Below are 72,089 nucleotides of genomic sequence, written 5' to 3' on the forward strand. Positions count from 1 at the left end.
TGATTGTGGAGGTCTGCACACTGTGAAATTTATAGTAATTTAGACTAAGAATGCCTACCTCCTCATGCCTTTTGCACACATTGTATATAGATTCTCTTTTTTTCTACCATGTTATTGACTTGTTTATTGTTTACTCCATGTGTAACTCTGTGTTGTTGTCTGTTCACACTGCTATGCTTTATCTTGGCCAAGTCGCAGTTGCAAATGAGAACTTGTTCTCAACTAGCCTACCTGGTTAAATAAAGGTGAAATAAAAAATTAAATAAAAATTGAGATACCAGTCTGTCATTACCACAAGTGATGAGAATAGTTAATGCTAGAAATATAAGAAGAATATACTGTATGTCAATGTAAATGTACATTCTGCCAGTATCGGTGTGTGCTAAGTTGAGGGTTTTAAATTAAAGTGATAGAACCAACATGAAGCACTAAGGACTGTCATTAAAATGTAGGTTGGATAATTTATCATCAATAGTTCTAATAAAAGATTTGGGAAGGCGAGGCTTCTAGAGACAGAGCTATGCCCCTAAATTTTGAGGAGAGCCACTAGATTGTAGCTTGGGCTAACCTTGCCACAATCTCATTCTTATCAAGGTTGGTGTGAAACTGTTATAACACCTGTTCTCTCTCTTCCCTGTGAAAGTCAATATGCATGTGCCATAGACCAAATTCTGGAGATCTCTAGAGACGTAGAGAAAATTGGCAATGCTAAAAGAATTGTGTAAATTGGCTCTACAAACAGAGAGGCTCTTGACGATCTTTTGGCAGGTCAAGGGGACACTTGTGCAATCATGACTGATCTCGCCTAATACATTGCCACTGTTGCTAAGAATAATTCCCCGCAACCAGAGTGGACCGCTGGGCTGCAGCGTGTTTTTTCTTCTTAGTTTGTCTAAATTGTGTTATTTAATATGCTGTGTATGTGTGTGTATTTTTGATAAATTCTTTGGGAAATCTATAAACTTTAGTTCTCAAAAAATAGATTTGTCCCCGGACGTAAGGACCTCCCACCCGCGAATACTATGGTAATTTAGAATACAACTAGATTAAACTAGCTAGCTAGCTGTTGTTTACAAACGCACCGGAAGTTATTTGGGGTTCCAGAGTTCACTTCCGCTCCTCTTCAAAATGCCATTAAAAAGGTATTTATAAACTATGTGGTTCCAGCCCTGAATGCTGATTGGCTGACAGCCGTGGTATACAAGACCGTATACAAGACCGTATACCATGGGTATGACAAAACATTGCTCTAATTACTTTGGTAACCAGTTTATAAAAGCAATAAGGCACCTCAGGGTTTGTGGGGTATGGCCAATATACCACGGCTAATGGCTGTATCCATGGAGATTCGTTGTGTCTAAGAACAGCCCTTAGCCATATACCACACCCCCTCGTGCCTTATTGCTTAAATAAGCATAGTGCAGAGGAGACTGGTGGGAGGAGCTATAGGAGGACAGGCTCATTGTAATGGCTGGAATGGAATCAACGGAATGGTACCAAACACATCAAACACATGGAAACAACATGTTTGACTCCATTCTATTTATTTTATTTTATTTTATTTATTTTACCGTTATTTTACCAGGTAAGTTGACTGAGAACACGTTCTCATTTGCAGCAACGACCTGGGGAATAGTTACAGGGGAGAGGAGGGGGATGAATGAGCCAATTGTAAACTATTAACTTCATTCCAGCCATTACAATGAGCCTGTCTGCCTGTAGTTCCTCCCACCAGCCTACTCTGGCGCAATTATAATTACATGCACATGTCCATGATCAAAACCATTCCGGTTTTTTTCTCCCTCAAGTTGGCTTCTGAGGGAAAACTCTGGGGTTGGGTAGACCTACAGTACAGTCGTGGCCAAATATTTTGAGAATGACACAAATATTAATTTCCACAAAGTTTGCTGCCTCAGTGTCTTTAGATATTTTTGTCAGATGTTACTATGGAATACTGAAGTATAATTACAAGCATTTCATAAGTGTCAAAGGCTTTTATTGACAATTACATGAAGTTGATGCAGAGAGTCAAAATTTGCAGTGTTGACCCTTCTTTTTCAAGACCTCTGCAATCCGCCCTGGCATGCTGTCAATTAACTTCTTGTATAATCAATGCTTGGAGTTAGTCAGAATTTGTGGGTTTTGTTTGTCCACCCGCCTCTTGAGGATTGACCACAAGTTCTCAATGGGATTAAGGTCTGGGGAGTTTCCTGGCCATGGACCTGTCACGCCCTGGCCTTAGTTATCTTTGTTTTCTTTATTATTTTAGTTAGGTCAGGGTGTGACATGGGGGATGTTTGTGTGTTTTTGTCTAGTCGAGGGTGTTTGTAGTGTCTAGGGTGTTTTGGTAGAGTAATGGGGTTGTGTTCAGTGTAGGTGTCTAGGTATGTCTATGGTTGCCTGAGTGGTTCTCAATCAGAGACAGCTGTCTATCGTTGTCTCTGATTGGGAGCCATATTTAAGGCAGCCATAGGCATTAGACAGGTTGTGGGTAATTGTCTATGTCTAAACGTTAGTAGCTTGTGTCTGCACTTTCGTTTTGTAGCTTCACGGTCGTTTGTTGTTGTTTTTTGTTAGTTTGTAAAAGTGTTTCGTTTCGTGTTCATCTTCGTCAATAAAAAGGAAGATGTATTCGTATCACGCTGCGCCTTGGTCCTCTCTTCCACATAAAGACGATCGTGACAGGACCCAAAATATCGATGTTTTGTTCCCCGAGCCACTTAGTTATCACTTTTGCCTTATGGCAAGGTGCTCCATCATGCTGGAAAAGGCATTGTTCGTCACGAAACTGTTCCTGGATGGTTGGGAGAAGTTGCTCTCGGAGGATGTGTTGGTACCATTCTTAATTCATGGCTGTGTTCTTAAGGCAAAATTGTGAGTGATCCCACTCCCTTGGCTGAGAAGCAACCCCACACATGAATGGTCTCAGGATGCTTTACTGTTGGCATGACACAGGACTGATGGTAGCGCTCACCTTGTCTTCTCCGGACAAGCTTTTTTCTGGATGCCCCAAACAATCGGAAAGGGGATTCATCAGAGAAAATGACTTTACCCCAGTCCTCAGCAGTCCAATCCCTGTACCTTTTGCAGAATATCAGTCTGTCCCTGATGTTTTTCCTGGAGAGAAGTGGTTTCTTTGCTGCCCTTGACAACAGGCCATCCTCCAAAAGTCTTCACCTCACTGTGCGTGCAGATGCACTTACACCTGCCTGCTGCCATTCCTGAGCAAGCTCTGTACTGGTGGTGCCCCGATCCCGCAGCTGAACTTTAGGAGACGGTCCTGGCACTTGCTGGACTTTCTTGGGCGCCCTGAAGCCTTCTTCACAATAATTGAACCACTCTCCTTGAAGTTCTTGATGATCCGATAAATGGTTGATTTAGGTGCAATCTTACTGGCAGCAATATCCTTGCCTGTGAAGCCCTTTTTGTGCAAAGCAATGATGACAGCACGTGTTTCCTTGCAGGTAACCATGTTTGACAGAGGAAGAACAATGATTCCAAGCACCACCCTCCTTTTGAAGTTTCCAGTCTGTTATTCGAACTTAATCAGCATGACAGAGTGATCTCCAGCCGTGTCCTCGTCAACAACACCTGTGTTAACGAGAGAATCACTGACATGATGTCAGCTGGTCCTTTTGTGGCAGGGTTGAAATGCAGTGGAAATGTGTTTTGGGGATTCAGTTCATTTGCATGGCAAAGAGGGTCTTTGCAATTAATTGCAATTCATCTGATCACTCTTCATAACATTCTGGAGTATTTGCAAATTGCCATCATACAAACTGAGGCAGCAGACTTTGAAAATTTATATTTGTGTCATTCTCAAAACTTTTGTCCACAACTGTATATCAAGTCTGCGCTCTGTTATAATTTATGTGCCTCATGTCTGAGCATATTGGATTTCTTTGCTTTGACTACAGACAGAGAGAAAGGCATTTGGACATTACAGGTTGTCTGCAACATTGCACCCCGACCACTTAGGTGCAAAAAGTGCCGATCGCCTTTAATGACAACGGAATAGTGTCTAACTTCAGAAATGCAAGTGCAACCAAAATACACAATTGTTTAATCGAATGTATTATAGTCTACATTCTGCTGCTCAGAACAAACCATAGTCTACGTTCTGCTGCTCAGAACAAACCATAGTCTACGTTCTGCTGCTCAGAACAAACCATAGTCTACGTTCTGCTGCTCAGAACAAACCATAGTCTACGTTCTGCTGCACAAAATAAACCTAAATAAAGCCAGTCCTGCTGGTCAATGGTCATAGATAGATTTTCTTTTAAAATCATTTCTGCCTTATGAGCTTTATGCAAGTGCCTTATCCTATCATAACCCAAGATCTAGGGCTGTATTTTATGTTTTTGTTGACAAGAGTGTGTAAACAATGTAGGCTATGAAATATGTCAATACTTGAATCTATAGCTCTGTCTATGAAACTAAGTTTGGTTACATTTCCCCAGCCCTATCTTTCATTGTATTGTATTTTCACTTTGTAAAATATCGTGCCCAAATTAAACTGCCTCGTACTCTATTCTAGCTCGTACAATATGCATATTATTATTACTATTGGATAGAAAACACTCAAGTTTCTAAAACCGTTTGAATTATATCTGTGAGTAAAACAGAACTCATTTTGCAGCAGACTTCCAGACAGGAAGTGAAAAATCTGAAATCGAGGCTCTGTTCCAGGGCCTTCCTATTAATTTGCCTGAAATCTATGGATATACATGCACTTCATACGCCTTCCACTAGATGTCAACAGGCAGTGGGAGGTGGAATGGGGTGTCTAGCTTGATCTGAGGCCGAACAAGAGCTTTAGGAATGACGTGACTGGAAATGTCATTGTTTTCGAAGGAGTGAGAAGGAACCCCAGATTGCCTTCTGAAAAGCTTTCGGTATACACGTTAGATATCTCCGGCTCTGATTTTATTTGATAGATGTGATAAAAACATCAAAGTAGTTTTTTTCAACCGAGTTGTATCAGTTTATTGAACGTTTATTGCGAGTTTTGGAATTTTCTTTTCTTTGCGTCAAGTGAAGTTGGGCACGTTTGCGCCACATGGCTAGCTATGGTTGCTAATTCGACAGGCGAAGAGGACATTCTAAAACCAAACAACGATTTATTCTGGACAAAGGACTCCTTGTACAAGATTCTGATGGAAGCTCAGCAAAAGTAGGAACCATTTATGATGTTATTTCGTATTTCTGTGGAAAATGTTTAGTCCTATTATCCAGCGTTTTGGCGGGCGCTGTCTCGCTATAACGTAAGCTGTATGTCGTACTAAAGTTATTTTAAAAAATCTAACACAGCGGTTGCATTAAGAACTAGTGTATCTTTCATTTGCTGTACAACATGTATTTTTTAGTAAAGTTTATGATGAGTTCTTTGATTAGATTAGGTGACTGTCCAAAATATCTCCGGAGAATTTTGTGCAGTTTGGCTACGTATTCACATTGTAAAAGCAGGATTTGTAGCTCTAAATATGCACATTTTCGAACAAAACATATATGTATTGTGTAACATGATGTTATAGGACTGTCATCTGATGAAGTTTGTCAAGGTTAGTGAATAATTTAATATCTTTTGCTGGTTTTTGCGATCGCTACCTTTTGCTGCTGATAAATGCGTTTGTGTGGTTGGCTATTGTGGTAAGCTAATATAATGTTATATTGTGTTTTCGCTGTAAAACACTTAAAAGATCTGAAATATTGGCTGGATTCACAAGATGTTTATCTTTCATTTGCTGTACACCATGTATTTTTCATAAATGTTTTATGATGAGTATTTAGGTATTTCACGTTGCTCTCTGTAATTATTCTAGCTGCTTTGGTGATATTTTTGATTGTAGCTGCAATGTAAAACTATGATTTATACCTCAAATATGCAAATTTTACGAACAAAACATAAATGTATTGTGTAACATGTTATAAGACTGTCATCTGATGAAGTTGTTTCTTGGTTAGTGACTAATTATATCTCTATTTGGTCGGTTTTGTGATAGCTACCTATGCGGTAAAAAAATTGTGAAAATATGCGGTTGAGTCTTTTGCTATTGTGGTTAGCTAATAGAAATACATATTGTGTTTTCGCTGTAAAACATTTTAAAAATCGGAAATGATGGCTGGATTCACAAGATGTGTATCTTTCATTTGGTGTCTTGGACTTGTGATTTCATGATATTTATATGCTAGTATTTACTTGTGGTGCTATGCTAGGCTATGCTGGTCAGCTTTTTTACTGATGAGGATGCTCCCGGATCCGGGATGGTGACCAAGTAGAAGTTGTTTTAATGAAGCCACTGTTTTTTTTGTCTTTTCCCCTTCTAGATTCTCTTGCTCTCTCTGCTGGCCATGGCATATGCACTTATCTGCAGTGGACAGCACTGTCCACTCTGTCCGCTAGGTACATTTAATGTAACTTTTCATGAATGAGGCTGGAAGTTGGAGCCAGGATTCCGAGCAGCTTTGGAAAAAACAGAGGGAATGGTGCCCTCATAGGGAAATTAGTGTTGAGCGCAATACACAAGCAGGCTCTCTGAGGATCTGTAACCCAATGATTTATGCAATATATAAACACAAGCCTCATCCCCCTCAGGAGGCTGAAAATATTTGGCATAGTCCCTCAGATCCTCAATACCAGACAATGTCAGAGGAAGGCCTAAAAAATTGTCAAAAACTCCAGCCACCCAAGACACAGACTGTTCTTTCTGCTATCGCATGGCAAGCGGTAGTAATGCACCAAGTCTGGAACCAACAGGATCCTGAACAGCTTCTACCCCCAAATCATAAGACTTCTAAACAATACTGCAAAATAGCTAATCAAACGGCTACCAGGACAACCTGCATTGGCCCATTGTTGCACCAACTATGCACACACACTGGACTCTACCCACACACTCACTACATACACATGCATACTGATGCCACACACACACTGTCACATTCACCACATACAGTGCACCCTTGACTTTTTCCACATTTTGTTACGTTACATCTTTATTCTAAAAAGGATTAAATCGTTTTTTTCCCCTCATCAATCTACAAACAATACCCCATAATGACAAAGCAAAAACAGATTTTTAGACATTTTTGCAAATGTATATAAAAAAAAACTGAAATATAACATTTACTTAGGTATTCAGACCATTTACTCAGTAGCACAAACTCCAAAAAGTTCTGGGACACTGTAAAGTCCATGGAGAATAAGAGCACCTCCTCCCAGCTGCCCACTGCACTGAGGCTAGGAAACACTGTCACTACCGATAAATCCGCGATAATTGAGAATTTCAATAAGCATTTTTCTACGGCTGGCCAAGCTTTCCACATGGCTACCCCTACCCTGGTTAACAGCTCTGCATCCCCCACAGCAACTTGCCCAAGCCTCCCCCATTTCTCCTTCACCCAAATCCAGATAGCCGATGTTCTGAAAGAGCTGCAAAATCTGGACCCCTACAAATCAGCCTGGATAGACAATCTGGAACCTCTCTTCCTAAAATTATCCACCAAAAAATGTTCAACCCCTATTACTAGCCAACCTCTCTTTCGTATAGTCTGAGATCCCCAAAGATTGGAAAGCTGCCACGGTCATTCCCCTCTTCAAAGGGGGAGACACTCTAGACCCAAACTGCTACAGACCTATATTTTTTGGGGGTAGAAGCTGTTCAGGATCCTGTTGGTTCCAGACTTGGTGCATTACTACCGCTTGCCATGCGATAGCAGAAAGAACAGTCTGTGTCTTGGGTGGCTGGAGTTTTTGACAATTTTTTAGGCCTTCCTCTGACATTGTCTGGTATTGAGGATCTGAGGGACTATGCCAAATATTTTCAGCCTCCTGAGGGGGATGAGGCTTGTGTTTATATATTGCATAAATTAAGCCCAGTGGATCTTTATATTATGCCGAATCTGAACAATTATGTAACAATTGCATTGCAGTTGCATTTGGTTTTGTTGCCATTTAGGCCTAGTACTTAGCCTCTTTTGGTGTTAACCAAATGGACTTTAATTCCTTAGGTGCTGGTTACTAAAGATGTGTTAGCTCACAGGTGATGATAACCTTGTGGTCAACACAACTTGGTTAAATAGAACATGTCAATAAAATAAATGCTTATCAAGTGTCTAGCCCAGTCACATCTAAGCTTTGCTCTGTACCGTGTTGACATTCATCATCATTAAAGTATTACAAGTCAACTGTGATTCCACTGCCTATCATCTGTGCAAACCAGCACCCCAGAGTGAACCAGCACCTAATAAATGAGTCCCATTAGCTCTCCCCAACAGACTGGGTAGGGCATAGGCCTATCTTTGATGTCAAGATATATCAACCTTTAGTAAACTATTAGTCACACTTCACAATTTCAGTTTGCATATTCACAATGGCTGTCTTTAGTGTAATTTACATTGCATACAAATGACATGTTAAAGGCCTACAAAGTCTGACTCAAATTGTGTCTCTACACACATTGAACAAGGGTTAATAACAATAATGTGAATTTAATGTCAAACCAGGTAGCTAGTATACAACGCCCCCCCCAGGCAGAACATGTTATATTGTGAACTGTCTGGGACTCGTTTGCCTTCTTGCTACTCAAATATATTTTTATTATTAAGTCAAATTCAAAATTAACTGCAATAGTCTATGCATGTCTCAAACACATTAGCATTGTAAAATGCAGTGGTGGAAATAGTACCCAATTGTCATACTTGAGTAAAAGTAATATAAAATTACTCAAGTAAAAGTCACCCAGTAAAATACTACTTGACTAAAAGTCTAAAAGTATTTGGTTTTAAATATTCTTAAGTATCCAAAGTAAATGTAATTGCTAAAATATACTTAACTATCAAAAGTAAAAGTATGAATCATTTCAAATTCCATATATTAAGCAAACCAGATGGCAGATTATTTTGTATTTAGGGATAGCCAGGGGGCACACTCCAACACTCAGTCATAATTTACAAAATAAGCATGTGTTTTTAGTGAGTCTGCCACAGGATGACCAGGGATGTTCTCTTGATAAGTGCATAAATTGAACCAATTTCCTGTCCTAAGCATTCAAAATGTAAGGAGTACTTTTGGGTGTCATGGAAAATGTATCGAGTAAAAAGTACATAGTTTTTAGGAATGTAGTGAAGTAAAAGTAAAGTTGTCAAAAATATAAATAGTAAAGTACAGACACCCCCCCCCCCCCCAATTTTTTTTTGTACTTTAGTATTTTTCACCACTGTTAAAATGTGAGGCCTATCTCCATATTAAAAATAAAATGTGTCCCAATGTATGAACAACATGCCTGGGGCGTGGTTTACAGAGCGCACTTTGCAATAATGCGCTCGTGAGGTCGCGAGTAATATCGCGACGACAGTACATTACATACTTTGAGGAGCGCACGAGAACAAAAGACTAATCATTGTGAGTGTAATTAGCCAAAGCCACTTACACTGGCTATATGAAACGTATTGGTTTAGCAGCAAGACATTTAAACAAATCATGTTAATTATGTTCGTTTAAAAATGTAGTTAAAATCTCAGACACTAACGTTAGCAGACGACAACCAACGCCTCTCTTTCTACAGTGCACCCGTGGGACTTTCGGAGGAGCTGTGCTAGGCAACAGCAGAAACGTAAGGCCGAAGGAAAGTTTCTAGAGGTTTGTTATGAGCTTGTGTTGATATATCCAGTTATTATAATGAAATGTGCATTTTACTTTTTAATAAAAGTAGTCTAAATGTGTGTTAAGCTATGCTAGTTTAGGCAGTGGTGTGCACATGGTGAATTTGCTGTAGCCAATGGTAAAATGCCTGCCAATTTCACAGGTGTTGCCAATTTTGCACCATTATTACTTGTGGAGGTTGCAGGGAGGTGATGGGTGTTGGCCAACCCATTTGAGGGTATTCCCTATGTGGAGGACTGAAGACACAATGCATTATAGTTGGATACAGTAAGATTGTGGCTACTTGATTATTCTGGTAATAATGCATATTGGACCACTCCTTCCTGCTAATGCCACTTTTGCAAGTACATGACCAGATGTTTTAATAGGCTATACTCTATTGAGTCTATACAAAAGTTTAAGTGTTTTCAAAACTCAAAGGGGTGCAGTGTCAAAATGAGTCCGACTACCCACACGTTGTGTAGATCCAGCTATATTCCTCAAACCCAAATGAAGGGGAAAGATAGACACCATCTAATGGAATTATTGTAGATGGTGCCTGGGGGGGTTGAGGAATATAGTTAGATCTGTACAGCAGATGGCATGCGAGACATGGACTCATCTAGACCACTTAAGTTTTCAAAACATTTAAAAAAACAGATTTTGGAGTGAACTGTTAGTTTAATATTCAGCACAGCCATTTTGTTGACTTGGACTTCTCAGAGTAGGTTACCTGTTGGCCTGACAGCCAGGCTATATTCTATTCAAACCCCTGCTGAGTATTACAAGCTGAGTATTCATTGGCTGTCCCTGGAGAATTGAGGAGTCTACTTTGGTATTCACCTCAGTGCCAGCAGTCAGCCAGCACACAATGCCGACTGTCCATCTTTGTACCTTGATCGCACCATGTGGCCATTTGAATGCATCTCTATGCTCATTTAATGGCACTATTTATACAGTTCTCTCTGTCTTCTTGGAAGTGGTACAGCTGAGTCTTAGAAAACGCTGCCAGACCATGTCGCCTTTCATCCTTCTCTCTCTGCAAATAGACAGGGTAGACCACAGAGGAGGCAGCCAGGTGGTAATGTCCCAGTGACGATGACTCAGTGGAATGCATTGATGATGTTAACCATCATTTCGGCTCATTTGTTTCATGTGATCCCTTTTCTCATTGTTGACAGATAAACATTGACAAACTAGGGGAGTTTCCTGTATAAATTGAAGAGAAAATAGGCTACACACATCTCACTGGTTCAGGGGATGGGCAGAATTTAATTTATATATATATATATATATATTTTTGTTTTGAGAAATGAGTAATGAGTAATGTCCTCAACTCTGACATGCTCATGAAGTCTGTTTATTAATAGAGACACAGAAATTTACATTATGATTCTGTTGTCCATTTCTGACTCACAAATGTATAGTGTAGTTATAGCTTTACAGTGTAGCCTTTGGTTTTGCATTTAGTGTTATAGTGTACGTTGTATATTATTCATGTAAGTTCATTGTTTATACATTCTGTCTGTATATTCTGTGTAACGTCTGTTTGTATATTATGATTATTGTGGCAGATCCATTTTACCAGGTCAAATTCCTGTTAAATTCAAATGTACTTGGTGAATTAAGGTTATTCTGAATATACATTGCTACAATAAGTCATAGAGAAACTGATCTATTGAAATGTTTGTGTATTGTTTTTTTTTGTTGTTGACATTTACATTAAAAAAAATACTTTTCAGACAAAGCGCGTGCACACCTCCAGGTGTGAGGCAATGGTCGGTAGTGGTTAGAATGTGTGGAGTGTATTGAGAGCCAGGGTTTTCTCTCCCTGCTACAGCACCACGAAGGCCCCTGGGGATGTCTCGGTGTCTCCAGGTCCCCTTTCAAACAACGTAGAGAAACCTGAGCTTCTGGTTCTGTTCGTTTCTCCTCTCCTCTCCCCTCTGTCCCTCTCTCTCTCCTCCTTTCTCTTCAACTCTCTCCTCCAGCTTTCCTTCTGTCCTTTGTTGTAACTACCACCTCCCCTTCTTTACTACCCTCATGAAGGGGGATCAAGTTATGACATAGAATCACACAATTTAGATCAGTTTTGAGTTTTTCACCAGGATGTTATAATGCTTTTAACTGTAGAGCAGGGAGTTGTATAGGCTATTTCCTAGAAATTCTGCTGAAGACACACAGACAATGTACCTGGCAGGAGAAATGCAATTCAAGGTCATTGGTGCAGGGAATCACATGACCTGCTTCCTCCGCTCTCATGATACTTTTCTCCGCACTCCGCCCCTTAAACTCTTACACATTAGAGACATTGCACACACAGTGTCAGGTATCGCAAGGTTTCACCAGTGGAGTATGACACATCTGAAGTTCTGAAATTACATGCTGAACTGAAACTGAAGTGCTTTGAAATAATAGATGAGACAATTTTACATCGAAGATACCAGAAAATCTAGACTCTATTAAAAAAGGTGAGTTTCATGTCTGCAGGTGTGTCACAGTTAATTTCTCCCCAAAACGTTTGAGTTAAGTTACCACTCCCTTTGTGCCATTGTTTGTAACTGTGTGTGTGTCTGTTTTATATCGATCGCATATCTCAAATAATAATTCTCTGTTCTCACATTCTATTGACCGTAACTCCCACTGTTAGTGTAGTAAGGCTAGTCCAACAGTATCCATGTCATGGATGTGAATTTTTTTTTCTACCGTAGGTAGGCTATTGTCTAAACACACAGGGTTAAAACAAGGTTGGTGGCTTTGTGACACCTGATCAGTACCTTAAGCTGAGAGGTGCCAAGTCAGCCATGAAGGAGAGACCTGTGTTTCAGAGTCCAGGTATTTTTCTGCCATTGAAATCCTTTTTTTGGGGTAGCCTAAGTCTAATCTCTCACTCTCACATACACAGTGCCTTCGGAAAGTATTCAGACCCCTTGACTTTTTCCACATTTTGTTACGTTACAGCCTTATTCTAAAATATATATTTTTTAAACACCCAATACCCATTATTGACTAAGTGAAAATGGGATGTTAGAAATGTTTGCAAATGTGTTAAATAAAAAACAAATACCTTATTTACATAAGTATTCAGACATTAAGTTGAGCTCATTCTAAAAACCTGTTTTTGCCTTGTCATTATGGGGTATTGTGTGTTTGGCTGGGTGGCCAGCTCTATGAAGAGTCTTGGTGGTTCCAAACTTCTTCCATTTAAGAATGATGGAGGCCACTGTGTTCTTGGGGACCTTCAATGCTGAGGACATTGTTTTTGGTACCCTTCCCCAGATCTGTGCCTCGACACAATCCTGTCTCGGACCTCTTATTGACAGTTCCGGCGACCTCATGGCTTGGTTTTTGCTCTGACATGCACTGTCAACTGTAGGACCTTGATATAGACAGTTGAGTGCCTTTCCAAATCATGTCCAATTGATTGAATTTAGCACAGGTGTGTATATTGAGAAACATTTATTTAATCAATTTTAGAATAAAGCTGTAATGTAACAAAATATGGAAAAAGTCAAGGGGTCTGAATATTTTCCGAATGTACTGTATGTAGAAAAAAATAATATACCTATATATTTGAACAAACAATCACCTAAATAAAAGCTAGACAGTAGGAGAATAAAACATTCCAAAACAATACATTCAGCAGTATTGGTTTTGGTACTAAACTCAGAAAATACAGAAACGTCCTCTCACTGTCAAATACGTTTATTTTCAGCAAACTTAATGTGTAAATATTGGTATGAACGTAAGATTAAAAAACTGAGACATAAACTGAACAAGTTCCACAGACATGTGACTAACAGAAATGGAATAATGTGTCTCTGAACAAAGGGGGGGGTCAAAATCAAAAGTAACAGTCAGTATCTGGTGTGGCCACCAGCTGCATTAAGTACTGCAGTGCATCTCCTCCTCATGGACTGCACCAGATTTGCCAGTTCTTGCTGTGAGATGTTACCCCACTCTTCCACCCATGCACCTGACATTCTGGGGGGAATGGCCCTAGCCCTCAACCTCCGATCCAACAGGTCCCAGACGTGCTCAATGGGATTGAGATCCGGGCTCTTCGTTGGCTATGGCAGACACTGACATTCCTGTCTTGCAGGAAATCATGCACAGAACGAGCCGTGTGGCTGGTGGCATTGTCATGCTGGAGGGTCATGTGAGGATGAGCCTGCAGGAAGGGTACCACATGAGGGAGGAGGATGTCTTCCCTGTAAGGCACAGCGTTGATTGCCTGTAATGACAACGAGCTCAGTCCGATGATGCTGTGATACACCGCCCCAGACCATGACGGAGCATCCACCTCCAAAATCGATCCCGCTCCAGAGTACAGGCCTTGGTGTAACGCTCATTCCTTCGACGATAAACGCGAATCCGACCATCACCCCTGGTGAGACAAAAGCGCGACTCGTCAGTGAAGAGCACTTTTTGCCAGTCCTGTCTGGTCCAGCGACGGTGGGTTTGTGCCCATAGGCGACGTTGTTGCCGGTGATGTCCTGTCTCCCTGTAGCGCTGTCTTAGGTGTCTCACAGTATGGACATTGCAATTTATTGCCCTGGCCACATCTGCAGTCCTCATGCCCTCCTTGCAGCATGCCTAAGGCACGTTCACGCAGATGAGCAGGGACCCTGGGCATCTTTCTTTTGGTGTTTTTCAGAGTCAGTAGAACGGCCTCTTTAGTGTCCTAAGTTTTCATAACTGTGACCTTAATTGCCTACCGTCTGTAAGCTGTTAGTGTCTTAATGACCATTCCACAGGTGCATGTTCATTAATTGTTTATGGTTCATTGAACAAGCATGGGAAAGTGTTTACGAATTATGTTTATTAATTCTTTTTGAAAGACAGGGTCCTGAAAAAGGGATGTTTCTTTTTTTGTTGAGTTTATATTTGAGCAAAAGAAAATGCATGGAATTGCAGGAAATGTTCTTTAAAACTGCAACATTTTCTCTCGACTCCTTGCTCCGGCCAAGCGCCACGCCACGCCCATGGGCATTAGTTTTTTCTCTAAAATGAGTCTGGACTTGAGTAGCCAGAACACACGTGGTTAAAGCGGAGGTTTGAAAATTTGTCATGGCTTTGATACTCTGATATGATCCAATCGTGTACGACTTTGTACAACGGCCCTTGTCACGACAAACGACTTCAATGATGTCAGTCTGACTAAAGTATAAAGGGAATGACAGAGTAGCGGAAGAATTTAGTGTGAATTCCTTTGAAACTGCTACATTTTTCTCTCAGCTGCATGGCAAAATATGTAGAATTGCTGAAAATTGGGTTTAAAACATCAAGTTCATCTCTCATTCTGCCACGCCCACCACCTAAGCCCCTTTTTGATCCAGGAAAAACCCCTGGTCTCTGACTCACCTGCTAGTTTATCTACAATGATTTTGTGTTTAATGATTCTTTGTTCAGTTTGTTTTGGAGCCAGACTTTAACTAGTTTTTACACCTCATGGTACTTTGTTTAATTACATACAGTGACATTATCTGCAAATCAGTTTGCATAGAGTAACAGACTAGTTTGTCTCAGGTGTTACCTGTCTAGTATGGTTGGTATGACGTAAAAGAACACTTTAAATTAGGCTATATCCTCTGCCCTAGATCTGCCAGTTGGTGCAGTCAATGTTATCCTGACATTGTGTTTTTTTAACATGGCTGTTATTATTGTCCCTGGAATTTACTTAGCTGCAAAGTAAAAAATAAAATAAAATAAAAAATGTATTAAATGTAAAGTTTTTTAAATCTTCATGTTTTTAAAATATTTTTTTTTACATATTCCCTATATGTATTCAGGGAAGGTGGGGCATAGCAACTTATAAACCACTGTCTCTGCATTGAGCTGTTCAGGACTGATTGTACCTTCATGTCACTCAAGGCGCTGATGATGAAATGGCTATATTGCGCAATAGACTGATCCTGTGTTGTTCCATATCTGGGTTTGTTGTGGATACAGCGTTTTCTAGGGAAAACGCGATGCAATGAGATGAAAGTGACGGTTCAAAGGCCTATGTGCTTCAACTCACATTTTGCATTTTAGTCATTTAGCAGACGCTCTTATCCAGAGCGACTTACATGAATTAGTGCATTCGTCTTATGATAGCTCGGTGAGACAACATATTACAATCGTAGCAAGTACATTTTCCCTCAACAAAGGAGTTAACAGCAAGATCAGTGCTAGTTGGAAAGTGCATATTTGTATTTTTTGGGTTGGGGGGTACAGAAGCTTGACATAGAGGCCTTGTTGACTGAAATACGATAACAATTGCTCAGGAAAAGGCGCATCCACAGGATCTGTCAATGTCACTTAAGGGTTCAAAAGTTATTTCGGACATCCTGTCCCCAGTTTACAGTCAAAATCAACTATGGTGAAGTAAAGTGTAGCCTATAGATTTAATTTTACTACCAGATATCGATAGACTAGCTCACCATGCATGCAGATACTTTGTTCAGATATGGTGAGAGGGTAGATCTGGTGTTGTAGGGACAGACTGACTAAACTGCTGTCGCAGCTTGTTGAAAGAACACAAATGCCATGTGAGAAGGAAGCCTTATCTCTGTTAGGATACCTGTTCCTCTATGTATCACAATCACCATAACCCCTACTGCTGCTGCTACAGCTATGCTGCTAGCTACACTGTCACTGCTTCTGTTAGCTTACATGAAGATGACTACTTTGTTGTCCAATGTAGCCTAGATGAATGTCCAATGGCAATTTGTCTTCTGCTTTATCCCAACCCCTCAGGACATACAATATGCACTGGTTTGGGCTGAGGGCAGCAACAGTGCTGTGCTCCTGGAGCAGTTATAGGGGGGTTAAGCGACTTGCTCAAGGTCACAACGGCAGGAGATGGCTTAGCTTGCACATATAATTGATATAAGTACAATGGAAATTTAATAGAAAAGCATCCCCCTAAAAGGCTTCAGTGATGAAACGCATAATAAATGTTTTATTTTCAACTTCCATTCTCCTCCAGGAGTGGCTGAATATTTCCTGCTACTCTAGTTCTTCAAGCCTTGCATCTTGGTTTCTACTGTGAGTTAGTTTTTTACTCCGCTTAGCTTGGAGGCAGCTTGGAGGAAAGGCTGAGGACGTTTTCGGAGGAATTCCATTGGAATGTCCCCTGCCTGTCTGGCTTCCTGAGCTGTCCTGATGCACATGAATATGTTGCGTTGCCTCTGAGACACACAGCACTAGTCCTTTTCCCACTGTACATGTACAGTACCTCAAGGTTTCACAGGGCTTCAACCAATATCCACTTAAGCTAAGGTTTAAGTGTTCGCGTTTTCTCATGAAATATGACAGAGATGCAAGGCCAAGTTTAAAACTATCCCTGTGGCCATGTTAAATACTGTCTTTATGAGAAGTTAATGTGATGTCGCTCTCTTTGAACTTGGCTGCCATCTCAGTGGCTTAGATGATTCCTTTCCTGGATCCCATAGTTTGTGGACAGGAAGTGTTGGAGATTCTTTTGGATTTGGTCATGGTCACTGTCTAGTAGTGCTGGTTGTTTGCATGTGTATGTTTATGCGTGTGCTGTGTCAATACAAAGACAGCTGCTCTGGTAACGTTCAGTTCAAAGTCCTCTGTGTCTTTGTCGGGTAACAATAACGTAATACCTGCAAAGCACACCTTTTAATGAAAGGGGCAGATGAAAGGGCATTGTCCATACACTCTTATGGCTGCATTAGAGTTAGCCTATTGACATTTAATTTATCTACAAACAACTGTACAAATACACATCATGCAGTGTACCAAAGGTGGTTCCATTTATAACGTGTGTCATGTGCTTTTGACGTTTCTACCTTCCAGACAAATTATTATTTTACTGGCTTACCAGCTGCGTTATCAGACTGCTTTTTAATGTGTACGTGTCTGTCGGGAGCACAGCAACTATAGTAACTAACTATTGCCTGTGTGTGTATGTCCTATATGTTATACTCTGGCCTTCTATAATTGTTGCTTATAAAGATCAGGCAGAGATAAGTGGCAGTCGGCGTGCTGATTTATCTCCTCAGAACCTCCTGTCTGTCTCAGCCAGATGATGATGATGATATGCTCTGATTCACACAATGACAGCATCGTTGCTGATGTCTATTGTGTACCAGTCCCGCAGTCAAGTAGCGCATGCAGTGTCTGAACTTGCTCGCTTGATCATGATGGCAGAGTTAGTTTCTTCTTGCTCCTGTAATCATGCAACAATACTGTGTGTGGGTTTTTTTCTGGATCAAAGAGGGGCTTAGGTGTTGGGTGCAGTAGGGGGTGTGGCAAGGGGTGCGATTGGCATGGCTGAATTTTAGAGGCCCCTGTCATGGTGGTGTAGAGCAATTTTTGCATTTCTAAGCCAATTTCCTGCAATTCTAGCCTACTACATATAAATTGCATGAAAAACTTTGTGCCCAAGTTATAGGCTACCTGGTATGGTCATGTCCTCAGGAAAAACTCCTGGCCCTATACATGACACCCAACACAAAAATACAGAACTTTATGCAAGTTTGTTAACCATACACAAGTTGATATGAAAGTTCTTAACATATGTTTTTCCAATACCCTTCAATTAAAGTGTCTGCCTGTATTGTCTATGTGAATTAATAAGCAGTGAGGTAATGGTGCACACCATGGACAAACGGCTGGGTGATGTCACAGTAAAATGTTTGCTCACCGCAGAATGGTGTCATCCAACAGCATCAGTGTGGGTTGTTGAACCCAGGCTCTCCTGGCTGTCTGTATGATACTACACTGTATTAGTGAATTCCTATAAGATGGGTATTGGAGTATTTTTTTATATATATCTTTTTACATATTAAATGTAAATCTGAAATTGTATAAATGCTTATTCTATCATTAACTACTAGTGTGTGTGTTACAGCCATTGGCCCTGAGAGTGCTGCGAAGAGGCAGAGATGGAAGGTGGAAGTTCGTTCAGCCGAAGGTCGTGGGCGTCGCAGTCTTTACGCGTCACTGCCAGGGAGCTCTCATTGGTCAGCACACGAGGCAAGACCAACGCCATCGCAGAGCGTTTCTCCAAGTGAGTGACACAACTCTCTACTAAAGACATTTCTGTCTGAATGAACAGTAGAAACTTATCTTGCAAATGCATTTTACCAAACTCACATCTATCTGTAGGGATTACGGAATCCTCAATCTCAAATTAAATGTTATTTGTCACATGCGGCAAATACAACAGGTGTAGCCCTTACAGTGAAATGCGTACTTACAAGCCCTTAACCAACAATGCAGTTTTTGTTGGGTGATTGTGGAGGCCAGGTCATCTGATGCAGCACTCCATCACTCTCCTTCTTGGTCAAATAGCCCTTACACAGCCTGGAGGTGTGTTTTGGGTCATTGTCCTGTTGAAAAACAAATTATAGTCCCACTAAAGCAAACCATATGGGATGGTGTATCACTGCTGAATGCTGTGGTAGTCATGCTGGTTAAGTGTGCCTTGAATTCTAAATAAATCACAGACAGTGTTACCAGCAAAGCACCATCACACCTCCTCCTCCATGCTTCACAGTGGGAACCACACATGCGGCGATCATCCGTTCACCTACTCTGCGTCTCACAAAGACACTGCGGTTGGAACCAAAAATCTCAAATTTGGATTAATCAGACCAAAGGATAGATTTCCACTTCCACCGGTCTAATGTCCATTGCTCGTGTTTCTTGGCCCGAGCAAGTCTCTTCTTATTGGTGTCCTTTTAGTAGTGGTTTCTTTGCAGCAATTCGACCATGAAGGCCTGATTTACAGTCTCCCCAGAACAGTTGATGTTGAGATGTATCTGTTACTTGAACTCTGAAGCATTTATTTGTGCTGCAATCTGAGGCTGGTAACTCTACTGAATTTATCCTCTGCTGCAGAGGTTACTCTGGTTCTTCCTGACCTGTGGTGGTCCTCATGAGAGCCAGTTTCATAATAGCGCTTGATGGTTTTTGCGACTGCACTTGAAGAAACTTTTCAGATTGACTGACCTTCATGTCTTAAAGTACTGATGGATTGTCGTTTCTCTTTGCTTATTTGAGCTGTTCTTGCCATAATATTGACTTGAGCTGTATTCGAATACCAATACTAACATACTGTATACTACATATTTAATGAGTATATACTATTAGTTTATTTTAGTATACTGTAAATGAATGGGATCCTTTCAGTTGAGCGTACTAGCTCTTCGCCTGTCTACCTGAAGTTGTTGATGTGCAACCTATTGCTAGCTAGTTAGCATAACAAATTACTAGTTAGACATTTTACGACTTTGGGTGTGTTCTTAAATTCAATCTGGAGTGCCAGAGTGCACTCATAAATTCAGAGCGTTGTCAGATTGTCCGTTTTGTAAATTCAGAGCGTTTCGCTATCGGTGCGCTCACTGGATGGCGCAGGCCGAGGAGTAGGGTTGATTTGAGCATTCTGACCTTACAACAGCAGTCAAGGACCCAAGCTAACGTTGGCTAGCTTGCTAGCTACTTCCAGACACAAATGAGACTACTCTGATCATTTACTCGCCCTAGCAGAGCTGGTTAGGCAGTTTTCATGTTATCCAGAGCATTGGTGACTAACTGTGCTGCTGGCAACAATTTAGTTACGCTTTTTTACTGACACCGGCCATATTCAACGGGTGTTGAGCGCTTGTAAATTAATTATTCTGCGCTCTGGTACACTCAGACCAGGGTGCTCTGAAATCGGAGTAGATAGCCAGAGCGAATTTAAGAAAGCACCTGAATGAGAACACACAACGATTATACCATTTAGCTAAGCTAAGATTGATGGGAATAATCAAGTCAATAAACGTTGGGTAGTTAGTTAGCCTATAGTTAATATACTGGCAAGTCTGACATAAGTAGCCAACTAAAGTTAGGGAGCTAACACCTGTACATACTGCTGTAATGATATGCTATGTGGTTTGTAAGGACAGCGTAGCTAACAAATTGTCAGCCAACATAACGTGTAAGGTAACTTATTTGAAAAGTAATTTCTTTATTAACATTTGATCAACATTTTCTTAACATTTGTCATAATTAGTTAAAACAATGAATTTGTATCCGCTCTCATTGTACTTCGGGCTGCATATTTTCTTCAAATCTGAAAACATTGTGAAGCCACACCCATTTCCTAAAGAATTGTATTATGGGCCCTAAAGTATGGAAAGTGTCCTGTGTGTATACTTCATATTTTGCCGAATTTAGTACGACATCTGGGAAATTTTGGCATACGAACTATATCCATACTATGACCAATAAGCATACTATATACTCAATTAACATCACAAATAGTAGAGTTAGTGCGGTTAGCATGAGTATTCGAACACAGCTTTGCTCTTTTACCAAATAGGGCTATCTTCTGTATACCAACCCTACCTTGTCCCAAGAAAACTGATTGGCTCAAACGCATTAGAAGGAACGAAATTCCACAAATGAACTTTTAACAAGGCACACCTGTTAATTGAAATCAAATCAAAGTTTATTTGTCACGTGCGCTGAATACAACAGGTGTAGACCTTACAGTGAAATGCTTACTTACAGGCTCTAACCAATAGTGCAAAAAAGGTATTAGGTGAACAATGGGTAGGTAAAGAAATAAAACAACAGTAAAAAGACAGGCTATATTCAGTAGCGAGGCTACATACAGACACCGGTTCGTCAGGCTGATTTGAGGTAGTATGTACATGTAGATATGGTTAAAGTGACTATGCATATATGATGAACAGAGAGTAGCAGTAGCGTAAAAGAGGGGTTGGTGGGTGGGACACAATGCAGATAGCCCGGTTAGCCAATGTGCGGGAGCACTGGTTGGTCGGTCCAATTGAGGTAGTATGTACATGAATGTATAGTTAAAGTGATTATGCATGTGTGATAAACAGAGAGTAGCAGCAGCATTCCAGGTGAAGCTGGTTGAGAGAATGCCAAGAGTACAAAGCTGTCATCAAGGCAAAGGGTGGCTACTTTGAAGAATCTTTTTTGGTTAATACATGATTCCATATGTGTTATTTCATAGTTTTGATGTCTTTACTATTTTTTTTACATTTAAGTCATTTAGCAGACGCTCTTATCCAGAGCGACTTACAAATTGGTGCATTCACCTTATGACATCCAGTGGAACAGCCACTTTACAATAGTGCATCTAAATCTTTTAAGGGGGGGGGGGGGGGGGGGAGAAGGATTACTTTATCCTATCCTAGGTATTCCTTAAAGAGGTGGGGTTTCAGGTGTCTCCGGAAGGTGGTGATTGACTCCGCTGTCCTGGCGTCGTGAGGGAGTTTGTTCCACCATTGGGGGGCCAGAGCAGCGAACAGTTTTGACTGGGCTGAGCGGGAACTGTACTTCCTCAGTGGTAGGGAGGCGAGCAGGCCAGAGGTGGATGAACGCAGTGCCCTTGTTTGGGTGTAGGGCCTGATCAGAGCCTGGAGGTACTGAGGTGCCGTTCCCCTCACAGCTCCGTAGGCAAGCACCATGGTCTTGTAGCGGATGCGAGCTTCAACTGGAAGCCAGTGGAGAGAGCGGAGGAGCGGGGTGACGTGAGAGAACTTGGGAAGGTTGAACACCAGACGGGCTGCGGCGTTCTGGATGAGTTGTAGGGGTTTAATGGCACAGGCAGGGAGCCCAGCCAACAGCGAGTTGCAGTAATCCAGACGGGAGATGACAAGTGCCTGGATTAGGACCTGCGCCGCTTCCTGTGTGAGGCAGGGTCGTACTCTGCGGATGTTGTAGAGCATGAACCTACAGGAACGGGCCACCGCCTTGATGTTAGTTGAGAACGACAGGGTGTTGTCCAGGATCACGCCAAGGTTCTTAGCGCTCTGGGAGGAGGACACAATGGAGTTGTCAACCGTGATGGCGAGATCATGGAACGGGCAGTCCTTCCCCGGGAGGAAGAGCAGCTCCGTCTTGCCGAGGTTCAGCTTGAGGTGGTGATCCGTCATCCACACTGATATGTCTGCCAGACATGCAGAGATGCGATTCGCCACCTGGTCATCAGAAGGGGGAAAGGAGAAGATTAGTTGTGTGTCGTCTGCATAGCAATGATAGGAGAGACCATGTGAGGTTATGACAGAGCCAAGTGACTTGGTGTATAGCGAGAATAGGAGAGGGCCTAGAACAGAGCCCTGGGGGACACCAGTGGTGAGAGCACGTGGTGAGGAGACAGATTCTCGCCACGCCACCTGGTAGGAGCGACCTGTCAGGTAGGACGCAATCCAAGCGTGGGCCGCGCCGGAGATGCCCAACTCGGAGAGGGTGGAGAGGAGGATCTGATGGTTCACAGTATCGAAGGCAGCCGATAGGTCTAGAAGGATGAGAGCAGAGGAGAGAGAGTTAGCTTTAGCAGTGCGGAGCGCCTCCGTGATACAGAGAAGAGCAGTCTCAGTTGAATGACTAGTCTTGAAACCTGACTGATTTGGATCAAGAAGGTCATTCTGAGAGAGATAGCGGGAGAGCTGGCCAAGGACGGCACGTTCAAGAGTTTTGGAGAGAAAAGAAAGAAGGGATACTGGTCTGTAGTTGTTGACATCGGAGGGATCGAGTGTAGGTTTTTTCAGAAGGGGTGCAACTCTCGCTCTCTTGAAGACGGAAGGGACGTAGCCAGCGGTCAGGGATGAGTTGATGAGCGAGGTGAGGTAAGGGAGAAGGTCTCCGGAAATGGTCTGGAGAAGAGAGGAGGGGATAGGGTCAAGCGGGCAGGTTGTTGGGCGGCCGGCCGTCACAAGACGCGAGATTTCATCTGGAGAGAGAGGGGAGAAAGAGGTCAGAGCACAGGGTAGGGCAGTGTGAGCAGAACCAGCGGTGTCGTTTGACTTAGCAAACGAGGATCGGATGTCGTCGACCTTCTTTTCAAAATGGTTGACGAAGTCATCTGCAGAGAGGGAGGAGGGGGGGGGAGGAGGAGGAGGGAGGAGGATTCAGGAGGGAGGAGAAGGTGGCAAAGAGCTTCCTAGGGTTAGAGGCAGATGCTTGGAATTTAGAGTGGTAGAAAGTGGCTTTAGCAGCAGAGACAGAAGAGGAAAATGTAGAGAGGATGGAGTGAAAGGATGCCAGGTCCGCAGGGAGGCGAGTTTTCCTCCATTTCCGCTCGGCTGCCCGGAGCCCTGTTCTGTGAGCTCGCAATGAGTCGTCGAGCCACGGAGCGGGAGGGGAGGACCGAGCCGGCCTGGAGGATAGGGGACATAGAGAATCAAAGGATGCAGAAAGGGAGGAGAGGAGGGTTGAGGAGGCAGAATCAGGAGATAGGTTGGAGAAGGTTTGAGCAGAGGGAAGAGATGATAGGATGGAAGAGGAGAGGGTAGCGGGGGAGAGAGAGCGAAGGTTGGGACGGCGCGATACCATCCGAGTAGGGGCAGTGTGGGAAGTGTTGGATGAGAGCGAGAGGGAAAAGGATACAAGGTAGTGGTCGGAGACTTGGAGGGGAGTTGCAATGAGGTTAGTGGAAGAACAGCATCTAGTAAAGATGAGGTCGAGCGTATTGCCTGCCTTGTGAGTAGGGGGGGAAGGTGAGAGGGTGAGGTCAAAAGAGGAGAGGAGTGGAAAGAAGGAGGCAGAGAGGAATGAGTCAAAGGTAGACGTGGGGAGGTTAAAGTCGCCCAGAACTGTGAGAGGTGAGCCGTCCTCAGGAAAGGAGCTTATCAAGGCATCAAGCTCATTGATGAACTCTCCGAGGGAACCTGGAGGGCGATAAATGATAAGGATGTTAAGCTTGAAAGGGCTGGTAACTGTGACAGCATGGAATTCAAAGGAGGCGATAGACAGATGGGTAAGGGGAGAAAGAGAGAATGACCACTTGGGAGAGATGAGGATCCCGGTGCCACCACCCCGCTGACCAGAAGCTCTCGGGGTGTGCGAGAACACGTGGGCGGACGAAGAGAGAGCAGTAGGAGTTGCAGTGTTATCTGTGGTGATCCATGTTTCCGTCAGTGCCAAGAAGTCGAGGGACTGGAGGGAGGCATAGGCTGAGATGAACTCTGCCTTGTTGGCCGCAGATCGGCAGTTCCAGAGGCTACCGGAGACCTGGAACTCCACGTGGGTCGTGCGTGCTGGGACCACCAGATTAGGGTGGCCGCGGCCACGCGGTGTGGAGCGTTTGTATGGTCTGTGCAGAGAGGAGAGAACAGGGATAGACAGACACATAGTTGACAGGCTACAGAAGAGACTAAGCTAATGCAAAGGAGATTGGAATGACAAGTGGACTACGCGTCTCGAATGTTCAGAAAGTTAAGCTTACGTAGCAAGAATCTTATTGACTAGAATGATTAAGATGATACAGTACTGCTGAAGTAGGCTAGCTGGCAGTGGCTGCGTTGTTGACTTTGTAGGCTAGCTGGCAGTGGCTGCGTTGTTGACACTACACTAATCAAGTCGTTCCGTTGAGTGTAATGGTTTCTACAGTGCTGCTATTCGGGGGCTAGCTGGCTAGCTAGCAGTGTTGATTACGTTACGTTGCGTTAAAAGAACGACAGTAGCTGGCTAGCTAACCTAGAAAATCGCTCTAGACTACACAATTATCTTTGATACAAAGACGGCTATGTAGCTAGCTGTGTAGCTAGCTACGATCAAACAAATCCAACCGTTGTACTGTAATGAAATGAAATGAAAATGTGATACTACCTGTGGAGCGAAGCGGAATGCGACCGGGTTGTTGAGTGCGGAAGTTCTATTCGGTAAACGTTGGCTAGCTGTTGGCTAGCTAGCAGTGTCTCCTATGTTAAGGACGACAAATAGCTGGCTAGCTAACCTCGGTAAATTAAGATAATCACTCTAAAACTACACACTCTAAACTACACAATTATCTTGGATACGAAGACAGCAAAGACAACTATGTAGCTAGCTAACACTACACTAATCAAGTCGTTCAGTTGAGTGTAATAGTTGCTACAGTGCTGCTATTCGGTAGACGGTGGACGTTTGCTAGCTGGCTAGCTGCTGGGCAGATAGCAGTGTAGACTGCGTTAGGACGACGTAATACGATAATTACGCAATTATTTTTGATACAAAGACGGCTATGTAGCTAGCTAAGAAGAAATTGCTAAGATTAGACAAATCAAACCGTTGTACTATAATTGAATGTAATGAAATGTAATGAAAAGTTATACTACCTGCGGACCAAAGCGCAAATGCGACCGCTCGCTCCAACCCGGAAGTAGTAAAGAGTAGTATTCTTCTACAATGTAGAAAACAGTACAAATAAAGAAAAACCCAATAATGAGTTGGTGTGTCCAAACTTTGGACTGGTACTGTATATCTGGGGAAGGGTGTAAAACAATTTCTAGAGTGTTGAAAGTTTCCAAGAGCACAGTGGTCTCCATCATTGGGAAATGGAAGAAATGTGGAACTACCCAGACTCTGTCTAGAGCTGGCCGTCCGACCAAACTGAACAACTGCAAGAAGGACCTTGGTCAGGGAGATGACCAAGAACCCAATGACCACTGACAGAACTAAACAACTTCTCTGCTCGCTTTGAGGACAATACAGTGCCACTGACACGGCCCTCTACCAAAACCTGCGGGCTCTCCTTCACTGCAGCCGACATGAGCAAAACATTTAAACGTCAACCCTCGCAAGGCTGCAGGCCCAGACGGCATCCCCAGCCGCATCCCCAGCCGCATGCGCAGACCGGCTGGCTGGTGTGTTTACGGACATATTCAATCAATCCTTAGCCCAGTCTGCTGTTCCCACATGCTTCAAGAGGGCCACCATTGTTCCTGTTCCCAAGAAAGCTAAGGTAACTGAGCTAAATGACTACCGCCCCGTAGCACTCACTTCCGTCATCATGAAGTGCTTTGAGAGACTAGTCAAGGACCATATCACCTCCATCCTACCTGACACCATAGACCCACTCCAATTTGCTTACCGCCCCAATAGGTCCACAGACGACGCAATCGCCATCACACTGCACACTGCCCTAACCCATCTGGACAAGAGGAATACCTATGTGAGAATGCTGTTCATTGACTACAGCTCAGCATTTAACACCATAGTACCCTCCAAACTCGTCATCAAGCTCAAGACCCTGGGTCTCGACCCCGCCCTGTGCAACTGGGTCCTGGACTTCCTGACGGTCCGCCCCCAGGTGGTTAGGGTAGGTAACATCTCCACCCCGCTGATCCTCAATACTGGGGCCCTACAAGGGTTAGTGCTCATCCCTCTCCTGTACTCCCTGTTCACCCACGACTGCGTGGCCATGCACGCCTCCAACTCAATCATCAAGTTTGCAGACTACGCTACTACTCCCTCGGAGTGTGGTGTCAGGAAAATAACCTCACACTCAACGTCAACAAAACAAATGAGATGATCGTGGACTTCAGGTAACAGCAGAGGGAGCACCCCCTATTCACATCGACGGGACAGTGGTGGAGAGGGTGGAGAGTTTTAAGTTCCTCGGCGTACACATCACGGACAAACTGAAATGGTCCAACCACACAGACAGCGTGGTGAAGAATGCGCTTCAGGAGGCTGAAGAAATTCGGCTTGTCACCAAAAACACTCACAAACTTTTACAGATGCACAATCGAGAACATCCTGTCGGGCTGTATCACCGCCTGGTACGGCAACTGCTCCGCCCATAACCGTAAGGCTCTCCAGAGGGTAGTGAAGTCTGCACAACGCATCACCGGGGGCAAACTACCTGCCCTCCAGGACACCTATGTTACAGGAAGGCCAAAAAGATCATCAAGGACAACAACCACCCGAGCCACTGCCTGTTCACCCCGCTATCATCCAGAAAGCGAGGTCAGTACAGGTGCATCAAAGCAGGGACCGAGAGACAGAAGCTGTTTTTCAATCTCAAGGCCATCCGACTGTTAAACAGCAATCACTAACATTGAGTTGCTGCTGCCAACATACTGACTTAACTCCAGCCACTTTAATATTGGAAAAATTGATGTACTAAATGTATCACTAGGCACTTTAAACAATGCCACTTGTATATGTTTACATAACCTACATTACTCATGCCGTTCTATACCATCACTCATTCATATATTTTGTATGTACATATTCTTATTCATTCCTTTACACTTGTGTGTATAAGGTAATTGTTGAGAAATTGTTAGGTTAGATTACTCGTTGGATATTACTGCATTGTCGGAACTAGAAGTACAAGCATTTCGCTACACTCGCATTAACATCTGCTGACCATGTGTATGTGACAAATAAAATTTGATTTGAGAGAACCTGCCAGAATGACGACAATCTCTGTAGCAATTGCAAAAATCGCTGAAGTTGGAGACTTATTTCCCTCACCAACTTTAAACATCAGCTATCTGAGCAGCTAACCGATCGCTGCAGCTGTACATAGTCCATTTGTAAATAGCCCACCCAATCTACCTACCTCATCCCCATATTGTTTTTATTTACTTTTCTGCTCTTTTGCACACCAGTATCTCTACTTGCACATCATCATCTGCTCATTTATCACTCCAGTGTTAATCTGCTAAATTGTAATTATTCGCTCCTATGGCCTATTTATTGCCTACCTCTTCATGCCTTTTGCACACACTGTATATAGACTTTCTTTTTTCTACTGTGTCATTGACTTCTTGTGTTTTTGGCTTGTTTATTCCATGTGTAACTCTGTGTTGTCTGTGTCGCACTGCTTTGCTTTATCTTGGCCAGGTCGCAGTTGTAAATGAGAACTTGTTCTCAACTAGCCTACCTGGTTAAATAAAGGTTAAAATAAAAGCACTTCACCAATCTTGGCTTTATGGGAGAGTGGCCAGACGAAACCGTTCCTCAGAAAAAGGCACCCGACAGTACGCCTGGAGTTTGCAAAAAAGGCACGCGAAAGACAGAGCATAAGTCTAAATATATTTTTATTTTACCTTTTGTTTAACCAGGTAGGCCAGTTGAGAACAAGTTCTCATTTACAACTGCGACCTGGCCAAGATAAAGCAAAGCAGTGCAACACAAACAACAATACAGAGTTACACATGGAATAAACAAACGTACAGTCAATAACACAATAAAAAATCTATATACAGAGTGTGCAAATGAGGTAAGATTAGGGAGGTAAGGCAATAAAGAGGTCGTAGTGGCGAAGTAATTACAATGTAGCAATTAAACACAGGAGTGATGAATGTAGAAGTAGAGATACTGGGGTGCAAAGGAGCAAAAATATAACAATATGGGGATGAGGTTCTGTGGTCTGATGAGACAAACATTTTACTATTTGGCCTGAAAGCAAAGCGCTATGTCTGGAGAAACCAGGCACAGCTCATCACCCATCTCACACCATCCCTGAAAAGCATCCCCAATAGCATGATGCTGCCACCACCATGCTATGAGGGATGCTTTTCAGAGCCAGGTACTGGGAGACTGGTAAGGCTAGAGGAAACAATGAATGGAGTCAAATACAGGCAAATCCTCAATGAGAACCTGCTTCAGAGTGCAAATTAGACTGGGATGAAGATTTACGTTCCAACAGGACATTGACCCCAAGCATACAGCCAAAGCAACGCTGGAATGGCTTCAGAACAAGAATGTGAAAGTCCTTGAGTGGCCCAGCCGAAGATTGAGAAAATCTGCAAGGAAGTTGGGAGAAAATCCAGATGAGCAAAGCTGATACAGACATACCCAAGACAACTCAAAGCTATAATTGTCGCCAAAGGTGCTTCTCCAAAGTATTGACTCAGGGGTGTGAATACTTATGTAAATACAATTTCTGTATTTAATTTTCAATAAATTGGCAAAGCTGTCTAAAAACATGTTTCACTTTGTCATTATGGGGTATTGTGTGTAGATGGGTGAGAATCTATTTGAATCCTTTTTGAGTTTGGGCTGTAACAACAAGTTGTGGAATAAGTCAAGGGGTATGAATACTTTCTGAAGGCGCTGTATATAAGGGACATAGGCAAATTACAATTGGCCCAGAACAGAGCAGCACGTCTGGCCCTTAAATGTACACAGGGGGCTAATATCAACAACATGCATATCAATCTCTCCTGGCTCAAAGTAGAGGAGTGATTGACTGCATCACTACTGGTCTTTGTGAGAGGTGTTGATGTGTTAAAAGTACAGAATCATCTGTTCAATTGGTTAACACACAACTCAAACACTCATACATACCCCTCAAGACATTCCACCAGAGGACTCTTCAGTCCCCAAGTCCAGAACAGAGGCTAGGAAATGCATACTGCACTAAATAGAGCCATGACTACATGGAACTCTTTTCCACTTCAGGTAACTCAAGTTAGTAGTAAAATCCGATTTAAAAAAAAATATATATATATAGTATATCACAAAAGTGAGTACACCCCCACATTTTTGTAAATATTAGTATATCTTTTCATGTGACAACACTGAAGAAATTACACTTTGCTACAATGTAACGTAGTGAGTGTACAGCTTATATAACAGTGTAAATTTGCTGTCCCCTCAAAATAACTCAACACACAGCCATTAATGTCTAAACCGCTGGCAACAAAATTGAGTACACCCCTAAGTGAAAATGTCCAAATTGGGCCCAAAGTGTCAATATTTTGTGGCCACCATTTTCCAGCACTGCCTTAACCCTCTTGGGCATGGAGTTCACCAGTGCTTCACAGGTTGCCACTGGAGTCCTCTTCCACTCCTCCATGACGACATCACAGAGCTGGTGGATGTTAGAGACCTTGCACTCCTCCACCTTCCGTTTGAGGATGCCCCACAGATGCTCAATAGGGTTTAGGTCTGGAGACATGCTTGGCCAGTCCATCACCTTTACCCTCAGCTTCTTTAGCAAGGCAGTGGTTGTCTTGGAGGTGTGTTTGGGGTCGTTATCATGTTGGAATACTGCCCTGCGGCCCAGTCTCCGAAGGGAGGGGATCATGCTCTGCTTCTGTATGTCACAGTACATGTTGGCATTCATGGTTCCCTCAATGAACGGTAGCGCCCCAGTGCCGGCAGCACTCATGCAGCCCCAGACCATGACACTCCCACCACCATGCTTGACTGTAGGCAAGACACACTTGTCTTTGTACTCCTCACCCGTTTGCCGCCACACACGCTTGACACCATCTGAACCAATAAGTTTATCTTGGTCTCATCAGACCACAGGACATGGTTCCAGTAATCCATGTCCTTAGTCTGCTTGTCTTCAGCAAACTGTTTGCGGGCTTTCTTGTGCATCATCTTTAGAAGAGGCTTCCTTGTGGGACGACAGCCATGCAGACCAATTTGATGCAGTGTACGGCGTATGGTCTGAGCACTGACAGGCTGACCCAACACCCCTTCAACCTCTGCAGCAATGCTGGCAGCACTCATACGTCTATTTCCCAAAGACAACCTCTGGATTTGACGCTGAGCACGTGCACTCAACTTCTTTGGTCGACCATGGCGAGGCTGTTCTGAATGGAACCTGTCCAGTTAAACCGCTGTATGTTCTTGGCCACCGTGCTGCAGCTCAGTTTCAGGGTCTTGGCAATCTTCTTATAGCCCAGGCCATCTTTATGTAGAGCAACAATTCTTTTTTTCAGATCCTCAGAGAGTTCTTTGCCATGAGGTGCCATGTTGAACATCCAGTGACCAGTCAGTATGAGGGAGTGTGAGAGCGATGACACCAAATTTAACACACCTGCTCCCCATTCACACCTGAGACCTTGTAACACTAATGAGTCACATGACACCGGGGATGGAAAATGGCTAATTGGGCCCAATTTGGACATTTTCACTTAGGGGTGTACTCAATTTTTTTTTGTTGAGTTATTTTGAGGGGACAGCAAATTTACACTGTTATACAAGCTGTACACTCACTACTTTACATTGTAGCAAAGTGTCATTTCTTCAGTGTTGTCACATGAAAAGATATACTCAAATATTTACAAAAATGTGAGGGGTGTACTCACTTTTGTGATATACTGTATATATAAAAAAGATTAAACAACACCTCACGGTACAATGCGGACTGTGAAGAGACACACACACACATTATTTGTAATGTAAATTTGTATAACGCACAATGTTTAGAGTAGCTGCTTCCTTGGCAACAGCTAATGGGGATGCTAATACAATATTTACATGTCCTTTTCTTCTATTGCTATGCAAAGTTGATGTTACCTCACCACAATCTTGATATTCCAGTTCGTCGCCATTCATCATATTGGCAACAGACTGAAAGTACAATTGTAGGAGTTAAGAAAAGGAGAAACTTAACCCTTCATTATGTCATTGGGATGTGAATATAGATCAGTCTAGACACAGCCACTAGACCGTTAGTCCCTAACCCTTCAGTGTGCAGATCCAGAGAAAAATGGATTGGTGTCAGAAAAATGTTAGAAGCCTCACTAAAACCTTTTTATATTTCTTGCTCACCTACCTTGTCTCTTCAGACCTGCAAAACCTCTGAGGATATTATTGATTCAACACCAATGCAAACTTCCATTCCCAGTATAATGCCAATGTTGGAAATGCTTTGGTCCACGTTGTGTGCACCTCTTCTCTTGATCAGCAGAGGTCAATGTTGCTTCTCTCTCCCACAGGTACCAGAGAGCTGCTGAGGAGTCTAATGCAGAGAAGAAGAAAGCAGTGAGTATCTACATTCAGATCCCCAACAGGAGGCCCACTCATGGAATTAAAGGTTGTGACGTCATTACAGCAGACACACAGTCACCAGTTCAGTGAATCACTTGTGGAGCTGTCCTCTTGGTCAAGACCCTGTCTCTTTGACTCTGTCACCAGTGAACTATATGCTCAAGTGTGTATGCCAGAGTGATTTTGTGCTCTCTTCTACTTATGCTTGACAGTGAGTAAATAGGATAAAGCACTTTATTATTCACATTGTAAAATGTCTGCCTCCTTTTTAGTGGGCCTTTTCAAAAACTACCTCCCACACACACATTATTATCCTCATCCTGGTTGAGGAACACACACACTGAGTCCAAGCCTAGCTCTGCCTGGTCACTTATTGTGATGGGCTGGCAGTCATGACCCTAATCCTGACTCAGTCGACTAATCCCAAAATAATTCCCTCTTGGGATAGTTGTCTTTATCTGTTGGGCAGTGCTGGAGAAGTGGACAAGGGAACAGGGAATAAGTGATCAGCCGATGTCATGCGGAAGTGCAAGGTAACTAGGTAACTACCATTTCCAATGGCTGATAGATGGGGAATGTATTCTGATCATTGGTTATCTAGATGCCAGTGAATCTGGACCTAGATTGTAACACAGGAGTTGCCCTGCGTGACACAACATTGTGGAGAGGCTCAAATAGTTGTAGACAAACATTGTTTACACACAAGGTCCTTTCTTAGTCTTTCTTAGTCATTCAGAGCCACACACACACACACTGCTCTTACTGTGTGGTGCATGCTGTTCCTTCATGTCTGTGCTGAGTTAAACAGGTCCAGTCAGCATAATTGTTTGTGTGTGTGTGTGTGTGTGTGTGTGTGCGCGCTGAGAGGGAGGCAGGCAACACTGGTGTCAAGGGTGGGCTGTAAATTTTCCATGGAAGGAGGAAGAGAGGTCTCTGCTTTCTGGGATACCTGAAAGGCAGTCCTCTGTGTTGCGGTATGGAGCATAGGGGTCAGGAGTTGTAACTTTTCAGACATTGTTCGGTCCTTGCGTTTTTCCAGGTAAAACAGCAATGATGTCATAATGAAGGATTACCTGTACATTTGGAACTGACAGATTACATGGGACTAAAACAATTTAACATGAGACTATGAGATGGCATGGTGGTCCACAAATAAACTGTAAGGAGCCTCCTGTAGTCTTCCTAATATTATGTTGACTATGTGGAATCTCAACCCCCCCCCCCATTCAACTGTGACCATTATCAGTAATTGTTCTGTATGTAATTGCAGGTATTATTATTTCTTCTTAATGACATCTATTATGTTTTCTAACCGCAAAAGACACGCAGAAGTTAATGATCGTTTTATAGGGGAATGAATGTTCCACTCCCTAAGAGCTATCATGGTGGCTTACTGTACTCTCAATATGTGGTCCTCCCTTCTGCTGTGGTCCTCCCTGCTGCTGAGTCAGTCAGATTGAGTCACCGTTTGGGTTCTGACCTGGAAGTAAGTGTGTGTGTGTTCAGTAGCGGAAATTAGCCGCTTATAGCAGGAACCTGACTGTCACTGACCGAGATGGCTCCATAGGTTAAACAGAACAACATCATGTGTTGTAGTTTACACTGTCTTCTTGAGGACAAAGGTGAAGAGTTTGGTTTTGTACAACAACACCGTCAGGAATTTGAACGTCATGATGTGATTTGGCATCACAGATCTCAACACTGCCAGCATGAGGTTCTGCAATATGACATCAGTGCATGGGTATGGCTCTGACATCACCCAATTCGGTATAGATCTGCAATTTTTTTATACTTTAGAACCAGAACCAGCAAGCTAGCTACTAGCTAGTAGTCAGTTAGCTACTGCTAGCGGTCATCACCGTTAACTTCATATGGCTGCAATCCCGCTAACGGGATCGATATGACAACAGCCAGTGAAAGTGCAGGGCGCCAAATTCAAAAAGCAGAAATCTCAGAATTAAAATTCCTCAGACATACATGTGTTTTATACCATTTTAAATGTAATCTTGTTGTTAATCCCACCAAAGTGTCCGATTTCAAATATGCTTTTCAGCGAAAGCACTACAAACGATTATGTTAGGTCACACCAAATCACAATAAGCACAGCCATTTTTCCAGCGAAAGATAGCTTTCACAAAAAGCAGAAATATAGCTAAAATTAATCACTAACCTTTGATGATCTTCATCAGATGACACTCATAGGACTTCATGTTACACAATACATGCATGTTTTGTTTGATAAAGTTCATGTTTATATAAAAAAATCTGAGTTTATATTGGCGCGTTACATTCACTAGTTCCAAAAACATCCAGTGATAGTGTATAGCCACATCGTTTCAATAGAAATACTCATCATAAATGTAGATAATACAAGTTATACACATGGAATTATAGATATACCTCTCCTTAATGCAACCGCTGTGTCAGATTTCAAAAAAACTTTACGGAAAAAGCAAACCATGCAATAATCTGAGACGGCGCTCAGAACATTAGTAAAATTAGCCGCCATGTTGGAGTCAACAGAAACCAGAAAATACATGATAAATGTTTCCTTACCTTTGATGATATTCATCAGAATGCATTCCCAGGAATCCCGGTCCACAATAAATGCTTGATTTGTTCGATAATGTCTGTTATTTATGTCCATTTAGCTACTTTGGTTAGCGTGTTTGGTAAACAATTCCAAAGTCACAAAGCGCGTCCACTATAACGTGACGAAATGTCCAAAAGTTCCATAACAGTCAAACAGTCAAACAGTCATAACAGAAACATGTCAAACGATGTACTGAATCAATCTTTAGAATGTTGTTAACATGCGTCTTGAATAACGCTCCAACCGGAGAATTAGATTGACTTCAGTTGAGCGATGGAACGGAGCTGCCTATCACGTGAACGCACGTGGTCAAAGCATGGTCAGCTCGTGGCAGTGGTGACTAATTCCTGTCTCCTTCGGCCCCCCTTCACATTAGAGTCATCAGACAAAGTTCTATTGACTGTTGACATCTAGTGGAAGCCGTAGGAAGTGAAAACTCATCCATATCTCGCTGTAATTTCAATGAGAGCTTGGTTGAAAATCTGCCACCCTCAGAAAAAATCCAAACAGGAAGTGGAACTTCTCAGGTTTTTGCCTGCCGTATGAGTTCTGTTATACTCACAGACATAATTCAAACAGTTTTAGAAACTTCAGAGTGTTTTCCAATACTAATAATAATATGCAAATATTAGCAACTATGACTGAGGAGCAGGCCGTTTACTCTGGGCACCTCTGTGCACCTTTCATCCAAGCTACTCAATACTGCCCCTGCAGCCATAAGAAGTTAACTCGGACATCTGCCAGCCTCAGCGCGGTCAATTCTTGCCAGTCTGCACAGCGCGATATCAACCCAGAGCATATCGGACTGCTTTTCTCTACCACATCTCCGGATTCCTACCGCAAGCTCTGAACCTTTACTCTGGATCATCGGAGCTAGCTAGCTGCTATCCGAGTGGCTATTCCTGGCTAACGTCTCTGTCCCGATGCAAGCACCAGTTAGCCTGGAGCTAGCCTCGAGCTAAGCCCATCTCCCGGCTATCCGAAGAGATCCATCAGACAATTCCCGGGCTTCAATTACCTCTTGCCAATTGGCCTGGACCCTTTGCTGCCGACACGGAGCCCCGCCAATCCATCACGACTGGTCTGCCGACGTAACCGTCCGAGGGGCTTTCAACAGGCTCTCCCTTTGCGACGTCCCCCTAAGGCCCATCTGCTAGCCTGCTAGCCCCGGCCTGCTAGCTGTCTGAATAGCTGTGCCACCAGCTTGCCTAGCTACTCACAGGACCCTATGATCACTCGGCTACACATGCCTCTCTGCCTCTCCCTAATGTCAATATGCCTTGTCTATTGCTGTTTTGGTCAGTGATTTTTGTCTTATTTCACTGTAGAACCTCCAGCCCTGCTCAATATGCCTTAGCTAGCCCTTTTGTTCCACCCCCCACACATGCGGTGACCACACCTGGCTTAAATGGTGCCTCCAGAGACAAAACCTCTCCCATCGTCACTCAATGCCTAGGCTTACCTCCACTGTACTCACATCCTACCATACCCTTGCCTGTACATTATGCCTTGAATCTATTGTTCCGCACCCAGAAACCTGCTCCTTTTACTCTGTTCTGAACGCACTAGACAACCAGTTCTTTTAGCCTTTAGTCTTACTCTTATCCTATTCATCCTCTGTTCCTCTGGTGATGTAGAGGTTAACCCAGGCCCTGCAGCCCCCAGCATCACTCCCATTCCCCAGGCACTCTCATCTGTTGACTTCCGTAACCGTAAAAGCATTGGTTTCATGCATGTTAACAGACGCCTTCTCCCTAAATTTGTTTTATTCTCTGCTTTAGCACACTCTTCCAACCCGGATGTCGTAGCCGTGTCTGAATCCTGGCTTAGGAAGGCCACCAAAAATCCAGATATTTCCATCCCTAACTAACATTTCCCGACAAGATAGAACTGCCAAAGGCGGCGGAGTTGCAATATACTGCAGAGAGAGCCTGCAGACTTCTGTCATACTATCCAGGTCTGTGCCCAAACAATTCGAGCTTCTAATTTTAAAAATCCACCTTTCCAGAAACAAGTCTCTCACCGTTGCCGCTTGTTATAGACCCCCTTCAGCCCCCAGCTGTGCCCTGGACGCCATATGTGTATTGATCGCCCCCCCCCCCCCATCTATCTTCAGAGTTCGTACTGTTAGGTGACCTAAACTGGGACATGCTTAACACCCCGGCCATCCTACAATCTACGCTAGATGCCCTCAATCTCACACAAATGATCAAGGAACCTACCATGTACTAAATTTGTAACCATGGGCACCCTCTTAGATATCATCCTGACCAATTTGCCCTCTAAATAAACCTCTGCTGTCTTCAACCAGGATCTCAGTGATCACTGCCTCTTTGCCTGCGTGCGTAATGGGTCCGCGGTCAAACGACCACTCCTCATCACTGTCAAATGCTCCCTAAAACACTTCAGCGAGCAGGCCTTTCTAATCGACCAGGCCCTGGTATCCTGGAAGGATATTGACCTCATCCCGTCAGTAGAGGATGCTTGGTTGCTCTTTAAAAGTGCTTTCCTCTCCATCTTAAATAAGCATGCCCTGTTCAAAAAATGTAGAACTAAGAACAGATATAGCCCTTGGTTCCCCCCAGACTTGACTGCCCTTGACCAGCACAAAAACATCCTGTGGCGTTCTGCATTAGCATCGAATAGCCCACGTGATATGCAACTTTTCAGGGAAGTCAGGAACGGAACCAATATACTCAGTCAGTTAGGAAAGCTAAGGCTTTTTCAAACAGAAATTTGCTTCCTGTAGCACTAATTCCCAAAAGTTTTGGGACACTATAGTCCATGGAGAATAAGAGCACCTCCTCCCAGCTGAGGCTAGGAAACACTGTTACCACCGATAAATCTACGATAATTGAGAATTTCAATAAGTATTTTTCCATGGCTGGCCATGCTTTCCACCTGGCTACCCCCGGCCAACATCTCAGCACACCCTGCAGCAACTTTGCACCCCCCCCCCCCGCTTCTCCTTCACTCAAATCCAGACAGCTGATGTTCTGAAAGAGCTGTAAAATCTGTATCTCTACAAATCAGCTGGGCTAGACAATCTGGACCCTCTCTTTCTAAAATGATGTGCAAAAATTGTTGCAACCCCTATTACAAGCCTATTAAACCTCTTTTGTATCGTCTGAGATCCCCAAAGATTGGAAAGCTTCCACGGTCATCCCCCTCTTCAAAGGGGAGACAGTCTAGACCCAAACTGCTACAGACCTATATCTATCTTGCCCTGCCTTTCTAAAATCTTCGAAAGCCAAGTTAATAAACAGATCACCGACCAACTTCGAATCCCACCGTACCTTCTCCACTATGCAATCTGGTTTCCGAGCTGGTCATGGGTGCACCTCAGCCACGCTCAAGGTCCTAAACGATATCATAACCGCCATCGATAAGAAACAGTACTGTGCAGCCATCTTCATCGACCTGTCCAAGGCCTTAGACTCTGTCAATCACTGGATTCTTATCGGCAGACTCAATAGCCTTGGCTTCTCAAATGACTGCCTCGCCTGGTTCACCAACTACTTCTCAGAGTTCAGTGTGTCAAATCGGAGGGCCTGTTGACCGGACCTCTGGCAGTCTATGGGGGTGCCACTGGGTTCAATTCTCGGGCCGACTCTTTTCTCTATATATATCAATGAATTCGCTCTTGCTACTGGTGATTCTCTGATCAACCTCTACGCAGACGACACCATTCTGTATACAGTCGTAGACAAAGTTTTTGAGAATAACACAAATATACATTTTCACAGTCTGCAGCCTCAGTATGTATGGTGGTAATTTGCATATACTCCAGAATGTTATGAAGAGTGATCAGATGAATTGCAATTAATTGCAAAGTCGCTCTATGCCATGCAAATGAACTGAATCCCCCAAAAACATTTCCACTGCATTTCAGCCCTGCCACTAAAGGACCAGCTGACATTATGTCAGTAATTCTCTCGTTAACACAGGTGTGAGTGTTGACAAGGACAAGGCTGGAGATCACTCTGTCATGCTGATTGAGTTCGAATAACAGACTGGAAGCTTCAAAAGGAGGGTGGTGCTTGGAATCATTGTTCTTCCTCTGTCAAACATGGTTACCTGCAAGGAAACACGTGCCGTCATCATTGCTTTGCACAAAAAGGGCCTCACAGGCAAGGATATTGCTGCCAGTAAGATTGCACCTAAATCAACCATTTATCGGATCATCAAGAACTTCAAGGAGAGCGTTGTGAATTGTTGTGAAGAAGGCTTCAGGGCGCCCAAGAAAGTCCAGCAAGTGCCAGGACCGACTCCTAAAGTTGATTCAGCTGCGGGATCGGGGCACCACCAGTACAGAGCTTGCTCAGGAATGGCAGCAGGCAGGTGTGAGTGCATCTGCACGCACAGTGAGGCAAAGACTTTTGGAGAGTGGCCTGGTGTCAAGAAGGGGAGCAAAGAAGCCAGTTCTCTCCAGGAAAGACATCAGGGACAGAGTGATATTTTGCAAAAGGTACAGGGATTGGACTGCTGAGGACTGGGGTAAAGTCATTTTCTCTGATGAATCCCCTTTCCGATTGTTTGGGGCATCCAGAAAAAGCTTGTCCGGAGAAGACAAGGTGAGCGCTACCATCAGTCCTGTGTCATGCCAACAGTAAAGCATCCTGAGACCATTCATGTGTGGGGTTGCTTCTCAGCCAAGGGAGTGAGCTCACTCACAATTTTGCCTAAGAACACAACCATGAATAAAGAATGGTACCAACACATCCTCCGAGAGCAACTTCTCCCAACCATCCAGGAACAGTTTCGTGACGAACAATGTCTTTTCCAGCATGATGGAGCACCTTGCCATAAGGAAAAAGTGATAACTAAGTGGCTCGGGGAACAAAACATCGATATATTGGGTTCATGACCAGGAAACTCCCCAGACCTTAATCCCATTGAGAACTTGTGGTCAATCATCAAGAGGTGGATGGACAAACAAAAACCCACAAATTCTGACAAACTCCAAGCATTGATTATGCAAGAATGGGCTGCCATCAGCCAGGATGTGGCCCAGAAGTTGACAGCATGCTTGGGCGGATTGCAGAGGTCTTGAAAAAGGAGGGTCAACATTGCACATTTTGACTCTCTGCATCAACTTCATTTAATTGTCAATAAAAGCCTTTTGACACTTATGAAATGCTTGTAATTATACTTCAGTATTCCATAGTAACATCTGACAAAAAATATCTAAAGACACTGAGGCAGCAGACTTTGTGAAAATTAATATTTGTGTCATTCTCAACTTTTGGCCACGACTGTACATCTTGCCCTTCTATGGACACTGTGCTAACAGAGCACAGCTCATTTAGAGCTGTGCTAACAGCTCTAAATGAGCTTCAACGCCATACAACACTCCTTCCGTGGCCTCTAACTGCTCTTAAATGCTAGTAAAACTAAATGCATGCTCTTCAACCGATCGCTGCCCGCCCGACTAGCATCACTACTCTGGACGGTTCTGACCTAGAATATGTGGACAACTACAAATACCTAGGTGTCAACCAGACTGTAAACGCTCCTTCCAGACTCACATTAAGCATCTCCAATCCAAAATTAAATCTAGAATCGGCTTCCTATTTCGCAACAAAGCATCCTTCACTCATGCTGCCAAACATACCCTCGTAAAACTGACTATCCTACCGATCCTTGATTTGGCGATGTCATTTACAAAATAGCCCCCAACACTCAGCAAACTGGATACAGTCTATCACAGTGCCATCCGTTTTGTCACCAAACCCCCATATACTACCCACCACTATGACCTGTATGCTCTCGTTGGCTGGCCCTCACTACATATCCGTCGCCAAACCCACTGGCTCCAGGTCATCTATAAGTCTTTGCTAGGTAAAGCCCCGCCTTATCTCAGCTCACTGGTCACCATAGCAACACCCACCCGTAGCACGCGCTCCAGCTGGTAAATTGCACTGGTCATCCCCAAAGCCATCACTTCCTTTGGCCGCCTTTCCTTACAGTTCTCTGCTGCCAATGACTTAAACGAATTGCATAAATCTCTGAAGCTGGAGTCTTATCTCCTTTGAGCAACAGCTGTCAGAGCAGCTTACCTATCATTGTACCTGTATGCAGCCAATCTGTAAATGGCACACCCAACAACCATCCCCATATTATTACTTACCCTCTTGCTCTTTTGCACCCCAGTATCTCTACTTGCACATCATCATCTGCACATCTATCACTCCAGTATTAATGCTAAATTGTAATTATTTCGCCTCTATGGCCTGTTTATTGCCTACCTCCCTACTCTTCTAGATTTGCACACACTGTACATAGATTTTTCTATTTTTATTTTCTATTGTGTTATTGACTGTATGTTTGTTTATGTGTAACTCTGTGTTGTTTTTGTTGCACTGCTTTGCTTTATCTTGGCCAGGTCGCAGTTGTAAATGAGAACTTGTTCTCAACTGGCCTACCTGGTTAAATATAGGTGAAATAAAGTTTAAAAAAATAAAAATGGAATCCCTGAACCTTCAGCTGTGTTTGAGCTGGATTTACACAAAAAATAACAACATATATTTAAAATCTTTATTTGGGGATAAACATCAATAAGGGAAGTGAAAACTAAAGTTTAAAAAGAAAGAGACACAGTCAGCGAAGAGTTAAACCTTTTCCCAAATGTATCATTTTCTGGTTTCCTGGGGTATTACCCCCCCCCCCCACCCCCCGCCTCAGTCTCTCTCTCCTGGTCTTGATGGGGGGTGGGCTAGTTCTTACATGCAGAGTTTTTCTAACTGCTAACATCTGGGAGAGCTTGATCACTCTCACTTAGCACAGACCAGAGGAAAGGACTGCAGACTGATTCCAGCTACAGGACTCTTTCCCCCTGCCTGCCACCTAGCCTCCCCACTACGCCTCGTTTCGTCTCGCTCTCACAGGTTTCACCACTTCTCTTTTCAAAAAACAGGAACAAACTTTTCATTGTCTGCTGCTCCTTTTCTTTTGTACGTATTGTACTCCAGTTGCTCTCACAAAGAGAATTATTGGGATTCTATTGGACCTTCTTTCGTTCAGTCCTCCCTTAAGCTCTGCTCTTTTTTTCATGTGTTTCCATCTAGTTTCCATCTAGTTTCTGTCACATCCTTTGTTGGTGGAACATGGCTTGATGTATTTTGCAGGTTAGGTTTGTTGGAATTGCATGGTTGTGGTGTGTGTGTGGTCAATGCGATGACATTGGGAAGTTGTGTAAGCTTTTTATATCTCTCAAGTTTGTGTGGACCTCCAATGCTATATGGTTGACCACCTCGTTATCACATTGAAAGGAGAAGTCCGGTTTGTTCTTTGTTAGGGAGTTGTGGATGTTGATGGTTACCTACTGCTTGGGGCTTGTGTTATGGATGTCCCTTTACCACTTAGAATACATATTGTTTCTCTTCTTCACCGTGTGATTTAGATAGTTTGTATTAAGTTGGGCTCTGTTTACCATAGCCCAGTTCGAACATTGAGTTCCCCATTTTAACTTAACTTTATTAGTTCATTAGTTGACTCTATTCTGCTTTCAAAGGGCCATATTGTCATACATACCTTTTCAGAACTTCCCCATATTAGACTGTTTCCAAGTGGGTGTTCATTTCCATATTTTCTAGTGGAGTATTGTTGTCTTCTAATAGTTCAGCTTGCTACTCGGCATCAGTTATGAGTTGGAAGCTTCATGGATGGTTGAGCCTATATGCTTAGCAGAGCAGAGAACCCTCTGTACTTTCAGGAAAAGGTGAGGTAGGGTGCCACAGAATGGAATGTGGTTGGGAAAGACGTCTCCATGTTTAGTGCTGCTCTCTCCATCTTGCGCCAAGACTTTGTCTGCCTCTCTAGAGTTGATTGTGCAGCAGCTGATGATTGCCAGCTCTGACTTCAGCTACTGTGACAACATATCTCTTTCCTGGACCAACTCTGGGAACAGCTGCTTATCTAATTTGAATGTTCTTCCACGTCAGTAACTACTGCTGTCCGCAAAGTATTTTCCCACTGTGGCCTCAGGAAGAAATTTATGAGCTTTTGATTTTTCCTCAGTTTTTTCCTGTTCGTTTGGTTGCAGTCTCGGTGCTTGGAATTGGATTACATAATACAGGACATGATTGACTGGTAGATGTAGGAAGCAACTGGTGATGACTATTTAGTTGGTAATGGTTTCATTCTAGCTTGTTTAGTCATTTGATCCCACAGAGTTGAAAAATGAGACTGACTATTTGTATTATTAACTGTTAGAAATTGGTACCGTATTTCTCATACAAGACTACTCCTACACACAATTACCTCTGTACCTCTTTCAGGACATTGCTTTAGTCAGTAACTTCAAGACATTCTTCCTGTTGACCATTCACTAATCTGCTCTCCTCTTTTTCCTGTCAGTCAGTGGAGAGCCTGCCTCCCACCCTGCGTTCAGGGAACCTGAGTGTTCTGAAGAAGCGCTGGGAGCAGCCAGGTCCTCGCCAAGACAGACCCGCCCCGCTATCCAACGGGCCACCCTGTGCCCGCCTCTCCCCCTCTGCCGTACCAAAACCAACTCCCCTGACCGAGCACCTTCCCCCAGCCAAGTCTCCGGAATCCCTGAACACTCAGGGTGGTCAAAGCACAGCCATCATCCGCTTCCAGTATCCTGCAGCAGCAGCTATAGCCGAGGAGGGACAGAGAGGGATGGAGAAGAAAGCGCAGCAGCCAAGCGAGCGAGAGGAGGAGAAAGAGCTGATGCAGGTGGAAGACGAGGTGGTGCCAGCCAGCCCCTGCACACCCATCGAGAAACCCAGCGTGCCTCTCAACAGCTTGAAGATGTTGTTTGAGAAGGGAGAGGGCACCAAGGGAAAGGTAAGACTGATAAGACACACATAATCAGTGGCTATGTATCCCTCTACACAGTGTATTTCCCTCTTTTCTCTAATGATACTTCTCTCTCTCACTCTGTCTCTTGGCATCTTCCTCAACATGTAGCTGCTCTGTATAGTTGTGGGGTCAGGTCAGTCATCTGTGTGTGTGTGTGTGTGATTGGTTAGCCCCCTGTATCCAGCAGGGATGCAGCTGAACTCTTGATCTGTTGTTGCACAGCCAGAGATTTGAATGCTTCCTTTGAACTAAAGTCATGCTAGCAGTCACATGCCTTGGTACCTGATGCAATCGTGCTTTTAAAAAAGCTCTGTCTCTAGACTTCATAAGGCACCCCAAAGACCACTGTCTGTCTCAGTGCACATCACTAAGTACAGACAGAACACCCATTCACTGAGACTTCAGCACGCACACACACTTAGAGGAAACTTGCTAAAACTAGTTTACCTAATAACACAAGAGGCTCTCAAACGTGCATACACACACTGACTTGACGGAGACACCCCTAGTTGAGAGGTTAAATACTTCGTGCTAGACACACTGAGGGAGGGTCTCTTGTGGCTTCTCAGATATTAGCATAGATAAGTCACTCATTAGTGGCCATGTTAATGAACCGGCCCTCTCAGACTCATTACTGCCTAACTAACTCAACCCTTCAGTCCCTCTCTTCTGTCCCCACAAAAAGTTTCCTTAACTCAATTATTCACACTGCCCATATGTCCTGTCCCTTATCTCTTCCTAAACAACCCCCTCTTTAGTGCACAAACACACACGTACGTACACCATAATTGCCCAGGGTCAAGAAGGTACCCACATTCCTTGTCTTTCTCTTCAGACCCACCATTTTTGGAATTCTCCTTCCTTTCACTCTCTGTGTCCTGTCATTCTCCTTCAGTTAGGTATTCACCCCCCCATGGCCCCCAACCCACCTCTCTCAGCATCACACAAGATTACACTCCACTTCTGTACACTGCTGCTCCTCCTATTTTTAAGTTTCCTGTTTCCTCTCAAATGTTCTTGTCTAATAAAAGTTTAGTAAAACTTTGGGGTGTGACTCTGAGACAATAGTACTTTGTATACATCATATTATTGTGAGACAATAGTGTATTGTATTCCTGGTGGTCTCTGCTTACCCTGGCTTAGCCAACAGTGTTGATGCATGGTCCAGGTGGGAGAGCAAGGCTGTGGAGTCCGACTCGGACTGGAGTGAGTTGCCACCACGCCTTGGTGTTCATCTCTTTTAAGTGTGTTCATGATGACCACTAGTCTAAGACCTATGCCTACATGTTGGAATTTCCCCCAGTGTCTCCTTAGGGAGACTGGTCTGAGAACAGTGGTTGTGTTGTAGTCTTTGTTCTCTAAGCCAGTCAGATGAGGCGTGCCACAATGGCCATGGTTCTGGACCTGTGCTGAATTTACTGCCAGAGCTTTTAAAGAAGGGAGTGACGGTAGGAGGGCCTCGATTCGTCTTCGTCTGAGAGCTGTGCTCGGTGTGTGTGTTTCCTTAATACACATACGCACAAAATCCTTTATTGCTACCCCAGTGCATTTCAGCTGACTACACCCGGCTGACCAGAGCTGAGGTGGGGTTGAGCATGGGGGGAGTACACACATGGACTCACGCACCATCTCACACACGCACACACACATTAGTGCCCGCCCCAGCTGTAGCTCAGCGCCTGCTCTGGGCTGATGCCATCTACAGCAGTGACGATGTCATGGGAGTGTTATGCACACACTCCTTACCCCCCAATCACTGGAGGCCTACAAACTCTGCTCTTACAGAACACACACTCTTCTCTCTCTCTCTCGTTCTCTCTCTCTCGTTCTCTCTCTCTCGTTCTCTCTCTTTTACTCTTTCTCTCTCTCGTTCTCTTTTACTCTCTCTCTCTCTCGTTCTCTTTTACTCTCTCTCTCTCTCTCCACTTGTTTCTAGTTCTCTTTTACTCTCTCCACTTGTTTCTAGTTCTCTTTTACTCTCTCCACTTGTTTCTAGTTCTCTTTTACTCTCTGTATTCACACTTTCTCTTTGTCTCTACTGTTTTTCGATCAGCCCTGGGGTGTAAGGAATCTGCATGCTTCCCATTCGGAACAGTCTGTGCATAATATTATGATGACATTTTGTGATGTTTTGGTCTTCGGTAAGTTTTTTTTCATCTGTTTGTGCAAAAAAAAAAAGTAGCCGACGTCTACGCCCCTTCAGTGGTTGGTCAACAGCAGGGATTTTTCAATTAAGTGTTTGTCGTTATTCAACGAGAGACGACTTGTTTTAATGCACATTTTTCAGAGTTCGGCTTGGTACCAGCCAAACCGAAGCATGGTGACGCCTTATGAGCTAGGATGTTGTATATCAGTCCAGCTAAATAGCTGTAATGGATCCTGGACATAAAAGGTTGAGATGGAACAGATCATGCTGGGCTGTGATTCACTGCCTGGCTGAGCCCTAAATAAAACCCTATATTGCTTGCCACTGGCATTAGTCTTACCTCTATTACCATAGTATTCAAAACATAGGTACCGAAGTTATTAATTTTTTTTGCATAGTTTTGTACAGTACCAGTCAGATGTTTGGACATACCTACTCATTCAAGTTAAAAAATGTTTTTTTACTATTTTCTACATTGTAGAATAATAGTGGAGACATCAAAACTATGAAATGACACATATGGAATCATGTGGTAACCAAAAAAGTGTTAAACTAATCAAAATATATTTTATATGTGAGATTTTTCAAAGTAGCCACCCTTTGCCTTGATGACAGCTTTGCACACTCTTGGCATTCTCTCAACCAGCTTCATGAGGTAGTCAGCTGGAATGCTTTTGCACTTGTTGGCTGCTTTTCCTTCACTCTGTGGTCCAACTCACCCCAAACCATCTCAATTGGGTTGAGGTATGCCAGCAGCATACCACCCTGCATACCACTGCTGGCTTGCTTCTGAAGCTAAGCAGGGTTGGTCCTGGTCAGTCCCTGGATGGGAGACCAGGTGCTGCTGGAAGTGGTGTTGGAGGGCCAGTAGGAGGCACTCTTTCCTCTGGTCTAAACAAAGATCCCAATGCCCCAGGGCAGTGATTGGGGACACTGCTCTGTGTAGGGTGCCGTCTTTCGGATGGGACGTTAAACGGGTGTCCTGACTCTCTGAGGTCATTAAAGATCCCATGGCACTTATCGTAAGAGTAGGGGTGTTAACCCCGGTGTCCTGGCTAAATTCCCAATCTGGCCCTCAACCATCACGGTCACCTAATAATCCCCAGTTTACAATTGGCTCATTCATCCCCCTCCTCTCCCCTGTAACTATTCCCCAGGTCGTTGCTGCAAATGAGAACGTGTTCTCAGTCAACTTACCTGGTAAAATAACGGTTTAAAAAAATTGAGGAGTCCAGGTCATCTGATACAGCACTACATCACTCTCCTTGGTATAATAGCCCTTACACAGCCTGGAGGTGTGTTGGGTCATTGTCTTGTTGAAAAACAAATGATAGTCCCACTAAGCGCAAACCAGATGGGACGGTGTATCGCTGCAGAATTCTGTGGTAGCCATGCTGGTTAAGTGTGCCTTGAATTCTAAATAAATAACAGACTGTGTCACCAGTAAAGCACCATCACACCTCCTTCTCCATGCTTCACGGTGGGAACCACACATGCAGAGGTCATCCATTCACCTACTCTGCATCTCACAAAGACACGGCGGTTGGAACCAAAAATCGCAAATTTGGACTCATCAGACAAAAGGACAGATTTCCAATTTTTTTTTTCTAATGTCCATTGCTTGTGTTGCTTGGCCCAAGCAAGTCTCTTCTTCTTATTGGTGTCCTTTAGTAGTGGTTTCTTTGCAGCAATTCCACTATGAAGGCCTGATTCACGCAGTCTCCTCTGAACAGTTTGTTGATGTGTCTGTTACTTGAACTCTGTGAAGCATTCATTTGGGCTGCAATCTGAGGTACACTCAATTGCTGATTTCTTAGGCTGGTAACTCCAATGAACTTATTCTCTGCAGCAGAGGTAACTCTGGATCTTCCTTTCCTGTGGCGGTCCTCATGAGAGCCAGTTTCATCATCAGTGCGAACCACCGCATTTAACCATGGCAAGGTGACTGGGGATATGGTCAAACACAAACAGTGTAGTTATTCCCTCCGTAAGGCAATCAAACAGGCAAAATGTCAGTACAGAGACAAAGTGGAGTCGCAATTCAACGGCTCAGACACGAGACGTATGTGGCAGGGTCTACAGACAATCACGGATTACAAAGGAAAAACCAGCCACATCGCGGACACCGTCTTGCTCCCAGACAATCTAAGCACTTTCTTCGGCCCGTTTTGAGGATGACACAGTGTCATCAACGCGGCCCGCTCCCAAGGACTGGGAGCTCTCCTTCTCCGTGGTCGACGTAAGACATTTTAAACGTGTTAACCCTCGCAAGGCTGCCGGCCCAGACGGCATCCCTAGCCGCGACCTCAGAGCATGCGCAGACCAGCTGGCTGGAGTGTTTACGGACATATTCAATCTCTCCCTATCCCAGTCTGCTGTCCCCACATGCTTCAAGATGGCCACCATTGTGCCTGTACACAAGAAAGCAAAGGTAACTGGACTAAATTACTATCGCGCAGTAGCACTCACTTCTGTCATCATTTTATTTATTTCACCTTTATTTAACCAGGTAGGCTAGTTGAGAACAAGTTTTCATTTACAACTGTGACCTGGCCAAAGTAAAGCAGTGCCACACAAACAACAACAGAGTTACACATGGAATCACAAACATACAGTCAATAATACATTTTTTTTTAAAGTCTATATACAGTGTGTGCAAATGAGGTAGGATAAGGGAGGTAAGACAATGAATAGGCCATAGTGGCTAAATAATTACAATATAGCAATTAAAAACTGGAGTGATAAATGTGCAGAAGATGAGTGTGCAAGTAGAGATACTGGGGTGCAAAGGAGCAAAAAATAAATAAAAAATAACAGTATGAGGATGAGGTAGTTGAATGGGCTATTTACAGATGGGCTATGTACAGGTGCAGTGATCTGTGAGCTGCTCTGACAGCTGGTGCTTAAAGCTAGTGAGGGAGATATGAGTCTCCAGCCTCAGTGATTTTTGCAGTTTGTTCCAGTCATTGGCAGCAGAGAACTGGAAGGAAAGGTGGCCGAAGGAGGAATTGGCTTTGGGGGTGACCAGTGAAATATACCTGCTGGAGCGCGTGCTACGGATGGGTGCTGCTATGGTGACCAGTGAGCTGAGATAAGGCGGGGCTTTACTTAGCAAAGACTTATAGATGACCTAGAGCCAGTGGGTTTAGCGACGAATATGAAGCGAGGGCCAGCCAACGAGAGCATACAGGTCGCAGTGGTGGGTAGTATATGGGGCTTTGGTGACAAACCGGATGGCACTGTGATAGACTGTATCCAGTTTGCTGAGTAGAGTGTTGGAGGCTATTTTGTAAATTACATCGCTGAAGTCAAGGATCGGTAGGATAGTGAGTTTTACGAGGGTATGTTTGGCAGCATGAGTGAAGGATGCTTTTTTGCGAAATAGGAAGCCGATTCTAGATTTAATTTTGGATTGGAAATGCTTAATGTGAGTCTGAAGTGCTTTGAGAGACTAGTCAAGGATCATATCACCTCCACCTTACCTGCCACCCTAGACCCACTTCAGTTTGCATACCGCCCCAACAGGTCTACAGACGACGCAATCGCCATCACACTGCACACTGCCCTATCCCATCTCTATCCCAAGAGGAATACCTATGTGAGAATGCTATTCATTGACTACAGCTCAGCATTCAACACCATAGTACCCTCCAAGCTCATCATTAAGCTTGAGTCCCTGGGTCTCAACCCTGCCCTGTGCAATTGAGTCCTGGACTTTCTGACGGGCCGCCCCCCAGGTGGTGAAGGTAGGAAAAAACATATCCACTTCGCTGATCCTCAACACTGGGGCCCCACAAGGGTGCGTGCTCAGCCCCCTCCTGTACTCCCTCTTCACCCATGACTGCGTGGCCATGCAGTCATGCGTGGCCTTCCAACTCAATAATCATGTTTGCAGATGACACAACAGTAGTGGGCTTGATTACCAACAATAACAAGACAGCCTACAGGGAGGAGGTGAGGGCCCTCGGAGTGTGGTGTCAGGAAAACAACCTCTCACTCAACGTCAACAAAACAAAGGAGATGATTGTGGACTTCAGGAAACAGCAGAGGGAGCACCCCCCCTATCCACATCAACGGGACAGTAGTAGAGAAGGTGAAAAGTTTTTAAAGTTCCTTGGCGTACACATCACGGACAAACTGAAATGGTCCACCCATACAGAGAGTAGTGAAGGTGCAACAGCGCCCTCACTAACATTTACAGATGCACAATTAAGAGCATCCTGTCGTGCTGTATCACATCCTGATATGGCAACTGCACCGCCCTCAAACGCAGGGCTCTCCAGAGGGTGGTGCGGTCTGCACAACGCATCACCAGGGGCAAACTACCTGCCCTCCAGGACACCTACAGCACCCGATGTTACAGGAAGGCCAAAAAGATCATCAAGGACAACAACCACCCGAGCCACTGCCTGTTCACCCCGCTACCATCCAAAAGACGAGGTCGGTACAGGTGCATCAAAGCTGGGACCGAGAGACTGAAAAATCACTAACACAGAGAGGCTGCTGCCTACATAGACTCCAATCATTAGGCACTTTAATAAATGGATCACTAGTCACTTTAGAAAATGCATAGGGCATAGGCCTACCCACTTGGGAGCCAGACCCAGCCAATCAGAATGAGTTTTGGTTTTCGGTCCCCCACAAAAAGGGTTTATTACAGACAGAAATATGGCTCAGTTTCATCAGCTGTCTGGGTGGCTGGTCTCAGATGATCCTTCAGGGGAAGAAGTATGATGTGGAGGTCCTGGGCTGGCGTGGTAACACGTGGTCTGCAGTTGTGAGGCCGGTTGGACGTACTGCCGAATTCTCTAAAACGACGTTGGAGGTGGCTTATGGTAGAGAAATTAACATTCAATTCTCTGGCAACAGCTCTGGTGGACATTCCTGCAGTCAGCATGCCAATTGCACGCTCCCTCAACTTGAGACATCTGTGGCATTGTGTTGTGTGGCAAAACTGTACATTTTAAGGGGGCATTTTATTGTCCCCTGCACAAGGTGCATCTGTGTAATGATTATGCTGTTTAATCATCTTCTTGATATGCAACACCTGTCAGGTGAATGGATTATCTTGGCAAAGGAGAAATGCACATTAACAGGGATGTAATCAAATTTGTGCAAAAAATTGGAGAGAAATACATTTTAGTGCATATTTCAGCTCACGAAACATGGGACCAACACTTTACATGTTGCGTTTATATATAAAAAACATTATGTACATTTCTCCGATTTTTCCCAGACCTCAAAAGTGGTCTCCTGGTGTGGTTAAAGCTTTTTTGTGGACTTAGAACATCCAATTTTGTTGTTTTTCTAAAATAAACTAGGAAAAAAGGAAAACTGGAAGAACAAAACCTTTACTTTTCAAGATAATGTTGGCTATTTCATTTTTATGTTTTAATAAAATACATAATTTGAAGAAAAAACATTATTGTGGCAATTCATATCTTGCAGTAAAATTGTAAATAATACTTTAATCTCAAGAGAAGACAGGTTAAATGTTTCATGTTCTCTTAGAAAATAGTCCTAATCATATAGGCCTAGAACTATATTGATTTGTTTAACACTTTTGATTCCATATGTGTTATTTCATAGTTTAGATGTCCTCACTATTATTCTACAATGTAGAAAATAGTCAAAATAAAGACCTTTTGAATGAGTAGGTGTGTCCAAACTTTTGACTGGTACTCTGTCATGGTAGAGTAGTGTGTAATAATGTGTTGTTAAGTACTGTTTTATTGTGTGTAGCAGCAGCTAATGGGGATCCAGAATAAATACAAACATAAATACAAAAAGGAAACGTTTCAATTAGTCTACACCTGTTGTTTACTAAGCATGTGACACATGCAATTAGATTTGAATACCATAACAAATGTTTCCAATCTAGGAGGTAAACTCGATAAGGTAGTCAATCATTTCACTGTCTATTTCAGATGGAGTCAAGGCCACCAAAATAGAGCTCCTGCAAAAAACATCCCTGTGTGTTTAAAGTGTATAGCCTACTGGTGTAGAGGCTGGGGGTGTGTGCATGCGTGTGCGTGTTAATGGGTAGAGTGGCTGTGTCATGGGGGAGTTGGTGGGGGGGACAGACAGTCCTGTCTGACAATGGCTCTGGCTCTTGAGCTTATTAGGGGATTAACTCTGTGTACACATGTCCGCACCCATACAGTATGTGTACATACAGTAGTGTGTGTGGTTAGTGGGGGTGTAGGGGGTGCGTCTCCCTTGACTTTCTGGTAAGTCATTATGTGGTTCATTGCAGTTTCTATCTGTTGTGTGGTGCTAGAAGTGTTTTACATCTATTAAGTGGTTTGTCTTGTCATATTTGTTTATTTTCCAATTTGAAATGCATATTATGCATAATGGTTCTTTGTTAATAACCATACAGAATTGAGTTTAGCTGTAGAATTCATTGCAGCTGCTGTCCAAAATTTACCGAATGCAGTAAATTCACCATCTTGTTCAAATTAGAAATGTTTCAACAACTTGGGACAATTGAGCTTCTTATGAAATCTGATATCACCATAGATATTTGGTGATTGTTTTGGTGTTTAACAGTAAAGTGTTCCTTACTGTTATCAGTCTCTCTTTTGGGCAAATTAGATTATTCACTGACGTGAACGCTTGGTTTTTGGTTAGGTCTAGAGCTAAAATATTGGCTCCCGTGTGGCCCAGTGGCCTGAGGCACTGCATCTCTGTGCAAGAGGCGTCACTGCAGTCCCTGGTTCGAATCCAGGCTGCATCACATCTGGCCATGATTGGGAGTCCCATAGGGCGGCGCACAATTGGTCCAGCATTGGCAGGGGTAGGCCGTCATTGTAAATAAGAATTTGTTCTTAACTAACTCAAAGGTCAAATAAATCAATCAATAAAATAGAGCAAGGTGTGGGGGGGAATAGAACATGCTCCAAATGGGTGTGTTTTTGTGTGTGTACCTGGGTTAATAGGGGTTTGTTTAAGCAACCATCAGTGGCTCATTGTAATGTAAAGGATATGCAGGAACTGGCTTTGATGTCAATGGGCCAAACCATTGTGAGAGAGGTGGGAGTTGTGGGGGTGGTCAAGAGTGACCAATGACGGAGCTTAATGTTTTATGAGTGTTGATATGGGTAGCAACGCAGAGGCCAACAAACGAAGGCTTAAAGATAGATGGAAGTAGAGAAAGCAGGAGGAGTCTGTGGTTGCTGAGTTGAAGGTGAGGACATAGGACTTGTACAATCTGAGGTTGTGTAATAAGCTGAACCCTGACCGTTGACCCCTGTGTTATCATCCAGGTGAGGACAGGACTACACAGCAGCTCCTCCGAGGACATGGACCAGAGACTAGGAGGTAATGCATGAGCACACACATATATACACACACACACACACACACACACACACTGCACAAGACCCATACAGTATAATCAAATTATGAGGTCACAGCTGGTATCACCAGCACTAGGCACCAACTGACAAAGGATCCCATGCAGAGAGGTGCCCAGTGCACTCATTCTATCCATGAATGTTACAGATGAGGATGCAGGGTTTGCATTGACAGATTTTTGTTTTGTTATCCACCGGTGCAACATTTGAGTCATTTAGCAGACACTCGTATCCAGAGCGACTTATATTTAGTGCATTCATCTTAAGATAGCTAGGTGGGACAACCACATGTAACCACTGGTAAGTACATTTCCCCCCAATAAAGGCATTATCAGCTTAGTTGGTGCTAGTAGGAATAAGAGAATTGCAGGTTTATTTATTTGTATTTTTTAGAAGGGCTGTGGTTGAACTGTGTGGCAGAACAGTGCGTCAATTCATAGTGAGGGCACTGTGCTCCATCTAAAAAGACCAGCTTTATTTACTTAATTCATAAACTTTTGGCAGCTTTTATATACCCTTTGCCCAGGTTGTTTTCATAGTAGCTAATGTAGGACCGTGTTTTCACAGTTCTTTTTGTTTTTGGTCTCAAATCAACATACAGGGCTTCTGATAACATCGCATCAACATACAGGGCTTCTGATAACATCGCATCAACATACAGGGCTTCTGATAACATCGCATCAACATACAGGGCTTCTGATAACATCGCATCAACATACAGGGCTTCTGATAACATCGCATCAACATACAGGGCTTCTGATAACATCGCATCAACATACAGGGCTTCTGATAACATCGCATCAACATACAGGGCTTCTGATAACATCGCATCAACATACAGGGCTTCTGATGGCATCGTATCAACATACAGGGCTTCTGATAACATCGTATCAACATACAGGGCTTCTGATAACATCGCATCAACATACAGGGCTTCTGATAACATCGCATCAACATACAGGGCTTCTGATAACATCGCATCAACATACAGGGCTTCTGATAACATCGCATCAACATACAGGGCTTCTGATAACATCGCATCAACATACAGGGCTTCTGATAACATCGCATCAACATACAGGGCTTCTGATAACATCGCATCAACATACAGGGCTTCTGATAACATCGCATCAACATACAGGGCTTCTGATAACATCGCATCAACATACAGGGCTTCTGATGGCATCGTATCAACATACAGGGCTTCTGATAACATCGTATCAACATACAGGGCTTCTGATAACATCGCATCAACATACAGGGCTTCTGATAACATCGCATCAACATACAGGGCTTCTGATAACATCGCATCAACATACAGGGCTTCTGATAACATCGTATCAACATACAGGGCTTCTGATAACAACATCGTATCAGAACCAGGTGGTGGATCAGGAGAAAGAAACTTCATTATGCTCATCTCTGTGTCCGTGTGTGTGTATCTCTGTGTCCGTGTGTGTGTGAATGTTTTCTCGTAGTGTTGTCCCCTGACAGAGTGGTTGAGACCACCTCCCTGAAGGAAAGAATGGCCAAGTACCAGTCAGCCGCTACCAAAAAGGGCCCACTAGCACGCACTGTGAGTTTGTGTGTGTGTTTGTTTATTATAGATGCTATCCTACATTTTTTACACACTCCCCTCCTCTCACATTTACTCTCCTTTATTTAGGAGATACTAGGGACACCGTTGACTCAGTTACCAGACCTAAATGTCCTTTTTAGAAGGACCTCTGCTCTTGTTAAATGGTCACATTATATTTTTACATTTTAGTTATTTAGCAGACGCTCTTATCCAGAGCGACTTAGTGCATTTATCTTAAGATAGCTAGGTGGGACAATCACATATCACAGTCATAGTAAGTACAAAGTAGCTATCAGCAAAGACAGTAAGAAAAAATAAAACATTCAAGGCTAATGTAAGGATAGTGTAAATGGGAAAAGTTGCGTAACTAATGTCAAAGAAAGACCGATCATACTTCACATATTTTGTAAAGATGGCCTTGGTTTGGCATTTCATGTCTCTCTTGTCACTGTGTTCTTCTACTGATCAACCTCTATTCATCTGCAGACCAGTCAGTCAGAGCGAGAGGATAACAGGCTGAAGGAGAATGTGCCCCCTAGTGGTGTGGCTGTGGTAAGTACCTGTGTGTGTGTGTGTGTGTGTGTGTGTGTGTGCGTGTGTGGTGTGTGTGTGTGTGGTGCGTGTGAGAAAGTTGGTTTTGAGGTGGGTACGTGAGAGAGAGAGCGAGCGACTGAGTGAACATAGTGAATCTTTGACATAAACTGTGTTTGTGTGTGAAGATTAGTTAATTGGATAGGGGAGCAGCGTTTAAGCAGATACACACTGTAAACCAATCAAAGCTGATGTGCTGTGAGTAAATGAACATACAAGACTGAACATAGTCTCCTAAAATACCTGCTCTTAAACATGAATACACAGTGACAGTAAACTCATTTTTTGTACTATTTTAAATGGATGAACAAGCTATACTGTTTTTTTGGATTGCTATAACAAGGTTCTCTCTTTTTTTCTACTCAGAGCCAGGCTTTAGAGTCCTACAGCAGAAAAGTTGCTGTAGCAGAGACCAATGGTGAGTAAGCTTTAATTTCCCTCCCTATCTCGCATGATGTCAACCCCACAGCTCTTGGCTGGGGGCGCCGGGGACAGCGGGGCAACGGCTGCTCTTGCCTCTGATTGGTCCTCTGTATTCTAGGTTAAAGGGCAGAGAGGGGTGGAGTACCGACTGGGTCGTTACTCTGAGTTACTGCTCTGTGTCTAGTGAAAAGCCTGGCTCCTTTAAAAATATATATATGTATTGTTATATTGCTCTGCTCAGCTGTGACACTGACCTCCGGAGTCAAGATGAAGTCCCTGTAGTCTGACCGGTATGTTATGTGTTTGGTCTGTTTCAGGGGATGGCATGGACAAATCTAGTTTTAAGGGTAGTACCTCATCTTCATCCTCAGTCCACAGTGACTTGCCCAAGGCAGCCTGGGTGAGTTCTCTCCATAGCCTCCATCACAATGACACGTACAACTGTAGTAACATGTATTAAATCAAGGAAATCAATATAAAATCTGACAGTAAGAGTTGTTACTGACAACCACAATTCAGTGTGTGAAAGGCACATCCTTAATGTGTGTGTAGAAGTTCTGCCTTTCCGTGAGGGAGACGTGCATTACGTGCCTAAAGACAGTGTACCCGCTGGAGAGGCTGGTGGCCAACACCCAGATCTTCCACACCACCTGCTTCCGCTGTCTCCACTGCAACACCAAGCTCAGGTACTAGTAGGGATGCTCACTCACTACGGGACACTTCAAATAACATTATATTGTAATTTTGTCAATGTACTCTTTCATTCAAATGTCACATTCCAAAACATTTAGAAACCATTGGGGGAAAAGAAAAAAGAACATGTTAAAAGTATTGTCTATCGTGCATGATAATTCTATCTTTTCAATATGCCTTTTTAATTGGATTTATCCCAAGCTGAATCGATTGGAGTAACATTAGCTTTGAAATGTACATTTTGTTTCAGTGACCGGTGTCTTGTCTGCATCTAGCTATTGTATGTTTTTTTGCTGCTCTCTGCTGTTCAGCCTGGGGAGCTATGCCTCTCTACATGGTAAGGTCTACTGCAAGCCCCACTTCAGCCAGCTGTTCAAGGCCAAAGGCAACTACGACGAGGGCTTTGGCCGCCGCCCCCACAAGGACCTGTGGACGCCCCGTGCCGAGGAAGAGGAGGAAGAAGGAGTAGACCGGGTAGTGGAGAAGAGGTCTACGGAGCGGGCAGAAAGAGCTGTGGTGGTGTCCCATCCAGCCGAGACACCACTCTCCCCAGCCAAGCAGTCCAGCCCCATGGTGGAGGAGTTTCCCCTGGCCAAGGTGACAGACCTGACTGCCTCTCACGAGACACACAGCCACATTTCCTCCGCCGAGAAAATACCAGAGGCCCGCAGGCTTAGGGTTGCCTGGCCCCCTCCTGCTGACAGTTATGCTGGAGCCTCTCCTGCTCTGGAGGGTGGTGGTGTGGGCCGGCCCTGGAGGGCCAAGTGGCCCCCGGAGGGCGAGGTGTCATCGTCCACCCTGAGCCCCGACAGGGCCGAGCTGAAGAGCCTCAGGAGGAGCTCGTCTCTGAAGGAGCGCAATCGGCCCTTCTCGGTGGCCCCCAGCCTCACCAACACCAATGCCCTGGGGCCACGGGAGCACCGCCATCCCCTCAAATCCCTGATGGAGAGGAGGGGGTCGCTGGAGGACAGCTGCTCCACGCTTAAGGAACCAGAACCCCAACTCCAGAGGGGGAGAGAGGAGGAGAAAGAGGGGAGCAGGCCCACACCGCCCAGCAGCAGTGCAGTGAACGGAGAGATCAGCTGCGAGGAGGTGGAGAGTCTCCCAGCAACGCAGGACAAGAAAGAAGAGCCGATGAAGAAAGGAAAAGAAGCAGCAATGGAGGATGAAGAGGAAAGGGCTTCTTTAAAATGCGAAAGTGCCTCTCCAGACATCCTAGCATCTCCGCCCCCGCAGCCCAAACACAACCGCAGCTCCCAGGACGTGGGCTTCTGGGAGGGGGAGGAGGGAGGCGAAGGAGAGGGGGAACAGCTCACCATAGAGGAGATGATCAAGAGGAACCGCTATTATGAGGAAGATGAGGAGGAAGAGGAAGATGACGTCTGAATAGACACTCAGCTCTGAATCGGACTAGATTTAGACCGGACACACACCATGGACACACACCAACATATTATGTCCCTAGTACTCCCTGTCCACTTTATAAAACCCAGGGAGTTCTTAAAAGTGCAGGGACACAACAATTGTGATTTTTCTCTGTTTGGGTGTAATTTGTGATCATTTTGAGTGTTTGTTTCGTTCACAGTAGAAAAGTTAGCAATACATCAGTCTTACTACACTACATTGAACCAAATAGCCTGATTATTTTAGTGATTTCTGAGGGAGCCTGATAGAAGGGACTGGTAGATTGTAGACGGTTGGATTAAAAACATTTAGTACCGTTTTGTATTTTTACGCTGGAAAGGCTGGTCTGTGTCTTTTTTAAACTGGGAGTGAATACAGTTACGATCTTTATGATACACAGCCCTGATTGGCGGATAGGATACACAGCCCTGATTGGCGGATAGGGTTGTCTAGACCAGGGTTTCCTAAACTCGGTCCTGGGGCCTCCCCTGAGTGCACGTTTTGGTTTTTGCCCTAGCACTACACAGCTGATTCAAATAACCAACTCATCATCAAGCTTTGATTATTTGAATCAGCTGTGTAGTGTTAGGGCAAAAACCAAAATATGCACCCAGGGTGGGCTCCAGTACTGAGTTTGGGAAAACCTGGCCTAGACCCTAGAGCAGGGGTATTCAACTCTTACCCTACGAGCTCCGGAGCTTGCTGGTTTTCTGTTCTACTTGATCATTAATTGTACCCGGTCTAAATCAGTCCCTGATTAGAGGGGAACAATGAAAAACTCAGTGGAACTAGCTTGGAGGTCCAGAGATGAGTTTGAGGGCTCTAGAGCCTACAACTTCAGAGTAGGACGATACATATTATGCAAATAAAAGATGACTGGTCATTGGTCAGAAAAATCAGATTGTGATGTAATGCTGTGGGCCAAAAACTACATCCCCTTTTTTTCAAAAGCTGTTACACTAAAAGGGCATCATCAACATTTTCACAATTTCAGTGTTATTTCGGAAATATCAATAAAAAAGGGAAATCACGTTTGACTGCACTGCCCCTTTAAGTGGCCTAGTTAGTACAAACCACTGCCAGATGGATTCCAGGATCAGAGCTGCTTTAAATAATCACAAGCAGACGCTTCATGGGTTTGATAGTACTTGATCTTGTAATATACCTTAAGAATCAAAAAAGGCTTGTGACAGAATGTGGTAATTTGATCCGGGATGACTAAACCAACAACCAATGTACTATCTGTGATGTATGTTTGGGTCCTTTCCCTTCCTGGATGTATATTTGTAGTTGTCCTTTGACACAGTGCCTGTTTTAAATTGTATAAAATGCATCCTATTTTATAATGAATTTAGAAAACTGGATAAATACAGATTATTATATTTACCCTCAATGTTTTATACTTAATTTTTTTGGGTCCTCCATAAAGTAATCTTGGAATTGTACGTCTCGAGACGACCAAAGTGTTTGAAATAAATAATAAATGTTCTATCATTGATACATCTGTTGTCTTGTTTCAGTACATGAACTAAGGCCGTGATTCAATACGATCGCCCTTGTAGCCAGCTTTGAAAGGCAATGTTTCCGCGTTTTTGACATCACATTCATGGTGAATGCTGTAAATGTCAGCCCAATTGGAAATTACCTTTTAAATGTCAGATCTGCGTTTATAGCGTGCTTAACTCAGTACAGTGTTATGATACTGATGATTTGTCGCCACAGATTGTTTATTTACCTTTCTACTGTTGTGGCTAGATGGAAAAGGCCTACAGCGCCATCTATTGGTCGTGTAAGGGACAACAGTTGACATCTGTAGCATTGTAGCTAAGCCTAACCCTTTTCCTAACCTCTTTCTTAAACTGCCACGTTAATTATCCTAACTTGCAATTTAAACAAACCATCTGTGGGTACAAATCAGCAGTATCACCCATAGAGAATGATAGAGGCCTCTAGGTGCCAAAAGTCCGTATTAGAATGGGCAGCGCCATTTGAAGGCTTCCAACATTTTAATGTAGGCCTACTCCATCTAGCCACAACGGTAGAAACATAAACTAACCATCTGTGGTGACAAATCATCAGTATCATTACACCAGATTGAACCCCAGCCTTAAAGGGCACGTAGCAGCTATTTCTCAATGTCAGAAATGCATATACTAGTAACTTCGAGCACTCCAAGAAAACATTCCCAAATTACAAACTCTTAAATACATTTGTATAATACTGTAATATTGTTCTAAAAGTTGGGTTTGAGGTTTTCTCCAAATCAGCTCTAACTTCAAAAATAATCCCAAAACACTCCGTGGTCAGCGTCACAAAGCGCGTAATAACAAAATTCATGCTCACCCTTCATGTACTAGTGGGTTAAAACAAATACTTCTGGACTAGTGGTATGGAGCTAGCTTGGTCATCAAGATGACCAAGATTTGTATGGTAGCAGGGTGTGGTAACACTTGCTATGCTAATGTGAGTATGCCTCTATGGCCACGCAAATGAAACACTTTGTAAAAAGTGGGATACATTTGTGAGAATAAGGCGGGCGAATTGGGCATCTACTCGTCAATCTGTCTCTGCGGCCAGCCAACCACCCCCTCGAGAAGAGAATGGACCCCGGAAAGAAAAGCTTGCTTGTCCACCTAAGAGCTATTGTGCCAGAGCGGCAAGGCCAGGCTGGGGAGAGAAGGCCACAACAGTAGCACATGGGAGCCGGCTCTAGGGGCAGCAGAACACCTCATTGTTCTGTCAGGACTGAGGTTCAGTAGTTAGTAGAGCAGGGAGATTGAACTGCCTACCACAGGGCTCTGTTTTATAGGACCTTTGTGGACTGTGCTTTACTGAAACAGCTTTTTTCTGTAACATCAAGGTGATGTGCTGCTACGCTCATCATCAGAGAGGAGAATCTTGTCCATTCTCATCTGCTCAGAATAGATTTTAATGCAGAGACAAGAATGGTATCCACAAGTTTATCTGACTCTAAGTAAATAAAGGGCCTCATTGCCAAAATCCAGAAGCATCCCTTAAACTAGCCAAATGACACGTTAAGGAGAAAACACATCGCACCGAATGACGATCTGCCGTTCATTTGGCGCAGTGTGTTTTAGGGACCACCTGCCAGTAGGTGCCCCTTTCTAAATTTCTAGCGGTCACGTTTGATGCCAGAGCTCTTTTGACCAGCAGGTGCCACTAGTGTACACTGTGTTGATTAAAGCCTAGAGTAATGAACCTATTTGACACAATGGGCTGTAAAACCTCAACGCTTCAAGACGCTTCGTTTCCCCATCACTAAAAAATTACGTCCGGCACTCTGTTCAAAGGTGTTAAGTAGTTTTGGCTGGTAAATGCTACCGGTGTTTCCGTGCCTTTATGAAAACCCTTGCCAGCCAGCTCATATATATATATATATATACAGTGGGGAGAACAAGTATTTGATACACTGCCGATTTTGCAGGTTTTCCTACTTACAAAGCATGTAGAGGTCTGTAATTTTTATCATAGGTACACTTCAACTGTGAGAGACGGAATCTAAAACAAAAATCCAGAAAATCACATTGTATGATTTTTAAGTAATTCATTTGCATTTTATTGCATGACATAAGTATTTGATCACCTACCAACCAGTAAGAATTCCGCCTCTCACAGACCTGTTAGTTTTTCTTTAAGAAGCCCTCCTGTTCTCCACTCATTACCTGTATTAACTGCACCTGTTTGAACTCGTTACCTGTATAAAAGACACCTGTCCACACACTCAATCAAACAGACTCCAACCTCTCCACAATGGCCAAGACCAGAGAGCTGTGTAAGGACATCAGGGATAAAATTGTAGACCTGCACAAGGCTGGGATGGGCTACAGGACAATAGGCAAGCAGCTTGGTGAGAAGGCAACAACTGTTGGCGCAATTATTAGAAAATAGAAGAAAATAGAAGAAGTTCAAGATGATGGTCAATCACCCTCGGTCTGGGGCTCCATGCAAGATCTCACCTCGTGGGGCATCAATGATCATGAGGAAGGTGAGGGATCAGCCCAGAACTACACGGCAGGACCTGGTCAATGACCTGAAGAGAGCTGGGACCACAGTCTCAAAGAAAACCATTAGTAACACACTACGCCGTCATGGATTAAAATCCTGCAGCGCACACAAGGTCCCCCTGCTCAAGCAGGCGCATGTCCAGGCCCGTCTGAAGTTTGCCAATGACCATCTGGATGATCCAGAGGAGGAATGGGAGAAGGTCATGTGGTCTGATGATTAAAAAATAGAGCTTTTTGGTCTAAACTCCACTCGCCGTGTTTGGAGGAAGAAGAAGGATGAGTACAACCCCAAGAACACCATCCCAACCGTGAAGCATGGAGGTGGAAACATCATTCTTTGGGGATGCTTTTCTGCAAAGGGGACAGGACGACTGCACCGTATTGAGGGGAGGATGGATGGGGCCATGTATTGCGAGATCTTAGCCAACAACCTCCTTCCCTCAGTAAGAGCATTGATGATGGGTCGTGGCTGGGTCTTCCAGCATGACAACGACCCGAAACACACAGCCAGGGCAACTAAGGAGTGGCTCCGTAAGAAGTATCTCAAGGTCCTGGAGTGGCCTAGCCAGTCTCCAGACCTGAACTCAATAGAAAATCTTTGGAGGGAGCTGAAAGTCCGTATTGCCCAGCGACAGCCCCGAAACCTGAAGGATCTGGAGAAGGTCTGTATGGAGGAGTGGGCCAAAATCCCTGCTGCAGTGTGTGCAAACCTGGTCAAGAACTACAGGAAACGTATGATCTCTGTAATTGCAAACAAAGGATTCTGTACCAAATATTAAGTTCTGCTTTTCTGATGTATCAAATACTTATGTCATGCAATAAAATGCTAATTAATTACTTAAAAATCATACAATGTGATTTTCGGGATTTTTGTTTTAGATTCCGTCTCTCACAGTTGAAGTGTACCTATGATAAAAATTACAGACCTCTACATGCCTTGTAAGTAGGAAAATCTGCAAAATCAGCAGTGTATCAAATACTTGTTCTCCCCACTGTATATGAGCTCTCTCTCTCTCTCTCTCTATATATATATATATATGAGAGAGATCATGAGCAGATGAGCTCCCAAATTTTTCAGCATGTTTTTAAAATTAGATAGATTTAGTTAGACAAACATCAATTTTTTTGTCAGGGACATATACAGGATGCTACCCTCTACATCATAACCTTCACTCCAAATCAAAACTCCAAACCTACAACCTGATTTTTGGATGGAATTCCTTGGAATGCTTCCTACACTCAATGATTATTATTCACAAACTATACATCAAATGCTCTGGCAAACAAGCAGAGACCTGAAAACACTATCCAACCTGGAGCTGAGTGAGTAATGCTTAGTCTGAAGCAATTTTTTATTTTCAAAAGCCAATAACAATTATATTTTTTACTTAACAAGGACTGAATGCTCAGGCTACCAAGCTTTGCTAGGACAAAGAGTTACAACTTCAATTAGCACTGACGTGTGAAGCGAGAGGTGTCGAAGCCTTTGAGCCCAACTAATGGCAGGCTACCCCACCCAGATCCAGAGGCCTTGAAGCCTCCTCCTGCTGTTCAGAGACGTGTTCCCCTGGCATTTTCTACAAGAAATCTGACTCCAGAAATAAAGGTTTCTCCCAAGTGGGTGTGACGCCTACTCCCATTGCCTGCTGCACTGCTGCTTGGATTCCACCTGGCGATCTGTTCACCGTCTGCCCTGGCCTGTCTGGTACAGGTACCCCCACCATACTCCCCCCCCCTCTCTCCCGAGGTTTCGCTCGCCTCCAGCACACACGCACTGTTGGGGCGAATGACTCTGAACTTACAATGGCTAGCCCCAAGTTGTTATATATATTATTTTTTTGTTGTGCATTTTAATATTTAACTCATGACTCCTGCATGCTTTGTTGACTACAAACTTTCATTGCCCAACCGTGGGACATACTATGTTTGTTCCCACATTCGGGACTCTCTCTATTGGTTACACAGACTTTTGGCCTCCCATCCCATTCTAACCACCTCTTGCCGGCTTTGTATTCATGTTGCCTGATGAAATTGCTGTACAATATGATCTTGTTGCCATCTGATGCACATTGATGTCATAAATCAGCACTGCAGAGCTCTCCCTGTACTATGCCGTGCCTTGATTGTATTACTGTTGATGATATCTGGAAATGTATATGTCATCCTGGTCCATCTACTGTTGCTAGCCCCAATTCTGACTTGTGCTCTGATATCTGCTTCTCTGATTTCTGCTCTCGTAAAAGCCTGGGTTTTCAGCACGTTAACACTAGAAGCTTATTACCTAAAATTGATCAATTGAAATTGTGGGTTCACAGCTCCAATCCAGATGTTGTTGGTCATTACTGAGACGTGGTTAAGGAAGAGTGTTTTGAATACTGATATTAACCTTTCTGTTTATAACCTTTTTCGGCAAGACAGATCTTCCAAAGTGGCAATCTTTACCAAGGATCACCTTCAGTGCTCGGTTGTCTCCACCAAGTCTGTCCCAAAACAATTTGATTTGCTGGTTTTAAGTATTCAACTTTCAAATAGCTCTTTGTTGACTGTTGCTGGGTGCTATTGTCCTCTGATCAGCACCGGCCTGTACCCTAACTGCCCTAAGCTCTCTCCTGGCCCCTTACACCAAGTCTGAATTTGTCCTGCTAGGCAACCTAAACTGGGACATTTAACATTTAACCACCTGACCATGTCCTGAAGCAATGGGACTCCCTTAATCTTTCTCAGATTATTACCAATCCCACAAACTATGGCTCCAAACACCCAGAAAAGGCTACTCTTCTTGATGTTATCCTCACGAATAATCCTGATAGGTATCAGTCTGGTGTTTTCTGTAATGACCTTAGTGATCACTGTTTTACAGCCTGTGTTCATAATGGCTGCTCAGTGAAACGACCTGTCCTGATTTGTCATAGACGCTTGCTAAAAAACTTTAATGAACAAGCCTTCCTTCATGAACTGGCCTCTGTAAAATGGTATAGAATCAGCTTGATCCCCTCTATCGAAGATGCTTGGACCTTCTTTTTTGAAGGTCCAACCTTAAATGTCCTCAATGATGTCACCATTGCCCTTGATTCTAAGCAATATCGTGGTGCCATTTTTATTTACTTGGCCAAAGCTTTTGATACGGCAGACCATTCCATTCTTGTGGGCCGGCTAAGGAGTATTGGTGTCTCTGAGGGGACTTTGGCCTGGTTTGCTAACTACCTCTCTCAAAGAGTGCAGTGTATAAAGTCAGAAAATCTGCTGTCTCAGCCAATGCCTGTCATCAAGGGAGTACCCCAAGGCTCAATCCTAGGCCCCACGCTCTTCTCAATTTACATCAACAACATAGCTCATGCAGTCTCTCATCCATTTATATGCAGATGATACAGTCTTATACTCAGCTGGCCCCTCCCTGGATTTTGTGTTACATGCTCTACAACAAAGCTTTCTTAGTGTCCAACAAGCTTTCTCTACCCTTAATCTTGTTCTGAACACCTCCAAAACAAAGGTCATGTGGTTTTTGTAAGGATAATGCCCCTCTCCCCACAGGTGTGATTACTACCTCTGAGGGTTTAGAGCTTGAGGTGGTCACCTCATACAAGTACTTGGGAGTATGGCTAGACAGTACACTGTCCTTCTCTCAGCATATATCAAAGCTGCAGGCTAAAGTTAAATCTAGACTTAGTTTCCTCTATCGTAGACGCTCCTCTTTCACCCCAGCTGCCAAACTAACCTTGATTCAGATGACCATCCTACCCATGCTAGATTACGGAGACATCATTTAGAGATCAGCAGGTAAGGGTGCTCTCGAGCGGCTAAATGTTCTTTACCATTCGGCCATCAGATTTACCACTAATGCTCCTTATAGGACACATCACTGCACTCTATACTCCTCTGTAAACTGGTCATCTCTGTATACCCGTCGCAAGACCCACTGGTTGATGCTTATTTATAAAACCCTCTTAGGCCTCACTCCCCCTTATCTGAGATATCTACTGCAGCCCTCATCCTCCACATACAACACCCGTTCTGCCAGTCACATTCTGTTAAAGGTCCCCAAAGCACATACATCCCTGGGTCGCTCGTCTTTTCAGTTCGCTGCAGCTAGCGACTGGAATGAGCTGCAACAAACACTCAAACTGGACAGTTTTATCTCAATCTCTTCATTCAAAGATTCAATCATGGACACTCTTACTGACAGTTGTGGCTGCTTTGCGTGATGTATTATTGTCTCTACCTTCTTACCCTTTGTGCCGTTGTCTGTGCCCAATAATGTTTGTACCATGTTTTGTGCTGCTACCATGTTGTTGTCATGTTGTGTTGCTACCATGCTGTGTTGTCTTAGGTCTCTCTTTATGTAGTGTTGTCTCTCTTGTTGCGATGTGTGTTTTGTCCTATATTTATATGTTTTTTTAAATCCCCGTCCACGCAGGTCTTTTTCCTTTTGGTAGGCCGTCATTGTAAATAAGAATTTGTTCTTAATTAACTGACTTGACTAGTTAAATAAAATAATATAATATAGCTCCCTCTGCTGGCTATAAGTCTTTCATCCAAATGAGAGAGAAAAAACACACAAAGCAGGCCATCCTATATAAATAGATACTCATCTTTATTTATAAACATTGCATACAAGTGCACAATTTAGAGGTGACACATACATTCATATCAATGATTAAATGAACCTAATTGGTGACTAATATGAAATCAAATGACACTCGGTCAGGAACAGTTAGTGCATGATCTTCAGTTTTTTAAATCATTAAATACAATCAATCAGCACATTGCTTGAGTACAGTTCTGATATTACAGAAGATTAATCAAAACAAATTAAAATGGTCTAGAAAGGCAGATCTTGATTAAGTATTTCATTTAACCTGTCATTCCACAATATAAATGAACCTCAAATGCCTGTAGTAATGCATCATAATACAGTATATCTACAATAAAGTGCTCGTGATAAAATGATATGGCATTATCATAGTCTTAGAAAAAAATGACATAACACAACATCCTAGTTATAGTCATTTGGATTTTGGCATACCTGAGTTGTATTTCTTGTCTGTGGGTTACATTTTTTCAGCATTTTGAATACATTCCTTTAATAATCTCAAAATATAGTTGAACTAATAAGACTTGAATGATTGTTGCTAAAGACCTGGGATTGGTCCAGCATCTCTTTAAACTGGTTCTAGCATTTTTTATTGACATGACAAAAGTAAGCACTTTGAGGCACCCATACAGTATAGTATAGTATAGTCAGTATAGTCTAGGTCCCGTGTGGCTCAGTTGGTAGAGCATGGCGCTTGCAACGCCAGGGTTGTGGGTTCATTCCCCACGGGGGGACCAGGATGAATATGTATGAACTTTCCAATTTGTAAGTCGCTCTGGATAAGAGCGTCAGCTAAATGCCTTAAATGTAAATGTTAAATGTAGTCTTGACATATCAGCTTTGAATAATATTAATCTTCATACTATCTAGTAGCATGAGTTTCCTCTACTGATAGGAGTCAACCCAGAGTAAACTAAACTGAGGTGGGACTTCCCAGACAACATGCTGGATCCAGGAGTGATGTGAAGAAGAGGGATACTGCACTGTGACGACTCCAAACAAACTCCCATATTGGTCTAGCGTCATCCTCCCGACAGGGCCTCTAGCCTTTTGGGGCCCTAAGCGAAATTTTGTTGGCCAATTCTGCCCATTTTGCCAAGGGGCAGATTTTTTTCTTCTGTTTTAAAGTCAATTTCCCGTAATTCTTCACATTTTGCCATGTTAATGATATCTGAGTGAAAGTGACTAACAAAAGCAATGGGCCCCTGGGCATGCATCCTGCGTGACCTGTCAGTATTCGACCATATTTACTACAAGTTTAGATAGCTGGCAAGAATAATTTACCAATCTAAAAATAGTTAGCTGACATGGTTAATTGAGTGACTGTCAGTGACTGACATACCAAGAGGATAATTGCTGATGCACAACCACATTTTTTGGGGGGGCCCCCTAGTGGCTTGGAGCCATAAGGGACCGCTTATGCCTGGAGCTGGCCCTGTCCTCCGAGTTTGTGGTGTGTGTGTGTGTCTGTCTGTGTTGGAGCCACTTCTCTCTGGTCATGTCCCTACTCTCTTCACTCCATCCTCCCCCTCTCCTCTCACCCGCTTAGGGGGTGCAGGTCCACCCTGACCTTTTCCCCGGTGCTCATCATGCCGATGGTAGGATAGAACCCCCCTGCTGGCACTGCCACCTCCTTGCGGCCCACCACCTTCCCATTCCGTGTGAAGAACACCTAGCACAACACAAGGGGGCGACAGTGAGCTACTATTCACACTAGGGTTGGGGTTGATTCCATTTAAATGAATTTAGGATATGAACAAAAGTGACAAATTATTCTTAAAATTCAGTGCCTACTGTTTTACCACTCCTATATCAAATCAGAACACATCACATAAAACCCTAACTAATTCAACATAACCCCTCTTCTGCCTCTCACAGAGCTGACGCTCTGGCCCTGTTTGAAGGTTTGCTGATGTAGACAAAAAGAGTCTCTCACCACGACCTTCCTCCCCTCCTGCTCCCCCTCCAGTTCCTCCCCATCCTCCTCCTCGTCGTTCATATAGAGGTCGTTCTGGACACGCCGCTGCTTAGGCCGCAACTCCGAGTCCCCGTCGTCACTGTCATCTGAGGGAACCACATATGCTCAGAAAGACAGACACATGGCGAGACAGACAGATTGATAGACAGGGAGAACGAGGATACAGTTAACTAAGTATACTATTCAAAATCCCCACTCACATTTGCTGCTTTATTACATTTTTTATAATCTAATGACATTATTTGTTTTATGGTTGTCTGTCTCAGATGGCAGCAGCCTAATGGTGCACTCACCTCCACTGTCCAGGATGTAGTCCCGTGGGAACATGATGCCACAGCCCATGACGTCCCCCTCAAAACAGCGAGGGCCAAAGGCGTCCCCCACCCCACTACCCTGGAAGAGCTTCCCATCATCTGAGAGAGAGGGAAGGAGAAAAGAGAGAGAGAGTGTGTGTGTGTGTGTGTGTGTGTGTATATGAGAGAGCATGTATGCAAGTTTGAATCATTCGGTATTTCAATTTCATGCAAATTCAATCAGTTCAGAGTAAACAGAAAATTCCTACTTCAATGAATCTCCTAAATTAACTGAATTGAAAAGGAAAATGAGCCCAGAACTTCCAAATGAGTGAGATGATTGAGACTGACTGCTGTGTGCTGAGCTAGAACATTAACTTAAAACTCCATTTGTCCTCATCTCAACCTCCCTCGGCAGTGGAATAGTCAACCAGAGGTCAGGGGGAATGCGAGAGGAAAGAGCTACTTTCTCATCCTTAGGGTGGATTTTAGGAAGAGAGAAACAATGACATGGAACAGATGAAACATGAAGAGATCACTAGGTGGGGCTCCACCTAATCACCACTTTGGCAGATAAGCAGCGATAAACACACAGGCTTATCATAACAGTAACACACTGATAATGGTATCCCACCATTCATGGAGACTTGGACAACTCTCAGCTTCTCTCGCAATCTCTGGCTGAGCCCTACATGGCACCCTATTCCCTACATAGTGCACTACTTTTGACCAGAGCCCTATGGGCAGGAAGGGTACCACAGGAGTCGGTCTGACCAATAATTAGTATCATGCATGGCAAGCAGGTACAGAGACAGAAACATTCAAGCAACAAACCAAACCATCATGCAGGAACACTTGCAGACGGACAGATACAGACACTACATGACTCAGGACACTCACCTGCATGATAGGCTATGGAGCCCCTGCTCCAGCCAGGGTGTCTGTTTTTGGGGTAATCCTGTAAAATTAAGTGATATGTCAATGAGGTCTCATTTGACTCATACGAGGTGTCTGTGTATCTAATGACACCTTCCTGATACTGATTAATAGTGTGCGTGCGCACATTTAAATTCAGCAAAAAAATAAACTTCCCTTTTTCAGGACCCTGTCTTTCAAAGATAATTCGTAGAAATCCAAATAACTTCCCAGATCTTCATTGTAAAGGGTTTAAACACTGTTTAAACATGCTTGTTCAATGAACCATAAACAATTAATGAACATGCATCTGTGGAACGGTCGTTAAGACACTAACAGCTTACAGACGGTAGGCAATTAAGGTCACAGTTATGAAAACTTAGGACACTAAAGAGGCCGTTCTACTGGCTCTGAAAAACACCAAAAGAAAGATGCCCAGGGTCCCTGCTCATCTGCGTGAACGTGCTTTAGGCATGCTGCAAGGAGGCATGAGGACTGCAGATGTAGCCAGGGCAATAAATTGCAATGTCCGTACTGTGAGACGCCTAAGACAGCGCTACAGGGAGACAGGACGGAGAGCTGATCGTCCTCGCAGTGGCAGACCACGTGTAACAACACCTGCACAGGATCGGTACATCCGAACATCACACCTGCGGGACAGGTATAGGATGGCAACAATAACTGCCTGAGTTACACCAGGAACGCACAATCCCTCCATCAGTGCTCAGACTGTCCGCAATAGGCTGAGAGAAGCTGGACTGAAGGCTTGTAGGCCTGTTGTAATAGGCCTGTTGTAAGGCAGGTTCTCACCAGACATCACCGGCAACAACGTCGCCTATGGGCACAAACACACTGTTGCGGGACCAGACAGGACTGGCAAAAAATGCTCTTCACTGACGAGTCGCGCTTTTGTCTCACCAGGGGTGATGGTCGGATTCGTGTTAATCGCCGAAGGAATGAGCGTTACACCGAGGCCTGTACTCTGGAGCGGGATCGATTTGGAGGTGGAGGGTCCGTCATGGTCTGGGGCGGTGTGTCACAGCATCATCGGACTGAGCTGGTTGTCATTGCAGGCAATCTCAACGCTGTGCGTTACAGGGAAGACATCCTCCTCCCTCATGTGGTACCCTTCCTGCAGGCTCATCCTGACATGACCCTCCAGCATGACTATGCCACCAGCCATACTGCTCATTCTGTGTGTGATTTCCTGCAAGTCAGGAATGTCAGTGTTCTGCCATGTCCAGCGAAGAGCCCGGATCTCAATCCCATTGAGCACGTCTGGGACCTGTTGGATCGGAGGGTGAGGGCTAGGGCCATTCCCCCCAGACATGTCCGGGAACTTGCAGGTGCCTTGGTGGAAGAGTGGGGTAACATCTCACAGCAAGAACTGGCAAATCTGGTGCAGTCCATGAGGAGGAGATGCACTGCAGTACTTAATGCAGCTGGTGGCCACACCAGATACTGACTGTTACTTTTGGTTCAGGGACACATTATTCAATTTCTGTTAGTCACATGTCTGTGGAACTTGTTCAGTTTATGTCTCAGTTGTTGAATCTTGTTATGTTCATACAAATATGTACACGTTAAGTTTGCTGAAAATAAACGCAGTTGACAGTGAGGACGTTTCTATTTTTGCTGAGTTTGTGTGTGTTTGTTTCATTGATTTAGTTTCCTGCCAATGTGCCATTGAGCCCCCAGGTGATCCAACAGAAACCCCAACAAAGGCCCAGTGTTGTAGCTGATAAGATCTGAAGATGAGTCACATTTAATGGGGGTGCACCCTGTCCATCAGCCCATACAATGGAAGTCCTCATGAAGGAACAATAAGAGCATTTATTTTCTAGTTCTTCAGCCAGCCTCCTCTACTCCATCTCTGCAATACATTTTGACACATAAGGGTCATTAAAATGATCTGGATTTGCAGCCATAAAACACTATGATGAGTCACTGCTACTCTGAAGACACCATTTGTTAAAGGCTTTACCCACAGCAACCGCTATCCATTAATGAAACAGCTTTCTCAAAACACTCAGATGCTAATCTTTAACACACCGTGGGTAACATCAGCTGGGGATGGCGTCACCGGAGCTAATAGCCCTAGCTTCTATGATGGTATTATTCACTGAAACACACAGTAACAAAGACATGTACTGTGGCGCCACCAGGTCACGACTAATGCTAACTGGTTTAGAGAAGAATGAAAAGAGAGCTGCCTTTGTGCCAATGGAAGCCGCTATGGCCACAGTGGCAAGGGCTTTATTGGTACAGATATGGAGAGATAAAGACACAGGGAGGAGAGGACAGTGGATAAAGAGAGGGTCAGATAGTGGGAGAGGTATGGAGATGGACAGGTGAGGCAATGGAGAGATGAGATTAAATGGGAGTATGTTTAAGGGATGAAAAAGTTAAGATGAAGACCATGATAGATGAGAAAGAAAGAGATGGAGAGGTAGGAGACCGAGAGATAGAGTGACACAGGAATGTGTATCACACCATCCCACTGTTCTCCAATAAAAAAGAGGAGTCAAAGTTGTCACTGATCTGCTTTC

General features: G+C 43.8%; 1 protein-coding gene across 4 annotated transcripts; it reads left to right on the forward strand.

Annotated features, from left to right (window-relative positions):
* Positions 1-9,270: 9,270 nt before the first annotated feature.
* Positions 9,271-59,238, forward strand: LOC139535895 (LIM domain and actin-binding protein 1-like). 4 transcript variants are annotated; one of them, XM_071335776.1, is made up of 12 exons: positions 9,271-9,403; positions 9,567-9,640; positions 18,510-18,668; positions 32,074-32,119; positions 43,077-43,529; positions 52,959-53,013; positions 54,527-54,624; positions 55,114-55,179; positions 55,585-55,636; positions 55,959-56,041; positions 56,194-56,327; positions 56,646-59,238. In XM_071335776.1, exons 3-12 carry the CDS (start codon positions 18,544-18,546, stop codon positions 57,718-57,720), a joined length of 2,187 nt encoding a protein of 728 aa, XP_071191877.1. In that variant the 5' UTR covers positions 9,271-9,403; positions 9,567-9,640; positions 18,510-18,543; the 3' UTR covers positions 57,721-59,238. The 4 variants fall into 4 exon arrangements, with proteins under 4 accessions (XP_071191877.1, XP_071191880.1, XP_071191879.1 ...); XM_071335779.1 differs by having other exon boundaries at positions 56,197-56,327; XM_071335778.1 differs by lacking the exons at positions 9,271-9,403; positions 9,567-9,640 and adding an exon at positions 11,961-12,114.
* The last annotated feature ends 12,851 nt before the right edge of the window (positions 59,239-72,089 follow it).

Source organism: Salvelinus alpinus, chromosome 12, assembly GCF_045679555.1.
Source record: "Salvelinus alpinus chromosome 12, SLU_Salpinus.1, whole genome shotgun sequence".
Taxonomy (NCBI): domain Eukaryota; kingdom Metazoa; phylum Chordata; class Actinopteri; order Salmoniformes; family Salmonidae; genus Salvelinus; species Salvelinus alpinus.

Bases quoted from the DNA above. Each gene is read 5' to 3' on its own strand.
- LOC139535895 (XM_071335776.1), top strand. From the start codon at position 18,544: ATGGAAGGTGGAAGTTCGTTCAGCCGAAGGTCGTGGGCGTCGCAGTCT. The intron at 43,530-52,958 runs GTAAGACTGATA...GTTATCATCCAG, and splicing joins GAGAGGGCACCAAGGGAAAG to GTGAGGACAGGACTACACAG. The intron at 55,637-55,958 runs GTGAGTAAGCTT...GGTCTGTTTCAG, and splicing joins TGCTGTAGCAGAGACCAATG to GGGATGGCATGGACAAATCT.